This window comes from Lotus japonicus, chromosome 5, assembly GCF_012489685.1.
Source record: "Lotus japonicus ecotype B-129 chromosome 5, LjGifu_v1.2".
In the NCBI taxonomy this organism is placed as follows: domain Eukaryota; kingdom Viridiplantae; phylum Streptophyta; class Magnoliopsida; order Fabales; family Fabaceae; genus Lotus; species Lotus japonicus.
Genome location: NC_080045.1, coordinates 41863534 through 41924481, shown reverse-complemented (window position 1 = coordinate 41924481; position 60948 = coordinate 41863534). Strand labels below are relative to the sequence as shown.

General features: G+C 34.7%; 4 protein-coding genes and 1 long non-coding RNA gene across 5 annotated transcripts; 2 read left to right on the top strand and 3 right to left on the bottom strand.

The window, feature by feature from the left end:
* Positions 1-8071: 8071 nt before the first annotated feature.
* On the top strand, positions 8072-10389 carry LOC130720816 (uncharacterized). Its single transcript, XR_009013245.1, has 2 exons — positions 8072-8616; positions 9827-10389. It is a non-coding gene; the product is annotated as an uncharacterized LOC130720816 (long non-coding RNA).
* Positions 10390-12156: 1767 nt separating this feature from the next.
* Positions 12157-17724, bottom strand: LOC130720383 (protein PALE CRESS, chloroplastic). Its single transcript, XM_057571017.1, has 7 exons — positions 17324-17724; positions 17173-17249; positions 16378-16572; positions 15135-15221; positions 13409-13459; positions 13104-13292; positions 12157-12644 (listed from the first exon to the last, which is right to left on the bottom strand). Exons 1-7 carry the CDS (start codon positions 17463-17465, stop codon positions 12411-12413), a joined length of 975 nt encoding a protein of 324 aa, XP_057427000.1. The 5' UTR covers positions 17466-17724; the 3' UTR covers positions 12157-12410.
* Positions 17725-20718: 2994 nt separating this feature from the next.
* LOC130717861 (BTB/POZ and MATH domain-containing protein 2-like) lies at positions 20719-24557 on the bottom strand. Its single transcript, XM_057568240.1, has 4 exons — positions 23884-24557; positions 22697-23042; positions 21420-21696; positions 20719-21193 (listed from the first exon to the last, which is right to left on the bottom strand). The coding sequence occupies exons 1-4, from the start codon at positions 24303-24305 to the stop codon at positions 21009-21011; spliced, it is 1230 nt and encodes a 409-aa protein (XP_057424223.1). The 5' UTR covers positions 24306-24557; the 3' UTR covers positions 20719-21008.
* Positions 24558-27542: 2985 nt separating this feature from the next.
* Positions 27543-39754, top strand: LOC130718884 (uncharacterized). Its single transcript, XM_057569514.1, has 18 exons — positions 27543-28162; positions 28298-28408; positions 28501-28557; positions 28701-28777; positions 28916-29015; positions 29826-29902; positions 30531-30640; positions 30727-30830; positions 33501-33554; positions 33688-33743; positions 33830-33868; positions 35316-35457; positions 35589-35773; positions 36618-36685; positions 36868-36940; positions 37560-37621; positions 37744-39040; positions 39261-39754. Exons 1-18 carry the CDS (start codon positions 28082-28084, stop codon positions 39520-39522), a joined length of 2955 nt encoding a protein of 984 aa, XP_057425497.1. The 5' UTR covers positions 27543-28081; the 3' UTR covers positions 39523-39754.
* A 6382-nt stretch (positions 39755-46136) lies between these two features.
* LOC130720792 (protein disulfide isomerase pTAC5, chloroplastic) lies at positions 46137-49697 on the bottom strand. Its single transcript, XM_057571490.1, has 6 exons — positions 49061-49697; positions 48812-48907; positions 48481-48615; positions 47807-48047; positions 46546-46583; positions 46137-46442 (listed from the first exon to the last, which is right to left on the bottom strand). Exons 1-6 carry the CDS (start codon positions 49625-49627, stop codon positions 46347-46349), a joined length of 1173 nt encoding a protein of 390 aa, XP_057427473.1. The 5' UTR covers positions 49628-49697; the 3' UTR covers positions 46137-46346.
* Positions 49698-60948: the final 11251 nt, after the last annotated feature.

The window sequence follows — 60948 nt, the reverse complement described above, 5'->3', positions numbered from 1 at the left end:
AGATCCTAGAGAGACTCACTTAACTGCTGTTAAGAGGATCCTCAAATATCTGAAAGGAACAACTAACCTTGGCTTGATGTATAGAAAAACATCAGAGTATACACTTTCAGGTTTTTGTGATGCTGACTTTGCTGGAGACAGAGTGGAAAGAAAAAGCACCTCTGGAAGCTGCCATTTTCTTGGAGCGAATCTTGTTACTTGGTCAAGCAAGAGACAGAACACAATTGCTCTATCAACTGCTGAAGCAGAGTATGTCTCAGCTGCCACGTGCTGTACACAAACCATATGGATAAAGAATCATCTGGAGGACTATGGTTTGTCTCTGAAGAAGGTTCCTATTTACTGTGACAACACAGCTGCTATCTCACTCAGCAAGAACCCTATTCTACACTCAAGAGCAAAGCATATAGAGGTAAAGTATCATTATATTCGTGATCATGTTCAGAAGGGCACTCTATCATTAGAGTATGTTGATACTGACCATCAGTGGGCAGATATTTTCACTAAGCCCTTAGCAGAAGATAGGTTTTTATTTATTCTTGAAAACCTGAACATGGACTTTTGTCCAGAGTAAGGTTTTCTTCAGAACTTCTGACCTTGGTACTTCTGAAGTCATCAGATGTTACCCACTTCAGAAGGTACTCGATCAGAAGCACTTAACCCACTGGTTAAACTTCTGTGGTAGGCAACAATACACGTGTCACTTCATTTGTGACATAGTTCCTTGAGTCGCGTGGTATATCTGCTATAATGATGATGCCTACTCTCCTCCACTATGCTATTTTCATACTATCTATTTTAGAACCGTTGATCTTGTTTTGACTCTTTTCTCTCCTTAAAATCTCAACGGTTACCATCTAACCCACTATACACACTCCTCACACACGATCTCCCACACACTTACTCATACGGTTTTCAAACTCTTCGTGTGCATTGCATTCATTTATACTCTTCTCTCCAACATTCCTCTCTTTCTCTGAACCCTAAACCTCACTATCCGAGAATCATGGTGAAATCAAAGACAAATGTTACTGCCTCCTCCAAACAAACCGCCGCAGACCAAGAAACTCAGAGATTTGAAGAAGCTCAGCAGATTCTGGACACACCCAATGTGGTCACTTGTGTCAAGAAAGCTGAAGAACTGGTTGTGTGCCACGAAGCAAGAGTGGATTTCGACAACCTGGCTGATCGTGGGTTTGATATCAGGGATCAGGTCAACTTGCAAGGATGGTCTGGCTACTTTGATAGGCTCTGTGGACCGATTTACACCAAGCTGGTTATAGAATTCTGGAAAAATGCAGTCTGCAACGACTACTACGTCGTCTCCCATGTGCTGGATAGGAAGATTGTAATTTCAGAAGAGTCCATTGCCAAGCTACTGGGTATGGAGTTCCAGCAAGGAAAAAGGATCAAGAATGTTGATGCTAATATTGCTGAGATGAAGAATAAAGTGAATAAGGAAATTTATGACAATTGGTCGCAGACAAGGACCAAGTATGGAATAAAGGATCTGAAGCCTTTAATGAAAATCTGGCAGAAGATCTTCATCTACTGCATTCACCCCATAACTGGAGGAACTGATTACCTGAATGCAACTAAAAAGGTAATCATGTACTATATCTCTACGGGTGAACCTATATGTCTGCCATTCCTGCTATTCAACTATCTGAAGGAATGCATTGAGAAGTCAAGGACCACAACTTCTGAGAACAAGAGGTTCATCTCTTACATTCCTTATGGAAGGTTGCTGTCTGACATCTTTGTTCAGAACAAACTAGTCAAGACACTATCAGACCTTGGACTTCATGAAGATCTGACCATGACAATTGGCGATGCTCTCAATGGAACCAAGTTGAAAAGGATGCAAATCATTGAGAAAGTCCAAGTTGAGCCCACAGAAGATACATCTGAAGAGGTTCGTCAGAGGAACTATCCTGTTGATGACTTTCCTCTCTGGTCCAAGAAGGACAATCCAGCAAGCATTCTGGAATATGTGAGAATGCTCAGAAGGAATGGAGATCCAATCACTCTTGAGGATTTTGTCAGAACTCTTCCTGAGAGTCCTCCTGAGATGCCAACAAGGAGAGTAAAGAAAACAACCAGCAAGCCTTCAGATCCCAAGGGCAAAGTGATTCTGATAGAGGAACCTAAAAGGAAGAAAGCTGCATCCAAGTCGGTATTCATCAGGGAACCAGTTCCAGAACCCTCTCCTGAAAGAACTCAGGAAGAGTCATATGAGGAATCTCAATATGTTGCCTCCGAAAGCTCTGAGAACTCCTTGGAAGAATCCTCAAGTGAGGAGACAGAAGATGATGATGTTCCTCTAGCTAAGAGGCGAAAAGTTATTTTTGAGGAAGAAGATGAGCAGGATGACCATGAGATCATCCAGAATGTGCTTCAGGTCATAAGGGAATCTTCAGAAGCTGAAGAATCCACGGATTCTGATGAAGTACCCTTAGTGAAGAGAAGGAAACTGCCTCTGAAGGGTCCACTTCAGTAGAAAGAGGCAGAATCAAAGCAGACATTTGACCTTGCTTCAGAAGCACAAAGGGAAAGAAGATCAAAGAGTACTTCTGATCCTGCAAGGGCTGCAAAACTCACCAGAACCACTCCCATCAGAAGTCCAAGTAAGGTAATTACTGAAAGCATTAACTCTGATTCTGCTTTAGTAGTTATTCCTGAACAACCCCTGCCTATATCTACCTCCATGCCTACCTCAACCCAAACAGCACCCACTCAACCTAAAACACAAGCTGAAACACAAGCTCCTAAATCAACCATCCAAACAGCTACCACTGCCATCCCTTCCATCCCAATTCACACCTCTTCCACATCCACCACAACTGAACCTGTACCTCCTTTCAATTCCTTCATTCAAGGTATTGTTCAAAGCAAGGCCACTCTGAGAACTTTGGTTCAACAATTCACTCCCAAACCTCCATCCACTTCACACACCGTTCTGATAACTCAAACTGGTGAGATCCCTGCTGAGGCAGAAAAAGAGGGTGATGATGTTCAGATCCTTGAACCGCCCTTCAATGTGAAGCCTCTTCAACAAGTAGCTTCCAACTTTGAAGACCAGCTTCAAGATGTTCCTGAAACTTCCTATGTGTCCTTGTCCAACTATTCTGCAGTCAACTCACAGGATCTGAGTTTTACCTCACCTGAGAAGACGGCTACCTCAAGGCAAAGGCAAGTAACGATCTTTGAAGCTGAGCACATGGATGAATCAGATCACTCAGACATAGAGAAGGATCATGACATTGGTTCTATTCATTCAGAACAACCCAGACCTGATAGCTCAAATGCTTCAAGCTCCAATGCAACCAGAACTTCTCAGCCTGTTCTGACCTTGGCAACCTCCTTCAGACCTCAAAATCTTATTCAACTCATTCAGGAGTTCTCTGAAGAGGCCACCAGAAGACTGAAATGGTTATATCAGGTAACTGATAATCAGTTTGATGCCTCTCTTGTTGATGGTCTATGGTCTGCCTTCGAAAGATGGTCAGAAGGCAAAGCTCATGAACTTCAGAAGCAGCTTAGCAAGGAGAAAAGACTAAGAGTTCATGATGCATCTGAGAGAGCCTATGAGCAAAGGCAGAGAGTGCTACACAGAGTCTGTGCACCCTTGAGAAGAGCTATGGCTGAAAGACAATATGTTGTCTCTGAATGTACCTTAGAAGATGCTGAGATGATTCCAGCAGAGGTTGCAGAGGACAGCTCTGACGGCATAGTGATTCTGGAAGATGCAGAAGCTAATGAAGTTGAGAAGCAAGGGCTAATTCAAGTTGATGCTGAAATGTCATCAGAGGTTGAAGTTGCTGCTCATGCTCAAGCCCCAGAAGTTCCTACTTCAGTTCCAGCTCCAGAAGTTACTACTCTTACTGCCATAATTGACCGCATTCAAGATGATCAGCAGAGACTGTTTCAGATGGTTGAGCAGCAAGGACTGGTTCAGATTGAACAGAGCAGGCAGATTCAGAAATCCTCCCGCAGAATGGAAGATATGATGAAATTCCTGATCGAGCATCTTCCCTCTTCTTCCAAGCCTTGAAACCCCTCTCATCTATCTTGCATGCATTTATTTGTTTTGAGTGATTTTATTTCATGTTGACTGTGTTAATTTCTCATTTTATTATTCAATGCACCGTCCACTTAGTAACTCACATGCTTTTATGATTTGTTAAGTTTTATGCATGTTTTTCTGTTACTTTTCCTCCTTATAATCTCTGCAATCCTTCTTCTCCATCACACCGCAATTCACTTCACCTCAGCCATTTCACTCTTCTCTCAATTCTACTTCAAGAATGACTTCTGTAGAATTAATTTCTGAACTCAAGACTATGGTATTTGACCAAGTCTTTCCATGGAGCATTAATCTCTCTTCGTCTCAGATTTCTCAAGCTCTTGAGAAGATTGAGAATCTTCTGAAGTGTTGGCTGACATCCCATCAGACTCACTGTCTTCAGAACCTTCAAGAAGTTCTGAATGACCTCTTTCGTCTGACCACACGCCGGAAGGACGTTGAAGATCAGTTCCAGGGCATTTGTATGCTTCTGGAATATGAAGACGATCACAACGAAGCGGATCAAGATGCGGTCCGAGAGAATGAAGCTCTGAAGGAAGACCTGGCTACCCAGATGACCTCAATTGATCAGGACATGCGTCCCCTACATCTTCAACTTCTCTCCATGAAGAATTCTCGTGCTTTCCTATGTATCTAGGATTAGTTTTCTTCATTCCTCTCTATCCTCTGTACTCTTTCTCCGTTCAGCAATAATAACAGCTTCCCTTGCATCATTTCCTTGTTGTTATTGTCGTTTGTAACTTTGTTTTTCACTCTTTTTGATTATGACAAAAAGGGGGAGTACATAAAATGGTTTTGATAAACGCTCTTACATTATATAAAACCAGTAGAGGAGAATAAGTATCAAATACTTATAGCACATAGATATTGTCAAGCGTCTCAAATAAGGAATACATTCTGTTCATATTCTGAACTAATTTGCTTCTGACGCCTTATTCCAATTATATCTGGACAAGACTCTATGTTTTTTTTTGTGATCTACGCAAGTTCTGAACCATCACTTCTGATGAGTATACATCCTTATACGCGTATCTTCTGATCACATCACCAAGACTCCGAATCTAGACTCTTCATCATCTCATCAAGTCATAGATTCAGGGGGAGACCCCAGCTCAGAATCAGGTGTTATCCCAGATTCAGAATGAGCAATACTAACCGTTACACAAGGATAAGTTTAATTTCTGATCTCTTCTCTTTTGTGTATTCAGTTTATTGTTTAAGAATTGTTCATCAAAATACTTGTTTTGTCATCATCAAAAAGGGGGAGATTGTAAGATCAAGATTTGATCAGTGGATGCATCTCTATATTTTGATGATTACAATTAAGGTTTGTGATGATGAATAATTGTGGTACCCTAACGTTTGTCTTTTTTAGTTGTGACAAACAGGTTCTGAATCTGACCCAAGCCTATTTATTCAGAAGAAGAAGAACCAAGGGATACTAAAAAGAGAGCTCTAAAGCGTACCATGTTCGTTCATAACAGTGGCAAATCCTTCAGAAGTTCTGAAGATACAAGCTCTCAAGAGGTTCTGAAGAACCAGAGTCAGAAGTTCTGAAGACCAGATGTTCCAGTGGAACGGTCCAGAAGCAGAAGACTCAAGTTCTGAAGACCTGCAAGAAGTTGGTTCTGAAGACCCAAGCTATTCTAGCTCTGACGTTCAGAAGTTCTGAGGAACTTGTTCAGAAGCAGAAGTTGCAAGGTCAGAAGAATCCAAGCTTTAATCTGACAAGGATCAGAAGCTTCACCAACGTTCATCTGAAGCCTTCAGATCTCAAGTCAACTGGTGAAAGGACAGGTCGCTATCATAGTACAACATCGTACAAGCCTCAGTCTGTCCGCCACCTACCTTGTTCAGCATAGCAAGTCTGATATTACAAGATTGTCACTCCAACGGACAAAACCCTAGCAACGGCTACATCACAAGTGTTGGAGTATATAAAGGCTGAAGAAAGAAGAAAGAGACTAAGAAACTTTGCTGAAATCATTCAACACTTACAAACCAATCTCTTAGCATTATTTCTTCACTGTTCTTAAACATCTAAGTTTACTATCAGCTTTTTAGAAGCACTTATTGTAAACCCGAAACCCTTTACATTACATTGTAAGTTCCTTAAGAGACCAAGGTTGGTCGGATCTTGAGAGGACTGAATCAAGGTTGATTCAGTGTTTAGCTAGTCTTAAGAGGATCGGTAGATCAGCTTCTTAAGAGGATACTAGTGAGAAAATCAGTGTATTGTTAGTCACTTAGCAGGTAGCAAAGTGCAGTTGTAACACTCATTGATTTTAGTGAATTGCCTTCATCAGAAGAAGGAAGAAATCACCTTCACAGGTGGACTGGATTAGCTTGAGCTTTTATCTCAAGTGAACCAGGATAAAATACTTGCGTGCTTTACTTCTTATCCTTCAGCACTTAGTTCTTATCCTTGAGTTTTGAAAAAGTTCCAAAAGTATACCCTTTATTCAAAAACTCTATTCAAACCCCCCCCCCTTCTAGTGTTTTTCGCACCTTCAGTGAGATGAATAACTCGTAGATTTTATTAAATAAGTTAAATATTAATGCTAATAGCTAAAGATTCAAATTGGTTGAAAGAGACCACTACAATTATTCGAATGAGTAATGATGTTTGCGTAAAATAAAAGAGTGTATTATTATTATTTTGGCTTAATTGTTTTATTTAATTCAAATGAATTTTTGTACTGCTTAGTGTATTTAATATAAACATCAAGTCTCTTATTATATTAGAGTTGGTTATTTATTTATTTGCGTAGTTTGCTTGATTAAGTTGGATTAAGTCTATTTATCATACGTTCAAAAAAAAAGAGTATATTTATCATATACATTTAAATTTAAGTACAATTAATAACCACAAAATAGATAAATATAGAATTTTAATGTTTGAAAATAAGTTGCATTTGCTTATTTACTTTAAAAAAAAAAGGAAGATCTTAGCATGAAATGGTTTTTTTGTTTAATTCAATGATTGATAAACAATAATGTTTTGATTCTTATGATTATTGATTCAAATGTTACAACTTAAAAAAGAAAAAGAGCACACCTTTAAATTTAGTATTTTTATATGAAAAAGACCATAAATTTTCATTATAAATAAAGTATTTCTTGTTGAGTGACAGTTAGGAATGTTTTGACCGGTTTAATATAGCGTTCACTTGTTGAGTTACAAATCCAACAAATAATCATTGATTTCTTAATAATTTAGTTGACCATTGAAAAATGTTGATTATTTTCTTATTAATTAAGATCTTGATAGTGCTTTGACCATAAATAATGTAAGAAATATATTAGTTTGAATTATAAAGTTATTAAATATACATCATTTTCATAATCAGATATTGGGTGGGAGCAACTAATTTTACATAAAAACCAAATTATGTATAGCAAAGCAGTATGTCGAGTTGTTGTATTCCAAGGAATTTGGTTGATACTATGACAATAGCTATTATATTCTTGAAAAAGGATTCACGATTTTGAAGTTTAATTGTTTTTGAACAATTTAAAAGGTAAACAAAGCAAGTAAAAGATTGAAATAACAGTAATGAAAAATTATTGGGATTAGATTTTACTATTCAACCTTTTTAGCATCTTAATGATTCAACATATATATCTCACCTATGCCTTGATTTCTTCAAAATCAGTTCAATCATACTTCGTTATTTCTTTAATGATAGGATACCTCAACTTTCTTCCTTAAACATTGGTTCTTTATATGATTAAAAAATATTGTTGCTTTAAATATGTTAGATGATGTATTCTATGTTCAATTCAATAATGTATTTCCAAATATCACTCTCAATAAACCTTATAACCTTACTCTAGGCGTGCGATCTAAAATATGAATGAAGAATAAGAACAAATCATTTTTTTTTTTTTGAATGAAAGAACAAATCATTGAAATCAATGCATAGAACTTATTATATACATAAATATTAATACGAATCAAAATATGTTAACACTAGATAGAAATCGAAGGGAGGGGAGGGTGAATTAAGTAAGTAATATTGTCAAATTAAAATTTGCAAACTCAGAATTCAAACATGACAGACGTAAGTATAGAGTAAGTATAATAACAAATTGAAATGCAGAAAGTAATGAGTAACACTTTATTTCGTAGGACAGAGATAAGAAAGAGAGATAGAATGGAGAAACCCACATCACCCTCATTTGGTTGGGGAAGAAAGGTGATTAAATCGCGTGGTCCCTACCACATCACCCTCTTTTATTATTTCTACCCATTCTACCCTTGTCTTCTCGAGAGTTTTTCTTCGGTTCTTCCTTGTTTTCCACCGTGAGTCGATCTCACCATGCACCATGTATCCTTAGCACTGGCGTCAACGTGCACTTCGACAGCTGAGCATCCGTTGTCAACGAGTCGATCGATCTTCCCATCACCATCTTCAACCCAGCGTACGATGCCCACCATCTTTCGATGACCCAACTAGCGATACGTTCAGCAATCCGATGACTCACTTCTACGAATTGCACTTTATTAATTCTGTCACTAAGCTCAGGTAATATTGATTTCAACTCCATGCACTGTTTTTGTATCCCTGTTTTATATATATTCCCTTCTTTTGAAAGATCGATCCTTATACTATGTTTGGGTAATATTTTATAGATCGATTCTTTGCTTTCTTTTGTTGTATGGGATTGATCTTTTGTGTCCCTGTTTCAACTAGCGTAGTTTTGTTCCTGGTTGCATAGTCTTTTTTAGCCGTGTTTGCACAGTATTTTGGATTTGTGGTTGAGGCTTTTGGCTCTACTGCTATCTGTTAGAAATGCTTTGTTCCTAGTTGCATAGTATTTTTTTAGGGCTTTCCACTTGTTGTGGTTTTTATTGGTTTACTGGTTGATGGGTATCGTGTGGCTGGTTCGTGGTCCTTGTGGCATCTTGTAGTGGAGTTTGGTCCTTATCTGTTGCGTGTGGTTGGGAAGATTGTTGGGTTTTGTTAGTTGATTTAATTGGTTGGTTGACTTTGGCAAGTGGTGTGTTCTTTGTTTCTTTGTTGTAGGTAATTGAGCAATTGTTATGATCAGGCTTATTTGGTAGAGTTTTATTCCCAAATCCATTTTCGAATAATTTAAAATTGCTCTTTTGCTTTCAAAAAATGTAAAGCACGCATTGAATCACAAATCTCAGTCAAACACATTCTCAACTTGGTTGTGACAGTTTTTTTCATAGGTCTTCATGAAATGGTCGTGCCACCACAGGTAAACAAGTAACATGTATTTGATCGCCATTATGTTGTAATAGCGAAATTTGATTTTGTAGAAGGTGACAATTGCTTGGGAACATAAAACCTAGAGGGTGACAATTCCATTCCCTTAGAAAACATCTAAAATGATTGTAAATGATGCATCTACCCCATATTGCTGGAAAATCCCATTAACATTGCAAATGCTAATGGTTCTTTCATGCACCGATCCAGATATAGATAGTTGCAGATGTCGGATGAGGCTTTCAATTAAATAGAGTAGCAATGTAGAATTACCAATTATAATCATATTTTGCATTGATTGCAATTGTTCGTCCTCTTATAGCTTCAAATTCTTCATCCTTCATGTGATGAGTGGTTATGATACTTCATGTAATGGATGTATACATAATTTTGGGTTTTTCAAATAGATCTCAATATTGCTCGCCCTTTTGTTCATGTCTTGAAATCAAGTTGACTATGTTTCTCATATGTATGTCTTTGATTTGCACAACTGTACTTATAGTTTGCAAAATGAAAAAGGGTAAGAGTCAAACTGTGGAATCTAGTCAAGTCCGTCAAGAAGTCTTGAGGGGGACGAATGACATGGACCAAATGTTATTGAATGCCTTTAGCGAGGAGTCCGCCAAGGGACATAGGTATGGAGGTTCATGGACAATAGTAGCCTATGCTAATGTTCTTGATGCATTGTGGATTGCTATTTCATCAACCATAAGGAAGCAACATATCATAGCTAGAATGAGGGCCTTGAGGGTTAGGTCAGCTAGGATGAGTGATGGTGAACTCCTTTAACTACTCATGTTTAGCCATAATGCTTAGTTGTCATTATGTATGATGTACTTTCTTTAAGTATTTGTAGTAAGGACATCATTTGATGCCTCTTGGTTATTATGTAATTTGAAATCTATTTTGGAAGACGTAGGAAGTTAGAGAAGGTTCCTTGATGAAATATGTTTTACGACAAATATGTTGCAATCCTTGTGGATATCATGTATGGATTATATGTAATTAAATTGTAAGTAACGCAACATGACTACTTTTATTTCATCCCTTCAGTAGTTGTTAATCTATTTATCTTGTCAGATTGTGTTTTTAGTCTTTTGTGTATCGGATTAGGTGAGCTCTCTACCAGTAGTTACATCATTTTTTATGAATCTTTGAAGATGGGAGAAAATTATTAAGACCTATTAAGGCAAACTAAGGTGTATATTTATGTATATTGCAGCCAAACCTTAATTGACAGTAAGGTATATAAGAAATCTTTAAAAGGTTAACTAGGCTATTGAGGAGGAATGTCTTAATTCTACTAGCTGAAGAACTTGGAGTTACACAATTGATTGACTTGTAGGATCGTGCAATTTTTATCGCACTCGAAATCATGTGGTGACGCTTGAAGTACTAGAGATTATGGCCACTGCTTGTTAGAAAATACATTCCAGGCGGTCTTAGGCCCCCAAAAATTCTTTTGGAGCCACCGGAAATTACTCCCTCCGTTCCAAAACTATTGTAGTTTTAGTTTTTTTGTTTTGTTCCAAAACCATTGTAGTTTTACATATCCAAAGCAATTTATATCATTCTTTTTCATTCATGCCCTCATTTAATATTGCATCTCTCAAGTACCACTTCTTATTTCCACCCATCACAATTCTCACAAATTAGTTGACCAATGATTTTTATTTTCTCCCTTTCATATAACTCATATTAAATAAGGGTGTTTCAGTCAAAGTATAGCATCAATTAATGAGATCTTAAACTTTGTGCACAAACCTAAAACTACAATAGTTTTGGAACAGAGGGTGTACTTGTCAAGTATATGATATGTCACATTAGAGTTTGGGCAAAAATTTCTTTTAACACAAAAAGTAATATTATCTCTTTCCACACTCTATTCAACCAAATGAAGATAGAAAGATCTGCGTAATTCTCTCTTCTCTTTTTATCATACCAAACAACCTATAAATCTACTCTATTTCTCACATATTTTTCTCCACTAATCTTCTCTCTTCTCTAATCTATCTTCTCTATCTCTCTCTTCTCTACTAAACAGAGAGTGTATGCGTTAAGAAGATTCGTACAAGCGATATATCTCGGTTCCTCTTCAACCACCAAAGGTTGCGTTAGGGATTTTTCCATTATGATCAAATGTTCTCACATGTGTCACACCAAGCACACTAAAAGAACACCTATCACCCAAAAACAAGCACACTGCTTCCTTTTAACAAACACTCACCAAACCCTATGATGGACTTCAAATCACCATGATCCAAAGGACTTCAAACCCTATTTTTTCGATATGTTTTTAGCTTTTATATGGATTCAAGGTCATGCAAACTCGCCTAGCGAGTAAGATTTCTTCAAGGGAAGGTTTCTTCATCTCGCTTAGGGAGATAATACTCGTTTAATAAGAATCACATCCAAAATCAGATTTTAAACCTTAATCCTTATTTTCGTTTTCAACCTTGCTAACTTAAGCATCAAAGTGTCTTTATAGGCACCCTTAACGAAATCACCTTTCCAAAATCAGATTGCCAACCCTAACTCTTATTTTCTTTCTTAACATTGCTGACTTAAGCATCAGAGTGTCTTTATCAGAGTACCTTTGGTGCATATCGTTGACCACTACTCTCGAAGAAGATGAAGAGGGCAAAGAAGAAGCGAATCAAAGTCAACATTCAGGTTCGAATAATTTATATCCAAACATTAATAAAATTTTATGTACTATAATTCAAATTTAACTTCCAAGTCTTTGAACTTAGCTAAGCCAGTGATGTTCATTTAGATGTATGAAATGAACAAACAAAAGCTAGTTTCCTAACACGCCTGTACCTTAGAAAATAGAGAATCACCCAAAATTGCCATGCCTACATTTTGTATGTCCTTTTCTTTTGCACTAAATTTTTAAATCCTTAGAAGGGCTGTTTATTTCAAAAAAAAAAAAAAAAATTTAAATCCTTAGAAGGGAGACAGAAACCCTTCCACACCATGAAGCTAATTGGCTTGTAAACGCACTGCATATTATTTCCTACTCAAAACTCAACTGTCAGATAACTCAACCCATGTGAATCAAAATGCAAACTGGGACCAAATAGCTACCATTTCAAACTAATGGCTAAATCTAGCAGAGCTTCTACTTGGCGTATTGTCTGTTGCTTCTCCTGTTGTTTCAATCTACTTGCAACAGATTGAGGATCGAACCCTGGTTCACTCTCTTCTTCATCCAGTTCCGAACGAACCTCTTGCAGCAATTCATCAACCTCCCTTACGAAGTCCACCCTCAAAAGAGTATCATCAGCTTCAAGTGGCAGTCGCAATGGCCCTTGGTGCTGTTAATTCATACAACATTAACACAAAAATTTATCAGAGGATAAACACAGAGGTGAAGTCTCTAATATACAATCTTCAGTTTATATGTTATCTGCACCACCTCACTTTTAACCAAACTTATGTACAAGCAAATAATCTTGAATCAAGTTCAACTAACTTATATCAATGGTTGATTTTAATTATCATCGTGAACTTATTTTTGTCAAACATAATCAATTGGATAAAATCCCTTTATTTAATATGGTGAAGTAGACAACATTTGGTTATTTAAATATAGATTTGGTTAAAATTATAAGTGGTATTGATACTTTCATTTGCAGTATAGAATCCCCTTCAACCATATATATATGATGAGAAACAGCTTCAGCTATTATCGTGTGAGGGGGAAAATTCTTATAGGAGCAACCAGACATCACATGAATAAAGTCTAAGCCATTTAATCTGTAGCTGCAGCTTACCTTATCTAAGTCAAATGACTCGAAACCTGGTGGAACAAGAATACTAAATGGATCCTCCCGTGGAAATGTATCAATCATGATCTTTTTGCATTTCCTCAGCCACTCTTCTAAATTAAAGCCATCATACATAACCAACAGGTCATTGAGCAATCTCATCGCAGGGGTAGCCTCTTGTTTCAAAATCTCAGTCTACAATCAAGAACAGGGAAATAAGACTCAGAACCAACTAAAGGAGTACTAAGGTGAGGTAATATGTGTAGTATGTGATAGTAATAGTCACAAGAGAAAGCGGAGCAGTTAATTACCTCAACCCTTCTGTATAGCAGATCCAGACTTCTAATTGCATCCTTTTCATCCTGTAAAGAGGTGATAAATTAATTTAGAAAACAAGACAGTGAGAGTAAGATGATGAAAAAAATTATTCAAACTTCTTAAGAAATAGACACTGGACTGATTCTAAGATTAAATTCGGTCAATCGCTTTCAAAATATCATAATGATATATAAGATAGGATGATACAAAAGAAGGAACATAATTAATCACGTTTTGCTTAACAAGCCTGTAAAAGAATAAGGACTAAAGTGATAAGCAGAAATAGTTCAAGGACTCCAGTGTAATAATAGTTAGTTAGTTTGGTTTGTTGTTTTGGTTAGCTGAGCTGGCATTACAGCTGGACAAGTTAGTTATATCTAATTGTGATAGTTAGAAGTTAATCACACTATATATAGTGTTTCACTGTAATAGATTCATTCATTACATTGATTCATTGATTGAAGATTCATCTATCTTCTACAATTCTCAGTTCTTGATTTCTTAGAAAGCCTATAAAGATAATAAATTATTTGGCTTAATAATGTGTTGATCCCAATATCGGTATGATGCCAGCCAGATGATAGAGTAGGAGGGCTGTGATCAGTTGACAGCCTGAATGAGGAATGCAAAGCGGATGAAAATTTTCAGTTGGTCTGAAATCCATTGGGACCAAAACATCTATTAAATAATGTTTATCCACTCTTTCACCCACTAAATCAAAGGATTATATGATATTTTTTTCCTTTTGACAGTTAACTGTCAACTACATGAGTCATATATGTTTTTAAAAGAATACTGAAATTTCTTAGAAAATTATAATGCTATCATATCAAAAAATTGCAACATGATAGAAGTTTATTGTAAAGAACAACATAGTGGCTATCAGTAGCTGCTACTCTCAGCAACAAAAATTCACTGAAGAAGTTGAAAGAGTCCTTCATTGATACCATACAATGATACAAACAATTTACTTTTGTGACACTGAAGAAGTTGACATTTACTCTAGCACAATTAAAAAGATAGTATTGTTTTAGTTATAATTTTATCTAACAAAAGTTTTATAATATTTTCAAAATGTTTGTATATCATCTTTATGTATAAAATGGAGTTGATTCAACTTCCGAAAAACACCAGTGTGTTAATCACGCTGCCAAAAATCCGATAATTGGAGACACAATCCTCCACAGTGCCAATGATTATCTTACGAATTTTGTGAAGAGCATTTACAATCGAATGGATCAGGTCATGGGAAAATGATAAAAAAAAAATTATATGCAACTTCTTTTTCATCAAAAAATGATACCCTGTGACCTGTGTAAAAGTTAACTGATATATTGATAGGGATCGACCCCAAATAAGGAAGGTCTATGCTAGGAGATGTAAGCAGGGGAGCAGGGAATAATTCCCTTGTTAGTTGTTAGTAGTTTTTCTGTTGTCATTCTGTTACTAGTCAGTTGTAGGGAATTACTAACTACTTCCTATATGAGGAGTAGGTTAGGGAGAGAGTGATTAGGGAATAACTGGGATCATTTTGGGGGGAGTGAATCTGGACACTCGAATTTCAGGTGCAATTGTTCATATTTTCCGTCTCTGCTTCTCTCATTCTCTGAGAGCAGAGTTCAATCAATCACCGTTCTTCTTCTTTCTTTCTTTCTTCTAAGTCAGATCCTATCATATATATATACCAAGAATGTTTCAGAAGCTAAAATACCAACTTACATCACGTCGGGCAAGATCAAGGCGATTCCATATGACCATTAAGACAAGTTCATCAAGTTCTCCTTTCTCAGCGGCTTCCTCAATTTTCTACCAGAAAAATGGTCAGTCAGTAACTCTGAATTTCGTTAAATTCTAGTGACACTTCAAAAAAGAAAATATCATTGACAAAAACAGGCACAATACTACACAAACAACTGAAAGCAAAAAAAGGCTTATGCCATCAGGAATTAAAATATTTTTTTTAATTCTTTATAATACCACTCTTTCCTATTAGGACAAAAGACACACAAGTTGATCATAAATAAACAACTTCAATCACTACAAACTATATCTAATTGAATAAGAGGAAAGTTGTATGCAAAAACAAGTTAGGATGGCTATCATGATGCAGACCATGTTAGCAATAGCATAATGCGCTTACTTTCCTTTTCTTCTTGCTTTTCATTAGTCACACTTTTTCTTTTGGCATCTACATCATGATGTCCTTTAGTTACAACTGCAGAAAATTCCTTTTAGTGATCATGACCACCAGAAAATTAGCTTTCTCTCCCACTCGTTGCCAGATGCATCAAAACTTAGCAGCTCAGTTATCAAATTTATAACATTAAGAACGCCTACCTATATATGCTTCAGTTTTAAGTTTGGTCCACTTATCACTTTGACTCCATATTATAGTTAGAATGACCAAGGATATCAATTGCATTACAATAAGTGATAGAAACCAGAAAATTAGCAGTAGTTTATTGATAGAACCCTAATTCCCAATTGGGGATTAGGGGAAAGATACATGAGAGAGATACCAAACACCCTCTCTAACCCTAGAAAGAGAACCACTTCTCTCTCTAAACCCAATTCCTAACTGAATACAAAGATGACTAATGTTCTCTAACCCTTTCTTATTTATAGGCTTCCCTTTAAGACTAACTAAACAACCCACGTGACTAACTCACTAACAACCCAAGTGATATGAAATCCTATCAATAAGATTCTTGATGCTCACCGAATGAAAGAGATGACCTCTATATGGTCAAGAAATAAGCACTCCAAGCTTTAGATTGGATAGCAAACATTTTATCAAGGTGAACCCTAAACATTTATCCGATGTTCAAAATACAATATAAATTTTCGGAGGAATTAAGATGCAATAGGTGTATTTATAACGTTAAAATGAACACTTTCTCATGATGAAATATTTTATCTGCATAATGATTTGGAATAGGATATTGCTGCACCAAGAAATTACCTCTTCAACTTCTTCAGCAGCTCTTATAAAGCTTGAAACCAATTTCCGTGCTTTTCTAACATCTTCTTCTGGGTATCCCTTCAGCCGCATGCCAATTTCACGATACTCATCAATTTTCATTTCTTCTTCCTCTTCTTCCAGTCTGCGTTTTCGATGCAACTCCCTGGTCTTCTTCCGCTGCTTGGCTTGCCATTCCTATACTGGAGACTGTTAATGAAATCTATCCAAATAAAACCTTCCAGAAATTTTGGTTTCACAATAGAGACACCCCAAATTTCACTATGCTTTTACAATTCATAGTCACCAACCAAGTCAAAAACTGAGCGCTAATCCACCGTACAATTTGATACCACAGTTACCAAACAGAAAACAAAATTGAAAATCAGAATCATGTCCGGCATCAAAGATAAGATGATATTTGCCCTAAACATATTCTTACAAGATAGTAACTTATAAGTAGAAGCACAGCCTAGTTGACCAATTGAACTCAAAATTGAAAACAAAATTGCAAGTCATGTTTCAGTGAAGCTAATACATTTTTCCTCCAGAGATATAATCAGGGAAATTCAAATTACATTCAAGAAGGAGTAGTTAGAAGCTGACAACAAACACAAAATACTTAGATAGTATTAAGGCAATTAAAGGGGGATGAATTGACTTTAGTGATACCCCTTTTAAGAAGAGCATGAAAAAATGCCTAGAAGAGCCAAATTCTGATAAACAAACATGATTAAGCAATGAGTGAAAACTGAAAAACACATATGAAGTCTTAGTTAGAGAAAGGTGCAAACACACATCATCATAGTAGTGATCTGGCATCCCTTCTAGAAGCACATCTTCTTCCTTTTCCTTGCTAACACATCTCCTTAAACCTGCCAGCAAAACCCACAACACATGTAAGGAAAAAATCAATTTTGAGAGCAATTGAGTGGTGGAGAGGACTAACCTGCGCCGGATGTGCATTTATATGAAGAAGAAGAAGATGAGGGAGATGATGCAGGAAGTGTTGTTACAAGGGATGAAGAAGAAGATGAACAATAAAGAGGAACTGACAAGAGAGAAGTGGAGGTTAGAGTGAGGAGCTTCATCTACACAGAAAAAAAACCCAGTTGAACCCTTGCTTGGAACACTGAAGAGGTGTCAACTTTGTACTTTTCAGTTCAAGTTCGAGTGAAGGGTCTCACTGGTTTTCTTTCTAGTGACATGATAGTACTGTAACTATACTTAGTTACTACCAAGACAAGGTTTGAGAGAACGAAGATGAAGGCAGGGATTTAGGCTAAAGCAGAGACACAATCACCTACATCCTCGTCCAAGATTATCTGATTTGTATATTGTGAATTTACATGATAATAACCAAAAATGGGTTAGAAATTTTAAACATGTCTTATTTATATAAATAATCATATTGCTCTACTAACCATCTTTCCTCTGTAACCAAAAAATATTGCTCTACTAACCGTAAATGGATTAGGAATTTTAAAAATATTTTTTAATAAATAATCATATTGCTCTAGTAGGATGTGGTTAAATAACCCATGACCATGAGATTAACTAGACAAGTTGTTCGGTATAGGGTATTTTTTAGTTTTATGCTTTGAATTTTTTTATTCTTTTTTATATCGGAAAGATAAATTGCTCGCACCAGGGATTGATCTCTTGACCTTCTTCATCCAACCAGGGGTGTATCCAGGATTTTCTTGTTGGGGGGGCAAAATATAAGACAAAAAAAATCTTCATTGAATATTATATAAACTTTAAATAATAAAAAATTATTTAAATACAACTGTTCGTTCTTTCATAGTACTAAACTTATCTATTATTGTATCAACAAGGATATTTTCAGCAATTTCTATCTCGATATATAGAACTAACAAAATTTCTGAGAAGATCATCTTTAATTTTGTTGCAAAGCCGAAGTCTTAACTACTTTCATTGCAGAAAAAGATCGCTCAGTAGATGCGGTTGAAACAGAGAGTGTCAAAACAAGACGTATCAATCTATCAACAAGTAGAAATATTGTTGTTTTTTCAGTTTCAACTAACTTCTGGTAAAACTTGGATAAACTGAAATATATTCCTAAATTAGGATCTCGGTAAACATTTGAATGATAATGTCTCAGTTGGAACGAAAAATCCTTTTTTCCTAGCTCAGAAAAATCATCTGTATAAAATTTCTCAACAAGCTTACGAATTTTCTCATTATCAAATGCTTTAAAATTTTCCTTAGGATCTAAAGCTGAACTAAGTATGAGAAGTTACGCTGTCTTTACATTAAATCTTTTATTTAATTCAGATAGTTGCAAATCAATTGCAGAATAAAACATATATTCTATAATGATGTTTCATATCTCCATCTTGTTTCTCATGACGACCATTACCAATAAAATAAGGGGCTTTCATGTCAGGAAAGTCAACTTGATGAGCATCACAAAATATTATAACATTTTCCTTATAAAAATACATATAGTAGGTGAAGATTTCAAAATTCTTGGGGGGGAGGCGATGGCCCCTACCTAGATACGCCCCTGCATCCAACTCATATGTCCCCTAACTCTTACCACTTGAGTTATCATTCGGGGACATGCTTTGAAATTTTCAAAAATTAAACTAATTCTTTTTTTATCGTCTAAAAAAAGTCAAAAGTTCTAAGTTATATAATTTTAGTTTTGTTTTTTTCAATTTAAAACGTAGTTGTCAATTTTATAAATTCGCGGCTATCTCCACCGATTTAAGAATATTTTTACCAATTTCACTGTCAAGTGGCGAAATTTAACCAAGCTCAAAAGGCGGATTTTTTTCTTCTCAATTTCATAAATTCATGGTAGAGTGTGCTTAGTGGTACAGGGCAGCGGTAATGGGATAATGTGCCAATGGTGGCGCTAGTGGAGGGTGTTGGAGAGTTGTGGATTCCCAAAGGTAGTGACAACGTGAAGAGTACTAAATGGCGGTGATGATGACAACGCAAGTAATTATGTGAAGGTGAAGGATAACCCACAGCAATTGTGACATGGGTGTTAGACGAAGATGGTAGAAGGAGTCAGGTGGTGGTGGATAGGGGCAGTGGAAAAAAGGTGAGAGGAGCTGGAATTGATAGTGGCTGCCGAAAGATGGAGGTTGCATAGTGACGATGGTGGTGGGTACTACATGTAGTTGTGACGTTGGTGGAGATTGTGGTAGTGACTGTGGTAGAGGTTATCTAGTGGTAGTTGATCATCGCACCCACGGTCCAACCAATTGGGGGAGCATCAATAGATTCCTTTTCGGGAACGATTCATCCTACCTGAACGCAACATACAACTATTTGTTGTACTGGGCTCTCCAAGTGTGCTTGTGGCAGTACTAGGTGACAATAACAATGAAAGGAATACAATAACAATGGCAATGGTGCAAAATAGAGGTGGAATATATTTTTAAAACTAAAAATCATAATCAAATTCTTATTTTAAAATATAGCCTACAATTGTTTTTCATGTGGGTCAAAGTATTTTTCATCATCATTTTAACTAAACACATTCACAAGTTCAACTTTTGCGATAGCATGTGGACTTGGATCCTCTCATATCACATAACATTATTAAGTGAAACAGCATATCATCTCTTTCATAAGAATTTAAGAGATCTCACATATTTAACACGTATGAAGAGAAAATAAACATCAAATTTTGACATGAGAAAACATAAATTTCCACATGAGAGGACCCCAAAATATTAGTGTGTTTTCATGGGATACCTCTTATTCGATGCATAGCATTTAGCCTTCTCCACTCAAAATCATGAACCTACTAACCTACTAACCAACCAAATAGCAACTCACGCACGCAGTCACGCTTATATCCAAGTGCATTCTAGAATACACTTTTTATTTGGTTTAACGTTGATCAAACATGCTAATATGATTTCAGTATTTCACATATCTCAAGATATAAATTAACCGATAAGTTAAAATTTGCTACACTTAATTCAACATGTATAAGAAAAGCATGCTTATTTTTCCATGTGAAATTGTCTAAATGGCCTTGTGAAAAGTTTGGACTAAATCACCACAATTCTAAGTGAACCAATGATATTTAAGATAAGCAAAATAGAAATTCTATATTTTATCATTTATCTTAAATATCATTAGTCTAACATAGGACTAGCGTAATTTAACCCAAATTTTTTCTAATGTTATTTAGAAAACTCCTTCCCACGTTGAGTTCGTTGAACTCGTGCCAAACCATATAAAAGGGTCAATACAAGATTTTTCGGTGGATACGAGATTTGATAACAAGCTTCCATTCCATACATAGAATAGAATACCCAAACACGAATGTGAAAGCATATAAAATATAACGGCCAGGGAGGTAACCAATATTTTCATTTCTGCCACGTTTTAAGCAGAGAGGACAAGTTTTGATATTAAAGAAAGCTATCAGAGACAGACCTGCAACATAAACTACATTTACATCTGCAAATAAATGTATGCATGCTATGAAACATAAATTAGCCTCTAAGTCTATAAATGCTTGTTTTACCCCCTATCCATAGTTCTCACTATAATAAATATTATTAAAGGCACTATCCATGGTTCTTACTGTAATTATTAAATGTGAATGGAAGAGGGTGGTTGTACACAAAACAGAGTCACTTTCACACTTGCAGCCTTTGCTTCACGCGCCTTCCATTCATGTCACCGCCATCAAGTACTGCTTCATTGCCATGCTTGCTCATGAAGTCTGAATGCTCGGTATAACTAGCCACGTACTGCAATAGCTCAGACAAAACAGATGGACAGCTTTCCTTCAAGTGCTCAAAACCATCAGTTTGCATCACAGCTGAAGAAACAAAAAGGAAACAAGATACTTCAGTAGATAATTATATAGCTATGGATGAAGAATAAAAAGGTCAAAACAACTGTTCTGTTGTTGATCCATATAAATTTACATACACAAAACCGGTAAAACTTTCAGTTTTAACGTCTCACCTACTAACTAATATGGCACTTCACTATTTTTGTTGTGTGCATGACAAAATAAACATTCAAATAACAAGAAAGCATACCTCTGAGATTTTCAGGCTTTGCAATGAATTTCAGGCAAACTGATTTAAGCGGGAAACAGTGGTGCTGCTCTGCCAATGCTAAAGTTGTAGCCACAGTGTTTATTGCAACATCTTCAATGAGACACGCTTCGCACATGAGCTTAAGCCTCTCTAAGCCGTACCGGTCAGCTGCTGCTAGCAGATGCTGAGCCATTAAGGCAGTTGCCCATTTTGAGTTCAACCCAGTAAGCTCTTGCAAGTCAGGTAGTGAGTCCCAATATATATAATGCAGCAATGCCTGCAAAATAGAGAAATATGGTATAGCACAGCAGATGTAATGCCCATTCCATATGTCAAGCTAAATAAGGCCATAATCCCATTAAACACAAGCACTACATGTAGTAATTTATGATACTTTATGATTACTAGAGACAACAGCTACTTGAGAAACCAAAGGGGCAGACAACAGCTACTTGAGAAACCAAAGGGGCTTTTGGTGCCATAATTGAAGGTGCTAGTGTGTGACTAGGAGATTACAGGTTCAACTCATGGAATCAACCTCGTGCAAATGCAAGGGAAGGCTATCTACAATAGACCAACAATGGGTTTGACCGTTCCGTGGAAGAAAGTTATGTCTTTCTATGATTACACACACATAAATACATATATTCATAGTTGTGTGTGTGTGCCCAACAGTTAATAATACTCACAACGGGCAAGGGTAGTATTTTAAAAAACATACAAGTATCCATTTGTAAGAAGAAAGACCTGACACAAATATGTGCTCATTTCTCATTAAAGAAATACTACAAAGATAGCGCCGCTGTAGCCGCTATTTGATAACACTGATCAGAACAATCACTAAAACCAAATTTTTGTTTTGCAAACACAGTTTAAGATAATGTACCCAATTAATGCAAGAAATAGGCACAATTGAGCATTAAGTCGGTTGAATGCAGTGTTGTCAAATCGTGATCGCGGACCATCGTGGTGAGCCAAAAATCCGCTATTCCGGCCGCTATTTAGCAGCGCATAGCGCGCTATAGTGGGCAATAGTGGCGTCGCGATTAGCCAAAAATCCGCTACGCTATAGCAGCCACTATTTGATAACATTGGTTGAATGACATGCTTAATCATGGTAAAAAGGAAAATCTGAGTTAAAAACTACAAAAATCATCCAAGTAAAATCAAAGTAAAAAGTGTGCATCAGGGCATCAACAAAAGGAACTAAACATATTTTGCAACAAGACCACAAACATAAATCAAAAAGTAGAAGCACAGTGAGAATTTGTTCAAACCTTGAAAACTGGAGCTTCCATGTCTTCAACTTTTATACACTGGGTCTGATCTCTCATAGGACCAAAAAGTTGGGCTTTAAAAACAGGTGAGCGGGCTGCTAGTACCAACTTATGAGCAGCAAAAGCTTCTCCATTCACTTCAAAACTCACATCAGAGCCCTTGCCACTTTCAAGTAGGTTCCCAAATTGCCGATTAATGTCAGAAGGTGGTACTGAGATTGAAAACAAGTGAGGGCCCTCAGTGTGCGACTTCACAACACCAACACTACAAGTAACACTAAGACAATCGTCTTTGAGATAGTCTGATGCTTCTAGTGCTGTTCTCTTAAAAAACCGCTTGTAACCCCTGAAAAACACAATTTCAAACTTTTAGCCTTTACCAAAATGTTCAGCTTCCCCATCATAAAAAGTTCATATATTTATGATGAAGTAGTTGGCCAAACCAAAATCAACCAATACATTCAAATGGGGGCATGCAATTAACTTCAATACATAAATCAGAAAATAAAATGCAATCTTTTGAGTAGTGTAAGGAAAGGGTTCTAAACAAACCCCACCAGTGTTGTCAAATCGTGATCGCGGACCATCGCGGTGAGCCAAAAATCCGCTATTTCGGCAGCCGCTATTTAGTGGCGAATAGCGCGCTATAGTGGGCAATAACGGCGTCGCGATTAGCCAAAAACCCGCTACGCTATAGCGGCGTAGCCGCTATTTGATAACACTGACCCCACCCACAAGTAATTTGAAGGCTTAATAACTAAGCTTCAATTTAATGAACCTTCCCCCGCCAAAAGAACCAGAACACTTCACAGAAATACTAAAATTAATAATAACTCCATGCCCTTTTCCACCAACATTCTAAACATTTATCTATATACAGCAAAGAAAATTAGCTATTCAGGACTTTCAGACAAGCAGCAACATAGTAATCAGCAATTAAACACAATCTACTGAAAAAGAAAAAATGATCTTTTCTCATTCCAAGACAAGGGTATTCAAAAACATTGCAATCGCCTCACATTTAACAGCAGCAACTCTTCAATTTGTCCAAGACAAACGCCACACCCAATGACAAATTAGGATGGGAATTTGCCTGAGTAAATAAAAAACAAATCCTGAATCAATGAATCCCATAAAAAACAATTCAAAAAACCTGAAGGCAAATCCAACACAGAGTCACCACTCACCACATGCTCCCACGGTATTTCAGAGTGTAAGGCCCACTCTCCAGAGTCCTCTCAAAATGGCTATGGACCTTGTGCCTCTCCTTGCCACTCTGATCCAGCAGGGTCAACTCGAAAAGCGCCCGAACATCGGTACCTTCACTCGCAAGCGCGATGAAGAGAGACACATAGGAGCCATTGTCCTCGGCGCTCTTGCCATCAGGGTAGAAGTAGATCGCCCAATCGTACCCACCAACAGAGAAAATGTCGGAAGCTATGTACTTCCCAATCCCAATTCCTTTGGACAGAGAGTACCCAGTGATCTTGAAACGGTGCGAGCCCTTCACGGTGTCGGTGATCGACGTCGACGAGGTGGTCGCCGGCGGAGGTGACGGTGATGAGGAAGTCGAGAACGGGCTCGAGGTTTCCAGCAGGACTCTACCCATGCGGAGCCACGAGAGCGAGCTGAATCAGCTCAGGAGCAATGTGTTGGAATTGGGGGGAGTTGGTGGGGTTACGAAATCGGAAAGTGAGAGTTTGGTGAGGAAATATAGGGGTTCCAAAGAAGGGAAATTTATGAGATTCTGAAGGAGGAAAGTTCTAGGGTTTCAATTCGGTCGGAGAAGGAAAGAGAAAAATGTGGATGGTGGTGAATATTGGTGGTGATGATGGCTTTGTTATCATCTTTTAAAATGTAAGAGAAATTTGTAGCCCCGTTCATGATGTACAAGTCATATCGGTGTTGTTAATTGCGGATGACGGTATGGCGGAAAGCCGAAATCCCGCCATACATGACAAATAATGGCGGGATATTGCTCATGGCGGATATTTGATAACACCGGTTCATATAACATACAACGCGCTTCTATTATTTATAACTATCTATTAACAACCCTAACAAGGAAATATCGTGGCGCGCTTGCTTTTATATCTTTCTTGAGCGTGATGCTTTGCGTCAGCGTGGATTGGATGTTGATCCTCTTCGTCTGTTGTATGGAGTTGAGGCTGAGACGATTAATCGCCTTGGTAGAGTGCCTTGTTAGTCGTTGTTTCTGATTTCGAATTCTCGCTTTGAGGTTGGATAGTTTTTACTTCTCTCTAAGAATTTCTGGCTCATTTCCTACAAGTAGTTGATTTGAAGAGTTTAGCGCTTTGGCAGTTGGGTCTTAATGTGTTGTGGGAGGCCAGGAACCGAGTGGTCTTCGAGGGATAACTTTTCTTCCGCAAAGCGGCGCGCGACGGGGCTGCGTGGAGAACCACCGATAATGCATGTCTTGGTGCGACTTGCTACGAACTTGTCGTCGAGTTGGGTTTGTCTACGTTATAGATTGATATTTTGAGATCAATGACATTAAATTCATTACTCAATTGTACACTGGTATAAAATATTTAATTCAAATACATAGAACACTTAATAAAAATGTGAATGTTACATCTTTGATCGGAGTGAGACATATGAAGGAAGATTTACGATTGTGAAGGGGAGGTAATTGTTGACTTACTTATTCATTTATTTTTAAAAAGTATAAGTTAACAATTTACAATTTTTGGGAGCACATAATAAATGCAAAGTTATAACATGCTAACTTATTTTTCTCTAGTGCGAGTAAATGAATAAATTTATTATTAAATTATGTTCCGACACTCTTAAATAGCCACAATGTCCAATAGGATTTCAATCAGCCTAAAAGTCTCACTACTAAATGAACACCATGTTGATTGATCGAAATGACCAAGACAAAGAACATCTCGTCTAGAGAGCAGCCAAGCAAACACAACCGACTTGACTAATAATTCATCACAATCTTATCCAAAAATAATCATCATCTCCAAAGTCTTCACTAAGATTTCACGAAGGCCCTGCTCAGCAAGAATAACAATTATCATATCTATAAATATATGGTTGATTATTCATTTATGCAAACATTACTCGTTTTACTATCTCGTTGTTCTTCTATGATCATCGATTAATAGGTTGATGACTTTCTTCGTCGACCTCAACATGTGTCGAAGGAACGATTCTCCATGACCAGAACGACAACCATTGTGATAGATTGCTGTTGTTGTTGAGCGATAGCGAAAATGCAACTTTCTAGGTGGAGAAACATGCTTGAGAAGAAGGAAGAGAATGGAAGATTTGTGTTTGACAACTCCTATTGTAGGCTTCAAAGGGGAGGTCTTCTTGAACATAAATGTTCATGCATGGACATGGCCAAATCTAGAGTCCTCCATGGGAGAAGACCTAAACCTAGCTTTTTTTATTATGAAGATGTGGATCCCTATTACGAATTTACGAGTGGTCCTTCCTCCTTATGTAGAAGAGGCTAAAGCTACATGCATGGGTTTGGGCCTAAGCCCTAGACTGGCCCATGTAGACATAACCCGCCTTGGGGGCGGGATCGCCTAAGCCGAGCATAAGTCGCCAACATGGCGCAATAAACACATAACTTGTCAAAAGGGGAGACTAATATATGTAGGTGGTGTCGGATTCCATGCATGAAGAGGTCAGTCGTTTGTCGAAGATGTCATGGCTAATGGCTTGCCCAAGCTAGATGACTCACCTTTAGGGGAATCGCCTCTGTAGAGCACATCTTAAGCGAACCCTATACCGGGGAAATACATGACTAGTCTACATGCTCACAAGACACCGAGTCTGATGCATGAAGGCGAAGTGCGTCTTCAATAAGCGAGGATATCGTGACTGATATCATTTACCTGTCCAATAGGCATGTTGATTTCAATCCAAAACGCTAAAATGGAAGGAATGAATTGGTGAGGAATAAATGAATAGTAAAAAGCAAGAGCATGAGAAGCCATCTCAATTCTAATGTCGAAGTTACCCATGAATCCCGTGAACAAGGACAACCAACTCCTTCAAGAACAAATAAATATTTTAAATTTAAACTTAACTCATCACACTTCAGTTTTCTCATTCATAGATTAATAATAAAAAAAAGAACTTCCTTGGATTAACAAAAAAAAAAAGACAATTGGGACACAGAAGTTGAGATTTCTGATGGCGTGGTTGTGGAGACAGAGTGTGGTGGTCAGTGAGGATGGAGGAGTTGTAGTGGTGATTAGGAAAATGATGTGGTGTCTAGTAGTTTCAAGTAAGGTAAGGGAAGCAAAAAGTCAATAAGCCAACATTCAACTAAAACGTAATAAAAAAATGGCGCATCATAAAAAAGTTAGTATTTTTGATTAAAAGATACGGTATAACCAAAACGGCAAACTGTTGTCCTTGAATGATAGCTCAAGTTGTAAGAGCTGTGAGACATATGAGTTTGGAGGGGAGGTTCATGGATCAATTCCTCCTGACGGATGCAATTTAAATTCCGATATACAAAAAAAACCGCAAACGGCTAGAAATGTCAGGGATGCAAATTATAATTTTTGAAATTTAAGAACCTCATTTGCAGAATCACCTAAAATGGAGGAGTGAAAGTATAATTAAATAAGAAAGATAAGAAAAGTTCAAAAGTACCGTCTAGAGATACCGACGTCAACGTGGACCGTTATTTACGACTTTCAGAAAAAGAGAAAAAAGAGACCGACGATAGTGCAGTACACTTCAATTTTCAATCCAAACGAAAGGTATTCACCACCAAATATAAAACACCACTAATTAATTAATAAAGTTATTATTATTATTGTAAGAGAGATAGAGAGAGAACATTTAAAAAGGAAGGGCCATCATCATCATTTACTTTCCTTAACCATTCTTCCTTCCTCTGCCAAGCGATCCGAGTTGGGAACCCAGTAAAACGAGTTGCTGACTCGGCGGTACAGCCGGCGGTTCCTCCTCTCTGCGCACCCAAATCGAATATCTCGTCATCATTATCTCGTAACTGTCACGATATATTCGATTCCATTTCCTTCTTATCACTCTTTTGCTTCATCTTCAAACTCACTCACACACACACTCTTCGTTTTCCCCAATCTCTCTCTCTGTTCCATAAATTCTGGAAATCGTGGATGATTTTGATAAGATCTCGATAGAGCTAACTGCTACTTTGATTTTCTGAGAACTCGGTTTTCCTTAATTTGAAGGTTGCTATGCTTGGATTGGATTGGATTGACTCGTTCAATTCAACATCAAGCTTTGATTATTGATTTGGATTCGAGTGATTTTTGCTTTTTTCGGTTTGATTTTGATCTCTTCTTCGAGGAGAGTAGTTCTGTTCTGTGTTGTGGTGGATATAGAGATTCTTGAGGAGGCAACATGGTTAGCGGGAGTATCTTTCATTTCAGAAAGAATTCATGGCCTGCTGAAGAGTATATAAGCAAATCCACTTTACAGCGTGTATGTATATGCTTTGATTTTCTGGTTTTTTGATTTGCTTTGTGTTATTCAGAAGCTGATAGAGTGATAGGATAAGGTTGCGAAGTTGCAAAAATTGCATTTGATTATGAATGGAAACTGTGTTTGTTTTTGCAGTTTGATTACGATAGTGCTGCTCCTCCTGAACAAGCTTGGAGAAGGAAATTGAACAGCCATGCCAATCTTCTTAAAGAATTTAAAATCACTTTTATGGAAGCTATAAAGATGGCAAGTCATTTCATATAGTTGTTATCTTCCTTGTTAAATTCATGTGATGCTCTCTATCTGTTCTTACTGTGATTGAGATTTCAAAATTGCAGGTTCGATTAGGCATTCGCATGTGGTCATATGTTAGGGAAGAGGCTTCTCATGGAAGGGTAAATTTCGAATTCTCCTTCCTTATCTGGCCATTAATTGCTCTGTGTGTGTGTTACTATGAAAGAGTTACTTAAATCTCAAATAGAATAGTGTGTTGAAAGTTGGGATTTCTTACTTCATTCTGTTGGCTTGATTTCTGCAGAAAGCACCTATAGATCCTTTCACTCGAGAAAGTTGCAAGCCGTCTGCATCGCAAGGAGTTCCACTTGGTGGGATGGGGTATGAAGTAGTCCAATTAAAACTAATTAATCACTTGACTGGTTAATTTTGTTTAGAATTCAAATGAGTAATGGGGTACTCTCTACAATGTGTTTTTCTTGCTTATTATGTTGATTTATTGTTTATATACTTATGCAGGAGTGGCAGCATATCAAGAGGATTTAGAGGTGAGTTTAGACAATGGCAAATTATTCCTGGCTTATGTGAACCGTCACCTGTCATGGCCAACCAGTTCTCTGTAAGACCTGTTTTTCCATTCTTCTCTAATTGGGTGGCTTTAAATATGCTTGTTTTTTGTTAAGATTCATACCTGTATTTATGTGGATTTATTTCCCTTCTCGTGTTATTAAATTTTTACTGATTTGTTCAGCATGTAGCGTCAGACACGTATAATCATATGCATGTATGTATACGTGATGTAATTATTATTTAGTGCCATTGTAGCTAGCTATTAACCTTTGCCCATCAGCCACCTAAAGAAGGAAAAAGCTCCATGAAACATGAAAATCCTCTCTAGTATAATTATTTATACCCCTAAAAAATATCCATTAAATTTTTAGGATAAGGCTTGGTTTGTTGTTGGGATGAAATATGAAATTAGTAAGCCAATATTGTACGTTGATAAGTTTTCTTCAGAATGTAATTGTAATGTCCAAGAACCTGCAATTATAATAAGTGGAAGTTATGATGATAATTTGAAGCATAAAAAAATTTATCATGTAAAAAGGGTTAAGAATCTCATCATGACTTGCAGTGACAAATCATAAAATTAGACAGCCAACGTGAGGGGAGTCAGAGTGCAGTTATGCAAAAAAGCAATAGAAATAGAAGTCTGTTAATCATGCTGTCCAGAAAAGAAGAGAACAGAAATACTGAACCTAGTTTCTATTTTCACTTTTAATTAAAAAAAAGAAGTTTCTAGTTTCACTTGTTATTACTTTGCGTACATAAGGTTGTTGCCCTCGTACCTGTGATTATGTTTACTGTTTATGGCCATTTTGATCTGCAGCTTATATTTGGAATATCTGGTTATTTACTTTCATTGCAGATTTTTATAAATAGAGAGGGAGGAAACAAAAGTTTTGCATCAGTTTTGGCTCCTGGACAGCATGAAGGTTTAGTAGGGTAAGGAAGAATATGGTGAAAAACAATCTTACTCAACTTAAAGTGCCTCTTTCGTTAAAGTGACCTTTTTATTTGTTATTTCCAATTATCACTAAAAATTAAAAAACCATTGGATTACTTTTACTTAGGGGATAATGGATGATAAGTTAATATCTGTCATTTCCACCCAACGTTCTCTTATTTGACAGTTGAAATTTCATGCAGTCCTATGATCCTTCCATTGACCTTTTTAATGCTTAAGTGAAGTTCTGGCTTATATTTGTAAATGACGGAACTAAAATTTTGTGGAAGATTTTCATCTTCATTTTGGAGGGAAGTTATAGATGATGGAAATAATTTACAGGCATGGCAGAATGTGTGTGTGGCTTATAAGAACCAAGTATGGGCACTACAACATTCTAGAAAGCTTTGACTAATAATTTGCTGTGTGCTGCTGTCCATTTAACACCCATGTGGACATCGACAGAAGCAACCATATGGCTATAGCGAGTTAGCACTTTGTTGTCTGTCTGGCAATGAATATAATCTGAAATCTGCTTATCAAGGCTATTTAGTACCTTTGAGTGCTTCTCATATATCAAGATACTTATATACATTGACCTCATATGTTTCATGTTAATTTTTCCAGGTCTAGCAAGAAAGCTGATGATCAGGGCATATCATCATGGGGATGGAATCTAAATGGCCAGCATTCAACTTACCATGCTTTGTTTCCAAGAGCTTGGACAATATATGATGGTATCTCCATTTATTTAAGTTCTTCCATTGCTAAATCTGTATGATCCTCGTGAATTCTTGTTTAATAGCTATTTTCTTATTCTTAGGCGAGCCAGATCCAGAACTAAAAATATCATGCCGGCAGATATCCCCTTTCATACCACATAATTATAAAGAAAGCAGTCTACCTGCTGCTGTTTTTGTCTATACGGTGTGTAATTTTCTTCAACTATTGTTAATTAAATTTATCTGTCAAAAAGGCAATGGCTGACTTCCTTAGTATTGTAAGCTGGTTTTTAACCTGTTTATTGTTATACTTTATTATACTAAATACTGGCTAGTTGCTGCAGCCTAGCTTTCTTAGTTGATAACAGTAATAAGAGGTTTCTCTCAGTTTATGTCGAAGTAGCGTAGAATCTGGTATACTGTCGTCTTGTATGAAATTATAATTCACTAAGATGTCTGGTCCCCTTATGAAAAACATGTGGATAAGACTGTTTGATTGCCGCAAATCAGCTGCCTCGGTTTGACCCTTCTGGGATGTTGTTGTGCAAATCCTTTTTCTACTTTCTAGCCTATTTGGTGAAAGCCATGGTTTAAGTTTTTTATTTGGACTACCTTGCTTAATAGAATTCATGCAAATGACATAATTGCTGATTCATAGGTTACATCAGCCTCTTTCCCTTGTTATTTGTGTTATGTATGGTCATTATTGAGAACCAGTTCCCGTTGTCCAGCATTTTGGTGAATGCATGGGGTTATAATTCAGTGATTTACAACACAGATATATCATGAGTTAGATTTTAACCAATAATGAGTTATACAAGTTATTGCCCATTATATATATGTACTGATTAGCTGTTCTTGTAATTAATACTCTACAGCAACAATAACCAAAGCCTTTTCCACTAGGTTTGTATCTCTATTTAATTACTGTATAAAAAGCTAGTTTTACCTGAAGTCTTCATCTACTTCAATATGGCATCAAAGGAGTATCATCATTCATGACTTAGTGTGTTTTGGTTCTAACTTTGGGAGTAGAGTCAATTCTCATTGACCAAAATCAGTTTTAGGTGATTATATAGATGTTTGGTATCGACTTAGAGAATCGATTTTACTCCCAAAATATATAGATGTTTGGCATCGACTTAGAGAATCGATTTTACTCCCAAAATGAATTTTGTGGAAAAGCTAGAGAGGGTAGCTTCTAAGTGGACATAATTAATTGTTGGATTTCATAACTGTATTTTGTTACACTACCCTATAGAAATCAGTTTTCCAATAAACGTATCTAAACACCAATCACTTCACTTTCAACTCACTTTTGAGCTCACTACCAAAATCAATCCTATCCAGAATCAATTCTGACAATGCTGATGCAAAGTACAAACATGCAGTTAATCTATTTCGTTGCTATGTTCCCAATATACGGAACCCTTTGTTTGGTGTAACTACATAACCTGTGTCAAAGCATGGATCTCCCCCCTGAAATCCATAACCATAGAGAGCTCATTGGAATGTCCTTGCTAGTGAGCAAGGTTTTCACCTTCCTTTACAGAGAGAGATCACCATCTAATTGATGGAGCTTGGACCTAGAGACAAGTTCACCATTTGTGTCATTGGCATCAACTCAGCTGGTGGACTCACTGGCATTGAAACAGGCACTGGAGAAGAAATGAATGATATCGTTGCCTATCTCAAAGGAGACCCATCATAATAGTCTGATGAGTTGGTGCTTTGGGAGCTTGCTAGGCATGAGTTAGAGCTACTTTAGTGTGGACGAAGAAGTACACTTGCTGCTACTAACTGATCCCGTCCTTGAAGGGCTGAGTGCTTGAGTCAGGCAGTGCTCAAGGTGGAGTTAGCACTCAAACATGCCATGTTTGAATTTCTAATAGTCTCCCTTCTTGAAATTCCCCTTGTGGAAATGGGGATTGGGGTAGGCCACGGCTTTGTATTTTAACGTCCTTGGTTCCGCCAGGGATCCTTCCCTTGGGGTAAACGTACAGAGATAGGGTATAACAAAAGTACAAAACCAACTCATTGCGCGGATGGCCACACATCCTCTATCTACTTTTTGAAAGATTTCCTATTAAAAATAATAATAACAAAAACTATTTTCAACTGGAAGTATAGCCTTTTTTTATGGATTCAAATTCAAAAGAGGAAGTGGTCCTTAGATTCATGTCTAAGTCAGGAAGCACCTGCTATATTTTTTTTTATGCGGGGCAGAGTGAAACAACTAGGCTTTCTAAAAGGTATCAAGATAAGGACTATTGGACTCCTGCCCAAACTCTTTGTGAATGAATTCCTCCATCTGAACTCTAACTAATGGTGCTTCTTCTTCCACGATTAACTGTGCAAACATGTAGCTGCGATAACCCTTTGACATCTGCAACAATTGCTGACGTCCTGACATGTTCCCTGATCAGCTCTCCCTAGCAGGCCACCGTGCCTTGCTATGCTTATTTAAGTGTTAGAAATACTATTAATGCTCTCATTGTTTTACATTTTTCACATCCGTAAGCAGGTTGTGTTCTGAAGTGTTCACTGCCTTTTGGTATTCTTGTTTTGATCATTTGGATTGAGGTTGACGTTGGGGGGTTGATGAGGGGCAAGGAAATTTGCGAAATCGTTTCTTTCTTGTTTTCTCTGTTGATAAACCTACAACTAGTCAGCTACTTCTCTATGAAATAAGAATATAGAATTGTTTGTTTTATTACATTTTCTATTCAAAGTCAGTGAAATATTTGGTATTACTCTGAATTTTCTGCATTCTACATTCTTTTCATATTATCTGTTACATTATGCATTTTGTCTTTTGATATGAAGGAACATGTATTTTCATGATTTTTGAAGAGCTTACTTGTTTCTTTGGTAGTTGGTAAACACTGGCAAGGAAAGAGCTAAAGTCAGCCTTCTATTTACTTGGGCGGTAAGATATTATTTTAATCTGAAGATTTGTTTTAAATTTTCACAACATTTATTTTTTGACGGTTTGAGGAGGGGGAGGGGTGTTACAATGACTAAGCCATGGATAAATAATCATCCATATTAATTTTCTGCAGAATTCCATCGGTGGAAACTCACACTTGTCAGGAGATCATGTGAATGAACCTTTCATGTTAGTATTTCTTCTAATCTGATATATGAATGCTTTGTATATAGAGCAAGCTTTACCAACATTTTAACACTATTTTTCATTCACAGAGCTGAAGATGGAGTCTCCGGTGTACTTCTATATCACAAGCAAGTTATCAAACTTTATAGCTATATATGACGGTTGGTTTGCAGATTTCTCTTTATAGTTTATATGCAACTGCTTAATAAGTCAATTACTTGGGTCCCGTTTGGGAAAACAGCTTAATTAAGCGCTTATGACATGGGCGCTTATTCATAAGCTATTTTAAAAAAATTATTGAAATAAGTTGAAAATAAGCTATCTATAAGCATAAGCTCTTTTTCATAAGCTACATAAGCTATCTTAAGTAGCTTATGAAAATAAGCTCAAAACAGCTTATGGGTAGGCCATAAGCAGTTTGCATAAGCTTTCCCAAACACTAGCATAAGTGCTTATGCTATCAGATAAGCTCAAATAAGCTCTTCCAAACGGGGCCTTGAAGGTTCTGAAATTTCTAAGGAGCTCTTGCTTATTCTTGTTAATAAGCTGAGCCTGATCATGAATTTACATCTTCCCCGGAGTCCTACACTACTATTCATAAGTTATTGAAATAAGTTAATTTGAGAAGCTTATTGAGATAAGCTCAAAATATGTTATAAGTATGTATAAGCGTTTATTCATTAGCTGATATGAGCAACTTATGAAAATAAGCTAAAAAAAGTTAATAGGTAGGTCATAAGCTATTTACATAAGCTCTTACAAACACTTGCATTGAGGTTTATGCTATAATATGAACTCAAATAAGGTCTTCCAAATGGGCCCTATCTCCCTATCAAGTATTCATGATTTTGGAAAGCAAGGATAAAAAAGCTCTGCGATGCTTTTTTTGCTGTCTTTGTTTGGAATGTCATCCCAGATCGCTTAAACAACATTTTTAGCCATTATATCTCCTGTCAAACAAATCTCATTTTTCTTTTTGGTTCCCAAGTTAATGGTTCTGTGCTTTGTCCCCAACTATTTGAGGTTGTTGGGAATTTTTACCTGTTTCATGAAGGAATTGGGCTTCTCATTGGAGCTGATGTAATCCCTTTCTTGCTTCTGTCATTTGATGATTTTGCTGGATGTGTATCCTCACACTTATTCTTTTCTCTAATAGAATCTACTTTTTTTCATAAAAATATAAGACATCAGGTGATATCTCCCTTGGAAAAATGGCACTTGAGCTTCTTTCTTCATGTGGAAACTTCTGATCAAATAGGAAAATATCATATATCATATTGTTATAAAAAAATTAGAGAAAATGCAACTGAGGGAACTGGGATTCATAAGATATCTCCAAAATAGATGCGGATAAAAACAATATTTTTCTGAAATTGATTGTTTAGTCTGGGTTATCCTTTTGGTTTGGGATTTTTAAATGAACTTGTTACTCGTAAAAACAAATTAAGGAAATTCAATCTTTAGGGCTATCGTCTTTTTTTTTATGCATGTGCACATTCATGTGAATTGGGTACATACTGCTACGTAAATGATGAATCTGGTGGGTATATTCTTAAAGTCATTCCGATATTGCAGAACAGGAAAATGCAACCCTCCTGTTACTTTTGCCATAGCTGCATGCGAGACACAGAATGTTAGTGTTTCTGTTTTGCCTAGTTTTGGGCTGTCTGAAGGAAGTAGCGTAACAGCAAAAGGAATGTGGAGTAAAATGGTGAAGGTACTAATCACGTGTGTTTTTGGAGTTTCTAAATGATATTTATAGTTCGCCCATCACCACTACCTTCTTCCAACTATTTTTAGTATGGAAAGGATACAGGATTGGTTCTAATTGAAATGTTGTAATTTAAGGATGGGCATTTTGACCGGGAAAATTTCTCTTCTGGACCTAGTATTCCCTCATCACCTGGAGAGACACTATGTGCTGCTGTTTCTGCTTCCACTTGGGTAGAACCCCATGGAAAATGCACTGTTGCATTTAGTCTTGCATGGACATCTCCAAAAGTGAAGTTTGTAAAAGGAAGTTCTTTCCAAAGGTAATCAATGTTATTTGAGAATATTTTGGTTAGTATTAATTTATCCTTGAACAGCTTCTTTTCTATATCTTAAATAAAGAATAGTTGTGTGCTTTTTACCTGCATGTGGTTCAAAATATGGTTTAATCACTTTCTCTGAAATAGGTTGGGCTGCATTTTGGTTTAGGAAAATGACTAAGATAGTTTTATTTTGTTAGTAGAGCAGCTGGGCCTTTGAGTTGCTGAGCTTAGAGGAAAATTTTAAAATCTGTACCGATTTAAAGAGTGCATACAAGATTTAAGCATGTGAAGTTATCTTATGTAATTACTAATTAGTAAGAGTCCATTGTCTCCTTGTACGTCATTTTTGAATCGTCAATGGTGGTTGCTTTAATGGCATATCATCCAATTGAACATGGAACGAGTCTTCCTGTACTTTAGAGGCATATGTCATATATGGAACAAATTACCATTGTAAGCTACTAAGCTCTTAATATTATGTTCTTAGTTACTGCATCTATGAAGTTTTTCTTGCTCTCCTCTTAAATACCTCTATATAATTATCTTGTGTTATGCTGCACTATGTGATCCTAGTAAAATGTCGTTATCCTAAATAAAGCTTTGTTAACTCTTCAAATTAATAGCATCACTCATTTTTCCATTTTTGAACTGATGAGCTTTTTAATGCCCCTCATATGTTTCTGGGCGAGAGAGATTTGTGCCTTTGTGGAATTTTTCTAGAAAATAACAAAAATATTTCCTTTTTGTTGTAAGGTTGCAAGACATGCAGGATACTGGCAATCTATGAATTATTCTGTATGATTATGTTCTGATAAGTTAAACTCGCTCAATTATTTTACTGCAGGAGATATACAAAATTTTATGGGACTTCTGATAGAGCTGCAGTGGACTTGGCCCATGATGCATTGACACGTAAGTTGTTGGTTTCGATTGAAATTGATATTCTTCAGGCCAGTTTTTTTTTTTTTTTTTTTTTTCCCGCTTTGCAGTTATATTATGTCACATTTCAAACGTAAAAGATTCTAATGTTTCTCAAGTGATCCGAGACTTTCATTTGTAGCATATAACACCATGAGGTTCTGAATTTTATGCAGATTACAAACGATGGGAAGAAGAGATTGAGAAATGGCAGGGTCCTGTTCTTAAGGATGAGACAATACCTGAGTGGTAATTTCCCTTTTAACTATCAATGTACATTATATTATATGTGTGAGTGTGTGTGTGTGTTTCACCGTGTGTTTTTGAGTTATGGGTCATTGCTAATGCTAGTTACTCAAAGCTTGAGGTCTATAGGTGTAGAGTACAAGACATATAGTAAAACTTGGTTTTTTCTAGCTGATGTATAGCTCTCTATTTTTTTGGCATAAATTGCATTTTGGACTGTTAAAAAGCAAAGATGCTTCGATATGTGTTTCAAACAATCATTCTCCTCCTTTGTTCCAAGAATGGGTTTATGGTCTTTCCTTCGGGTTATTTGTCTGATCTCAAGACCCAGGCGCTGACTTTGTATAATTAAGCATGCATGCTTTTGTGTATTCTGTCCAATCTGTAGAAGATAGATCATTGAACAGTAACAGAAGCCTTTTTCCAACCAGGTGGAGTTCCTAAATCATTTTTTCAGTAAAAATAATCATAAAGATCTAATGTTTTTAATGGCTTCTCTAGAGTTTTCCTTTGTCTTGCTCTACCTCTATTTATCAAGCTATCCTCTATCCACTCTTCTTGCTGTGCCTTTTATTGGGGGCTAGGTGAAGGTAGACAATGCACTTAAACTTTCTTTTTACAGGTACAAGTTTACATTGTTTAATGAACTCTACTTCCTTGTTGCTGGTGGAACGATTTGGATTGGTATGTATGAAAATAAGCTTATTGTATTACAGTTTATTTTCAATGGGTGTCTGGTTTGTCATTGGAAGTTCCTAGTCAGTTTAGTCTTAATGAAATCATTACTGCCTTGATCTTTCTGCCAGACTCGCCATTGCAATCTCCGCTTGTGAGGAGTGACCGGGATCAGGTGAATGCGTTGCAAAATGCAGTTGTCAAAGTTACTGAAGCTAAAGTGGACTGCCGAACAAGGGAAGTTGTTGAGTGTACTACAGATAGTACCTATGATTCTACTACTTCTAGAGGGCATAATCATGTATATGAAAATCATTTTGTAGATGAGTCTCATGAAAATGAATCTGTGGATACTCTCAGAAGAGAAAACTCTATTGGCACTCACAATACCTCAACAATGATGGGCCAACAATATGATGATAATGATGTTGGAAGGTTCTTGTACTTGGAAGGAGTGGAATATATCATGTGGTGCACATATGATGTGCACTTTTATGCTTCATTTGCGCTTCTTGCACTCTTTCCTCGTATTGAATTAAATATACAGCGTGAGTTTGCTAAAGCTGTCTTGTGCGAGGACGGCAGAAGAGTTAAGTTTCTGGCAGAGGGAAACTGGGGGATTCGTAAGGTTTATGGGGCTGTGCCACATGATTTGGGTACACATGATCCGTGGTTTGAAATGAATGCTTACAACATTCATGATACTAGTAAATGGAAAGACCTGAACCCAAAATTTGTACTTCAGGTGTATCGAGATTTTGCTGCAACAGGTGATTTGCAATTTGGAGTTGACGTGTGGCCTGCTGTTCGTGCTGCAATGGAGTACATGGATCAATTTGATAGGGACGGCGATTGCCTTATTGAGAATGACGGGTTCCCTGATCAAACATACGATACATGGACGGTCCACGGTGTGAGTGCTTACTGTGGGTGTCTTTGGCTTGCTGCTCTTCAAGCTGCAGCTGCCATGGCCCTTGAACTAGGTGACAGAGATTTTGCGGAATCATGCAAGAGGAAGTTTATGAAGGCGAAGCCAGTTTTTGAAGAAAAACTGTGGAATGGTTCTTATTTTAACTATGACAGTGGATCAAGTGGTAATAGTAAATCCATTCAAGCAGATCAATTGGCTGGGCAATGGTATACAGCTTCCTCAGGGCTTCCCTCCCTTTTTGATGAACCTAAAATAAAAAGTGCTCTCCGTAAGGTTTATGATTTCAATGTAATGAAAATTAAAGGAGGCAGGATGGGTGCTGTAAATGGCATGCATCCCAATGGTAAGGTGGATGAGACCTGTATGCAGTCTCGCGAAATATGGACAGGTGTAACCTATGGTGTTGCTGCTACTATGATACTTTCCGGAATGGAAGAAGAGGCCTTCAGAACTGCTGAGGGTATATTTCTAGCAGGCTGGTCAGAAGATGGATACGGGTAACTTCCTATGTTAGAACTAACTCAGCATTCTTTTCACACAAATATATTTAGCTATTTGACTTCATATTTTTCTTTTCAATATGGTAATTATTTTAATCCAGTGATAGAATTAATGAGAATCATCACACTATAAGTTGTTAGGTAGTGTAATGTGTGACAAGTCTTAAATTTATGCAGTTATTCCTTCTCTAACATTCTACCATTTGGCACATAACAGATACTGGTTTCAGACTCCAGAGGCATTTACAATTGATGGGCACTACCGGTCTCTCATATATATGAGGCCACTGGCAATTTGGGGCATGCAATACGCATTAACTCTGCCTAAGGCAATTCTTGAGGCCCCTAAAATGAACATCATGGACAGAATCCATATATCCCCTCTTAATGGAGGATTCTCTCACAATGAAACAGGTGTGAGAAAGATTGCAACAAAAGCAAAATGCTTTAGCAATTCTGTGTTTAATTGTGCTTGCTGATTGGTAACATGTAAGCACATAATTTTTGTATAGGTAACTTCTTCAAATTGTTCCCTTACTGAATCCTCTGCTAGAGCAATTAACAATGGTGGTCGAGTCCGGGGGAGTGTGTATTAGAAATAAGGAGAGTTCGGTTGTAACTTGTAACTTATAGCCTTTTAGGTTAAACCATGAAGTTTACCTTTTTCTGTAATTGTACATTCTTATTTATGTTCTTGAGATGTTATCTAAATTTGGCGCCTTCCATTTTCTGAAATGTTTTAGTGCATGCTTAGAAGTTTTTCTGATTCTGAAGTCAATTACATTTTAAATATATATTTTTTACAATAATATAGTGTACATATGTGGCATTGTCAGTCAACATCGTGGGATAACATGATGGGGATTTTCATAATTAAGGAATTTTTTTCTTGGTCTTCCTACTTGAAAAAGATCGACCGAAGAATGCAGATTATTTTTAACTTTTTTGAATATTTCAATATCTTTTTTAAAAGAAGGAGCGGTTAAGCTGCATAATTTTTTTTTTCAAATTACTTCTATTGTAGACTAGAATTAAAATGACATCTTCTCTTTCATTCTTTCAAGGGTTATTACTATTTTTTCTTCTTTAGTTTATTGTTTTTTTTATTGTTGATAACTACTTACTAGAAACATCCCATTTCTTAAATTCTTAGGATCGTGATATTTGCCTCCTTCGGAGAGAATCAAGTTTGAGCCGGGAACATTCACATTATGGTGGGGCTAGCTCTTCCAGCGAGGGGTTTTTCATACACAAGACTCGAACCCGAGACTTTGTTTAAGGGAGATCAAGCATGTACCACTTGAACCAACCACCCGTAGGTCGACATCTTGGTAATTAAGTGGCACTCCTGTAATATTTTGTTTAGAAGAGGGGAGGAAAATTGAGAGGGCCAAAATTCCCCCTAATTCAATTTTGTCCTCCCTCTAATAGTAAGGGGATTTGAAGGAAACATAATTTTTCAGACAAATTTGTATTATTTTTTTCATGTTTAGAAACTTAAATATATTTTAAAATTCAATGGCAATAAAAAGTAATGTTAATCTTCGCTCCTCAATTAAAAAAAATGAATTATTTCTCTTTTTTCTCTCGTTAACCAAACATGATTACTTCACATTTTGAAAATGTTTTTAAAGAAAATGTTTTCTAAAATAAGTGGAAATTCAGAAACAAAAAATTATCGTTTTCTATGTTTTCAATCAAAATCAAAACACTTTGAGATTGGAAATGTTGAAAACGCGGTGGCACTCCTGTAAATATGTGTAATTTTAATTGTAACTGGTTCTAACTTCTTCTGGTGAGCGAATATCACGAGTTCGATATGGAGATGTCAAGAGAGGCCGGTGGGCCTGTTTGCACTCTCCAAGTCTAGCAAGTTGTATAAGAAATAATTTGGTGTTGTTTCACGTTTTACTAAACAAACTAGCGTTTTTACCTCGTGCGTTGCACGGCGATTAAGTTTATTGTGTAGATATATATGTAGAATAGTTGTATAACAGAGAATAAGTTCAAATATGTATGTGAATAGACCAACTTAAAAATGTTAAATAATAAACGTTGTATAACCCACCAATGTCAACACATGAACAATAAAATAAATCAAAGTTTTTACGGAATGCTTGCAAAAACAAAATGTTAAATATTGTTTATTTTGGAGAATTAAGACAGATCTAATAAAAATAAATTAAATCAATTCCTTTGAATAGTTCCGGTTTTATAACTTGTAAGAGCCATGTCAGAAGTCAAATTTGAGGAACACTTTTTGCTGATTTTCATTCCTTCAATTTTATGGTTATTAATTTAAATTTAAATGACTAAAAAGTCAAGCATTAAAAACAACAATAAGGGGAATTAAAACAGTTTTATTCAGTACCACAAAAATCAAATCTCCATAATCAATATAGGTACATAGTTAAAAAAAATTGGTACGTACAAACGTTTTTTTTTAAATAGAAATAAATTAAAAATCACATGATATTTTGCTAAAAATTCTCTTCATACATAAAATAGGTTAAATGCATTAACCACCATCATTTTGATTTATTTATTGTTATTGGACAAAAGAGTTTAAAGGTATTGACCACCAACATTTAATGTAATTTTATTTCCAACGAAATTTAATAAATTAATTACGTTGAGTGAATTTTTAAAAATCATGATACAAATTAACATTATGTGAAAAAAGAATTTCTTAAATACATTAATTACAAATTATATTAAATGAATTACATACATTCATATTTAAATATAGGTGAAAATGACTTTTTACGCAGATTTTGGCTAATTACAACATTTAAAAATAATGCTGCCGCGAAATAAGGTATATTCATTTCATTAATGCATTAAAGTAATTTTGGCAAAATTATGATATGAATTAATTTTTATAAATTAATTGTATAAAAAAAGTCAAGCATTAAAATCAAGTGATCTATACTTTTTTATGCATTATATGATTTCGGTTTATTATATATGCTGGTTATTACACTTAATTAATGCAAAAATAAGCAAAATGATTGTAATTAATGCAGCAAATGTAATTTGTATCATGATTTTTAACAAATCAGTCAACGATATTAATGAATATAATTGTCGTTTATATTTTTAAAATTTATATACATTGAATTTGAATGTTCACGCATTTTTTATTGAAGAAAACATATTAAAAGTAAATATTTTTTCTTTGATCTATTGGTTCCACCCATTTTTAATTTAGGCATTTTTTCCCAATTTATGAAAACATATACTGAACACATTATAGGCGGATTTTTTGTATATACACAGTAAAAGAAGGTTTGTTGATAACATCCAAAGTAATATCAAATAATAAATAAAAATTTATAGTTAAAAATCGCAAATTTATTTTAATTTCCTCATTTAATTTAATTTACTTATTTATTTTAATTTCCTCATTTAATTTAATTTCCTTTTTAACTCAACAATCAATATTTTTTTAAAAAAAATTAACCAATTAATGTTAAATGATAATTAAGGTGATTATGTTTATTGAATGGGCAATGATTGATTACATTAAAAATACTACCATTTTTTAAAATCATTCCAAATTTGATTATTAAAATTTGGTGAGTCTGAAAAAATTAAAGTTAAGTAAATGCATTTTATTTCTCAAAATGAAAAGGAAAAACTCAATATTTCTCACTTAATTTAATTTTCTTATTTAATTTAATTTCCTTATTTAAGTTATTAGTTTAGATTTTAACCTAACACTCAATATGTTGTTAAAAAAAATTAAGTAAAATATTGAGTGTATATTTTTAACGTCATACTCATGTATAAAACTTTTTTTTAACTTGAAACATTGATTTTCCTTAGTGAAGCTCCGATATAGAATTTTTCCGATCTTTTTTAACTTGAAACAAATAATAGTGATATTTGATTTTGAATAAAAAAAATGTGTTAATTCAGTTTTTTTATAAAATATAAAAAAACGAAAATTTGTATCTCATTAAGGAAAGTGATTATTTATCAAAAATCTCACATCGAATAACGAAATTCTTTTATTTTGAACTTGGAATCAATCAAACATTAATGCCCAAAGTTTTTCCCACTGATTTAAAGTTGATTTAGGCAAGGAATAATCAATCATTTTCCTTTTAAAAATTTTGAACTTGGAATCAATCAAACATTAATGCCCAAAGTTTTTCCCACTGATTTAAAGTTGATTTAGGCAAGGAATAATCAATCATTTTCCTTTTAAAAATTAATGCAAGAAAATGTAATGTATTAACTAACTTCCCAATTTGAACCTGATATAGGTCATCATTTCCTTTTTTATATTTATTCGGTAATAAAGAATAATAATATTATGTAAAGAGAATATATACACATTAGGTCCTTAATTTGTGGATTTTAAGCTATCAATTTATTTTTACAATATTAAAACCTTTTTTTTTTGAGTTTTTTTTTAGAAAGGAAATGCATCTACTCAACTTTAATTTTCTCCTTCAAATCAGACTCACCAAATTGGATGATTAAATTTGCAATATTTTTAAAAAATGGTTTTCGTAAATGATTTTTATATATTGAACACTAATTTAAATCTTATGTTTTTTGGAAGGTATTTTCATCAAACATAGTAAATTGAAATTGAACTCAGAAGTACTTGCGAACTCCATAATCCGAATAATTTATTGAAAGAACTAATTGTCAGGCAAAGGCATCAAAATAGGCAATTAGAGCAAGAAAAACGAGTATTGAGTTTAGACCACATATGGCCAGCAGACTTCAAAACAACGATAATGATATATGTCAACAAAGAAAATTAAATCTAGACCACGTATGGTAAAAACGAAATCCACATAAAAAAACAGGAACATAATTTCGTCATATCTTCTCCTTCTTAACAACTTTCAAAAGCTTATTTCTCTTTCTTGACAACTTTTTAATACCTTTTGTTGGTAATCATCAACTACAATAGAAAAAAGACAAAAATTCAGTATTAGTTTACAGAAAAAATTAAGATCTAATAGGTCAATTGAATAGAAAGTGGGAAAAAAGACCTTTTGATAGGGGAAGGTTGATTGATAAAAATTTGCATACAAAAATTTCGATTGATATGAAAAGTTTGTTTGAAAAAATATCTTTTGTTGTCAATTCAACAACTACAATTGAAAAAGCCGAAAACTCTCTATTATTAACGAAAAAAATTCAGATCTAACAGTTCAATTGAATGGATAGTGGGGAAACCGGAAAAAATTCAGATCTAACATGTCAATTGAATAGAAAGTGCGAAAAAATACCTTTTGTTGTCAATTAAACAACTGCAATTGAAAAAGCCAAAAACTCTGTATTAGTTAACAGAGAAAATTCAGATATAACAGGTAAAATGAATAGAAAGTGCGAAAAAATACCTTTTGATATGATAAGGTTGAAACTAAAAACTTGCACAATTAGGATGGGAAAAACACCTTTTGAATTTGAGATGAAATCAACAATAAGAAGGTTGATTTATAGGAAATGATTTTGAAAATTACATTTAATGAGGGACAACAAAACCAAATTATAGGGAAATTAGTGCAATTAATAAATTTGTGTGAATTGGTGTGGCTGTGACACTTGTCAGCCATTGAGGGCAGTGGGATGAGAGTGAACCTTGGAATGTCACGTGTCTAATGCTTGTTGATAACGTTGTTCTTTTATATAATATATAGATGTATTCTAAACATAAAAATCATATTTTTATGCATTGGAAAATTATAAAAATCATTAAAGATTTGTATTGGGGTTTTGGGGCGTAGCCCCTCCTTTTAACAAAAAAATTGTATTGTGTAATTTTTGTATTTACAGATTATTAATAAGTCAATATGTAAAATTATTATCTTATTCAAAAAATATTGAAATTTATATAAAACAATATTCCATAAATTATTCTTCAATGAATGTATAAATATATTTCTTATTATCTAAAAATCATTTTCATAATTAATATTGAATAGTTTAACCAAACACATTTCCATAAAATGAAAAATAGGATTGCTGCCATGCTAGTTCAGGATGCATTAGTGTAGTCTCTTTGTTATTTCCTTATGTAACAAAAAAAAACCAAACATGTTTTCTTAATTTTAAAAATTTGAAAATGAAAATCGTTTTCATAAAATGAAATTGGAAAATGAAAACAGAAAATGTTTTCTCAAACCAAACAGAAATTGAGTTACACGATGTATCGGACCCTCTATCCTTACTTTTGAAAGAATTTTAAAATTGAAAAAAAACATTGTCTAACGATATTGCTCCTCCAATTCCCCGACCTTCAATGAGACAGAATTTGAGTTACATGAGGTTTCAGACCCTCTATTCTCTTACCCTCTTCTCCTAAAAATTAAATCAAACAATAAGTTTTAGAAAAAATCATTCGCTTCACTCAATTCCCCTCCAACCGACAATGTTATTAACTTGAGTACTTGTCCGTATGCAAAGAGTATCCCTTGCAAGTGCACACGATACAGCTCAAAATCCACGGTTTCAACTTAGGATTGATTCTTAAGCCAATTTTTCCTAGGAAAATGTAACCAATTTGTGAAGTGAAAAACTGATTTCTTTCAATTCGTATCTTATTTAAGTGATGCTATATGGCTAAACTCTTCTAAGAGCATCTCCAATGCAAGATATTAGTTCTTATTTTTGTGGGACTGGATGAATAATTCTAAGAACTAAGAATTCATGGTTGAAGCAAAATCTGCAAAGAGTTGCTTAAGCACATGTGACAGTACGAGCCCACATGAATAGTGCTAAGAGCTAAGAACTAAAAATTAAGAACTAGCATTGGAAATGTTCTAAATACATCAACATTATCCAAGCCCTCAGCAGCAAGACCAAGGACAACGATTTGTTATAGTTGTTTAACTGAGCTGTTGAAGTAACTCTCGTTTGCCAGTCACACGCGTGTTTGACTCTAATGAAGATTTAGCTCAATTTGTTCCATAGCGATGGCTACGATGATTATCAATGGTTAAAAAATGAGCAAGAGGGGGAAATTCGACTTTGACTTTGTTGTTATCTGAGCTGAAATTGGTGGCATTCGTTCCTCTAGATTTTGAAGATAATTTTTTAGCCAATGTATGAAAGAAAGAAAAAAAAAAGAAGGAAAAAGCTTATCTAATACATTATACTGTTTTCAAAGCTGCGCAAATGTTCACTCTAAGATTGGATTACATTATCTGTGCAATCAGGATTTACCGATTCAGGAATAAACAGGAACAGAATAAACAAACTAGACATACAAAATTTTGAGATGGATTGATAATGTTAATTATATACCTGTATGAATGATGACGAAATATATGTCAACCTATACCGTAGGTATCCCTCCACATAAATCACATGGAGTGTACCCTAGGCCTTCACAGTATGGGCACTTTGTACCGTCCTCCACCAATTCCATAAACTGCAACAGTGAACTTGCTGGTAAGTTCAAAAGCTATTGCAAAACAGAAAATAACTACAAAAGTAAATTTTGTTAAAAAAAAAAGAACTTAAATATCCCTTACTTGAGGCTCAATATTTGGCTCGCCACCTCCATCACATTCTGCAATTAAGAAACGGAACTGGAGATAAATGGGATATTTCCAAATTTGACCATAAATTATACATTTAGGAAATTGGTATCATGCAGATGTCAATCTCACAGAAACTGATATTATGATTTTACTAGTATTGGTGATTGGTGAGAGTTATCATACGAGACCTAAATGTGAAATTAAACCACCTTGACTCTCATTACTTCATTGGGGCATTGGGCCATTGGGCCATTGCCTGCTGTGATGATTAGTTAAGTACTACTATTATGATTCTTATTGACCATGTTAGATTGAACTCGAAGAAACACAGTAGAGTTGTTATTGATTTTCCTATTGTCTACAAATCAAATGTTAAGACTTAAGAGTCAATTTGGAATAGTCAAACTGGGATTGACCAGAGTTCACATTTTCAGCTATTCGACTAACTCTTATGAATAGGGAGGAGAGGCCTTGCCAACAAGCTTAACTTATGAAGAAAAATGAACAGCCTTCGTGAACATCTAAAGAGTGGACGGCAGTATATAATTAATGAGGAATTCCAGTTGGAGGAATCAGACATCAAAAACCACCAAGGGAAATAATGATCGTACCGAGTGAAAATAGAAGACATTCAAACAACTTTATCTATTGAAAAAAATTGGAGAATCAAAGGCATCAAAGGAACCGGTCACTGAAGTGACAGTTGAAGATCATGATGAGAATGTCGATAGCAGTCAAGAGAAGGTTTGTAAGAACTAAAAGTAACTTATTTCCATTTTCATAAGGTCAGTGACTGGTGACCTTATAACTTAAATCATGCATTGCTACTTAAGACATTTTCTTCCAAACGGGAATATATTGAAGGCAATGGATACAGGAGAAATTTAATTCAAGTTCATCTTGAGATTTAAAAAAAAAGTGTACATCCTAGAAAATTCAACATTGTTGAATATCTGTTAAGATTTAGTTTATTATTAGTCTTATCTCATGGAGATATAGTTAAGATTTGTTTATCTATTTCAAGTTGGTATCAGAGCAAGTTTTCAAGGCTTATATACCGTATGAAGTACCCCAAGATTGCTAACCGTAAAGTTCTCTATTGAGATATTCAACAAACATGATACTTTTTTAAGAACTGCTGCGTTTCCGGGAGCTTAGATTGAATTAAAAGTAAATTTAACGATGAGATTTTTCTTCCAGAACAATGATTAATGAAACAAATATGGCGTAAACTATACGGACAACTACAAACCTGTACAAAGCAAGCGACCTTCCCCACGACATTGAACGCATTTTGTGGTTCCATCCTTGTTCTTGCTCCTATCAACTCCATCGCTCGCACCAAGTTTTGAGGAATCTTCCCATCGATTCTCTCCAAGGAGGAAAACTCTCGGACGGGAGGCTTCTGTTTCTTTAACACCTCCCCCCACTACCTTTTGCTGAATGTCGGAAATTTCTGTTACAGAAGCAACTGCAGATCCATTTTCACTTTCCTAGAATCCACAGAATAACAAAGATTCAAATTCGACAGCTGTAACATTTTGTCTCTTCATTGTTTTAGAGATATAACACAATTCCTATATTTAGTGAGTAGTGGAATTGGTGGAGGACGGTAAAATCTCTACTATTGTCAATGAGTGAAAACACATTTGTGCTCTATCAAAAACCAAACTTTGTACCTTAAAAAATCCAAACAAAAAAGTATATCGCATATACATTCGATTCCTTATTCCGATTTCCATGAAGAATACACAAACAATCCTGTTTAGTTATGACTTAGTTCACATGGTCAATCTCCTAGAACATGACATGATATTAAAGCTACAACTGTTTCTGCACAATACGTTTAAGCTAAACTCTCAAAATCGTGGGAGGTTCTCAGCACTGAATAGAGAGCAGAAAGTACATCTTGGATAACCAGCATACCTTTCGTAAGACTGTAGTAGAGATTTTATTTTCATTCGTGCTACCCTTGTCATTAGTCGGCGTCGCTATCTCCAAATATAACCTTTCAATAAGTTCAGATGTCATGATACCATCCTCAGGGGCACCTAATGAAGCCTATCAAACAACATAGCATACTCATCAAAATCATGAAAATAAAAATGCCCATAAATAGGATAGCATATAGAAAACAATACATGTATGGTACTCAATCTCATTACTCGAATAAACCGGTTATAACGAAAACTAATCTAACACAACTATTTTTGTTTTCATGATCAAGACTACATATATTGTGCAAAACAACACTAACTTGCCAAGTCTTCACAGCACGCTCAGTTCCACTCGAGAAGCTGGAAAACTCCATGTCTTCCTCCCCAGAATAGAACCCCAATTTGAGCAACGCTTCCTGCCATAACACGGAAAATTCAGCACAAAACTAAGATTTCACAATGCACCAAATTACCAGCATCATCCACGCAAACCGCAAAAAATCGAATCCATGGTAGCATACATCATGACAAAAATGAATTAAAAGTAGAATCAGATTGCAAAATCGAACCTGCATCTGGCGAACCTCTTCTCCTTCAGAACCTACCCGCAACGTGCTCCTCTTTTCAACCCTAGAAGCAGCAGCAGCCTCCTCAACCACCACAATCTCCTTCTCATGTTCAATAACCTCTTCAGATTCCTTCTCCTCCGTGTTCTCCTCCTCAAGCAACAACCTCCGGAGACTGGAACCACTCTCGAGAACCAAATCCTTGTCCTTCAACACCTGCAACAACGACGCCACCTTCGCAACCGCGTCGGAAATCGAAGACGGTGAAGACAGAAGGCGGTGTTCTAGGGTTTGGATCTGCAGCTTAAGCTCGGAAATCTCCCTGAGAAGCTCTTCGCGGTCGCGAGTCCAGCGCTGCTCCTCGCGGAGCCAGCGCTGTTCCTCGCGCAGCCACCGCTGCTCCTCGCGCAGCCACCGTTGGTCCTCGCGATCGGAGTTGGAGCAGTAGCAGACGGAGGAGGGTTTGGATTTATAGGAGAGAGAGATGAAGTGAGGTTTGGGAAGTGAGAGGGTTCTGTTGAAAAGGATAGTGGCGGTTACGGTGAAGGGAACGAGAGAGGAGGAAGACATTGCCGTTGTGATTGGCAGTGTGTGAAAAAGGGAAGGCCATGGATATGGATATGAAAATATTACAGAGATATTTGTTGTTGTTTCTTCATTGCTTTATTATCTTGAGGTAGTGGTTTAGTTTAAGAGAAAATTAAGAGAAAATTCAAAAAGGTTTAGTACCATGTGGCGGGAATGAAAAGAATGAATAATCAAATTAGAGACATAAAAAAATTCTTTGATTTAATATATTAGCTCCACAGGCACAAGTGGTGAATGAATGTGCATTTCCTTAAAAGATTTTGCCTAAGCATTTGCTCCGGGTTCGATCACTTCTAAGGTAAAAAATAATACATTTGTGGTCAGAGATATCACTACAAGTGGGGCTCCTTTCCTCGGTGGAGACTAGTGGCCAATGAACAAAAAAAAATTGTAAGTTCGACTGTATAAAAAGTTTTAGATAATTTTCCAATTAAATCTCTATACTAGTGTTTTTTTGCCCGTGCGTTGCACGGGGAATATGTCTGTTGTATTTGATACATTAATCAATATCTTGATTTCTTTTTAAATATATTGAACAACATATGAAATAAAAGAGTCTGAAATGCTAAGCAAAGTGGACAAAAAGACTTCTTTTCTAAACCTGATTGAGTTCAAGATGAACTTGTTTCACATTCTTCATGAACATGAACACAATAGTACAAATAATAAATATAAGGAATCACCAATAAAGGAGACGATAAACACATATTATTCATGGAAAACAAAGAATGTGATAGTAGCACAAATCATGATTGTGAAAGATAAATCATAAATTATGACATCATTGCGTTTATTTCTAGTTATCCAAGTTTCAGCCAATACTGCAAGGTACCTACAAAATTTATGATATATATATATATATATATATACTGTGTACATACTTGATTTAATCAATAAAGATTTATTTAATTGTATGGGGTCAGGAAGTTCTGCTGATATGTGTTTGTCTATGTCATCTCCTGTTTTGATTTTTTAGTTGTTAGAAATTCGAATTAAGAAACTAAAAAAATAAAATTACCACAACAAATATCACACAATCTCCAAAATTTCACAAACTCTTATATATTTTACCTCTAAAACTATTTTAAAAATTATGACAAATATACTTGAATTATATGAAAATTTATTTTTTATTAGGTTTAAGAAAGAAAGTTTTTTTTTTTTTTTAATTTTCCTCCCTGTAAGAGAGGATTTCCCCTGTAATTTGTATAAAAAAATAAAAGTGGACTATATTGTTATGTAGTACAAAATTAGAGTGAAACTATATTATAAACCGATGAAATCTTATTCAAATTTATTTTTATAATAATTTTTTATCTAGAAGTATTTCATGTAAAAAATTTCTCCCTATTAAATAAGTATTAATGTTTCTTACCTGTGCGTTGCATGCCAAATTTTGATATTAAAATTTAGGCATGTATCAATGATTCTTAATAATTTTTTTGAAAGATAACAAAATTGATATAATAAAACATATATTTGTCATTTTTTTTACTTGTTATAATTAAAGAGTCTAAAAATTATGACCACTCAACAAAACAAAAGCACAAAGAATATCACACAATCTCAAAAAATTCAAACAATTTATATATATTTTAACCATAAAATCATTTTAAAACTTATAAAAATATATTTAAATTATATAAAATTTATTATTCTATTAGGTTTAACATGAAAGTATTTTCTTGTTAAAATGTTCTTCCCCGTATGAAAATTTTATCTCTGTAATTTTCACAAAAAATGAAAATGGACTATATTACTATGTACAAAAAACTAACATGAAATTATATTGTAAACCAATGAAATCTTATTAAAATTAATTTTATATTGAAGTTTATGTAGAAGTATTTTCAAGTAAAATTTTCCTCCCCATGAGAGCATTTAATCATGTAATTTAAATACAAATATTATTGTTATCTAATCTCGATATGACATTTCTATACTCTCTGTCTCTCTCTCTCACACACACACATATTTATCTGAATCTTTGAAAGGTTGATTTATTTTGATTAATAATTTACTTAATGTGTTGACTAATTTTGCATCTAATAGGAACAGAATTTTAGTCATAAGTTAATTTTTTATATCACATTTTTGATTTTTTTTTCAAATATTTGATACCTGATTTATTTTAAAAAGGATTCATAATTAAAATAATTTTGAAATTTGAATTCTCATTTAGTGCTTTATATATTTTCCATTTTTATAAAAATAAGAAAATCAGAATAAAAACAAACGAAATTTTATGTTTATTTACTTCGAAATTTTCAGTCACATAATTATATCTATATATAATTAATATTTTTCCAAATCCAATAAAGTAAATTTGGTATGTTATTTAGTTAAAGATGATGGGAATAATTCCTAGTATGAATTTTTTTAGTTAATTATTCTTAATATATATGATAGTAAAAATAAGTTAAATCATAATCATAATCGCTGACAATATTTTTTATAGTTTTTTTTTACGGTCATTTTTCTTAGTTCTGAATTGACTACATTATTAACACTTTCCTAAATAATTTTATCACCCAGAATTTCACCGAAAGATTAATCAAGAGATGATGAATATAAATAGGTAAAGCCCTGTAGAAATTGATATCTATGTTCTATTGACAAAATAAAAGGCGGTCATGTTCTAGACTTTTTTAATATTTTCAGATCTTAAATCTCAAATTACTTTTCAGCACATTAGTATGAATTTGAAAGGCACATGTCCAAAATAACTACTAATTAGAACTGATATATATATATATATATATATATATATATATATATATATATATATATATATATATTGTATAGTGACAATGGGGTCCTATTTTGTTAGGTCCTATAAGCGCAAACATAAACACACATTATTTGAAAAACTAAGATGCTAATGTTAATTAAAAAAAATCTTTTGGATGAAGATTGTACATAAGATATTGATATTTAAAATCATGATAATAAGGGTTAGTTTGGTACAATACATCATTCTACTCTTATATATTAAAATGAATAAGATTATATCTTATAAACTACTTGTCACAACTACCACCACCGTCATTACTGACATCGCCACCACCACCAACTCCACTCCCATAATCACCACCACTCACCGCCATCACCACCCTTCGCCATCGCCCAGGGTCGTGTAATGGGTTAGACCATATAAGCAAGTGTCATAGGCCCAACAAAATTGTACCTATATAGTATATACTATTGAGACTTGAGAAAGGTTGCAGAACAAAGGAAAAACGGGTTATCTTGATTGCAACGTGAGAATTAGGAAGTGCAACGTAGAAGTACAATTTTAACAATTATTAGTAATAATGTTTTATATAAACAAATTTAATGTTTGCAAGAAAAAAATTAATAAATAAAACATATAATATAAAACTAATAAAATGTTGTAAAATCTTTCATTGTTTCATTCCTTGTGTTTCAGGTTCTATTAAAACTTTAGGTTATTTTCCAATTACCCATTAAATGTGATCAATTTTTTGGTAGGAAATATTTGTCATTTTTAATCATTCAAATTATTTGTAGGAAAAATATTCCTCCTATATCTTACTTCAACTTTAAAAATATTAATGGGAGAATATAAAATTATGAATTAGACATTTAATTAAAGTAAACTATTTTTCAATTTGAACAATCATGCATGATTGAGGTCATTCATATACCATTTTTTTCTTCAAGTTGTTGGGTGTTTGGTTTAAAACACCCAAAAAAACGAATACCTATCATTGGTTACAATTTCCTTATCCTACGGTATTCATCCTTGTTTTCTGCAAAAACTAATTTTAGTTGATGGAAATTAAAATTCTTGTGTTTCTTCCAAAAAAAAAAGTGAATCTGGATATACAATAAAAAGAATTTAAATAGTCATATTATATAATTGCAAAAGAAAAAAAAGTAAAAAACACTGACAGTGAATAAAACAAAACAACTCTAACTGTACCGTTGCATGTGGTATAAGATCAGAAATAACAAACCTTTGAACCAAAGACATTTTTGAAGAAGATTGATGAAAAAAAAGATATACAACATTGTGCATTAGAAAAAAAGAAGAAAAAACAACTCTAACTGTACCGTTGCATGTGGTATAAGATCAGAAATAACAAACCTTTGAACCAAAGACATTTTTGAAGAAGATTGATGAAAAAAAAGATATACAACATTGTGCATTAGAAAAAAAGAAGAAAAGAAATGTCAATTGTCAAGATGAAGGTATATAAGGAACAAACCTTTGGTCATTGCATGTTAATGGGAAAATATGAGCAACGAAGAGAATTTGTTCTTCATGTTATGAGAGAAAAATATATATACAATCATGTATTAAATAAGATAAGAAATTAAATAGGGTGATAAAGGGTCATCTGTTGAAAAAATTTACTCAATAGAAGATAAACACCTAAATCTCTTCTCCTTCTTTTGGTATGACCCGTTTCTTTTCTTCCTCACACTGTGTATTGCACACTTTTGTTCTTGACACAATTTATAACACTCTTATAAAAAAATTGATATCGTGGTCAATCTATAAAATATTTGTCTTAAATTACTATAATTAAATTATATGTACACAAATTTATAACATCATAATAAAAAAAATTAAAAACTCATGGTCAATTTAAAAGATTTTATCTTAAATTACTATAATTAAAGATATGAGAAGTTTATTTTGATACAAAATCATGTTCATCTATTATCTATATCTAAAAAAAGATTTTATCTTAAATTACTATAATTAAAGAGATAAGAAGTTTATTTTGATACAACAAAATCATGTTCATCTATTATCTATATCTAAAAAAAGATTTTATCTTAAATTACTATAATTAAAGAGATGAGAAGTTTATTTTGATACAAAATCATGTTCATCATTAAAATTAATTAATACTCTAACAATAAATCAAAAATAAATTAAGATAAAATCAAGAAATAAACAAAATAAATTCTAATCAAATCTAAAATTTAAAAATGTATTTTTTTATGAGAATTAACGTGAGAATGACACGTGGATTTTTTTTTATGAGAATTAACGTGAGAATGACACGTCACTAAGAATTAACGTGAGAATGACATGTCACTAAATCTGCCTGATGAGAGTTCTTCTTTTCTAATATATATTGATATTGATATTGATGATTTTTCATTTTAAATACATATCAATATATATTAGAAAAGAATAAATTCCATCAGGCTAATTTAGTGATGTGTCATTCTTAGTGACGTGTCATTCTCATAAAAAAAATTCCACGTGTCATTCTCATGTTAATTCTCATAAAAAAAAACATTTTTAAATATTATATTTGATTAGGATTTAGGTTGTTTATTTCTTGATTTTATTTAATTTATTTTTGATTTTATCTTTAGAGTATTAATTAATTTTTATGTTATTTTTATTGAATTTTAGGATTTTTAATTAATTCAGGATTTTATGAGTTTTTATTGTGATTTGCTAGATTTTGATAGTTTTTATCCATATTTATTTAGTACCTTTTTAAATTTTAGATTTGATTAGGATTTAGGTTGTTTATTTCATGATTTTATCTTAATTTATCTTATTATTTATTTTTAGAGTATTAATTAATTTTTATGGTATTTTTATTGAATTTTCGGATTTTTAATTAATTCAGGATTTTATGAGTTTTTATTGTGATTTGCTAGACTTTTGTAGTTTTTATCTATCTTTAATTAGTACATTTTTAAATTTTAGATTTGCCCTAATTATCTAAGATTAAATAAATTTTTTCTTCACCTAAAATTTATTTTCATAACAAATCTTGAAACCGATTTTTTAAAGGTAATTTTAAATCTGAGAAATTTTTTCATAAAATATTATAATTTTAAAATATTTGTCCTAATTATCTAAGATTTACCTAGATTAAATAAAAAACTAAAAATTTAACAAAAATACCATAAAAATTAATTAATAAAGCCTACCAAATCACAATAAAAACTCATAAAATCCTTAATTGAATAAAAATCTGAAAATTCAACAAAAATATCATAAAATTTAATTAATACTCTAAAAATAAACTTTTTCTTCACCTAAAATTTATTTCCATGACAAATCTTGAAACTGATTTTTTAAAGGTAATTTTAAATCTGAGAAACATTTTCATAAAATATTAAAATTTTAAAAGATTTTCCTTAATTATTTAAGATTTACCTAGATTACTTCTTACTAATAGTGCATCTTGGTGTTGTGTGTTTACCGATTTTTTAAAGGTAATTTTAAATCTGAGAAACTTTTTCATAAAATATTATAATTTTAAAATATTTGTCCTAATTATCTAAGATTTACCTAGATTAAATAAAAAACTAAAAATTTAATGAAAATACCATAAAATTTAATTAATAAAGCCTACCAAAGCACAATAAAACTCATAAAATCCTTAATTAAATAAAAATCTGAAAATTCAACAAAAATAACATAAAATTTAATTAATACTCTAAAAATAAACTTTTTCGTCACCTAAAATTTATTTCCATGACAAATCTTGAAACCGATTTTTTAAAGGTAATTTTAAATCTGAGAAACATTTTCATAAAATATTAAAATTTTAAAATATTTTCCTTAATTATCTAAGATTTACCTAGATTACTTCTTACTAATAGTGCATCTTGGTGTTGTGTGTTTACCGATTTTTTAAAGGTAATTTTAAATCTGAGAAACTTTTTCATAATATATTAAAATTTTAAAAGATTTTCCTTAATTATCTAAGATTTACCTAGATTACTCCTTACTAATAGTGCATATTGATGTTGTGTGTTTCCTCTTTACCTTACTTTGAAGGTTTTCCTTTCTTGACTCTTTTTTCATATTACCCTTCCCATAGATTGCAGCACCGGTTTAATCTCCCAGGAGGAACCTAAGAAGAAAAAACCAGAGGAACCGATAATGGAGAAGAGAAAAGAGAGGAAGTTGAGATAGTGGCAGAAACAATGGAATAGAAAAAACCAGGTGAATTAAACAAGGTATATCTCCCCCCTTTAGATTGCTAAACGGTTTGGTGAAAAACACAAAAGTAGGCATTTGACACAAGTTACTTAATGTATTTTAATTTATTGTTTTTCTTTCAATGTATTATCTTTGCTTCTATGGGGTATTTCGTTGATCTCTTCCAGCTGTCTATGTCCTATTCTGAATTTGATGAGAACATATAGTAGATAACCACCCAGTTGTTTTGTAATCATGCAACGAAATTGTTCATATTACTGGTTTCAGCTTCATGCTTTCAAGGGTCTCCTAAAGATCGCCATATCATCGGTAGTTAGAGAATGCTTTTAGTCATGTAAGTAGTTTTTAAAGACTGTTTCCATTTGTTATGCCTGATACTATAAACAGCAAAATTAATTGTTGTCATGACCTAACTCTGTTTTTGTGTTTAGTACTTTTTTGAATGGTTGGAAATTTGTCCTGAAATCATGTCATATCAAGTTCCTTCTGAATCAATTCTTAGGATTGGAAGAAATGACCAAAGTAACTTATTATTTCATTTTTAGTCATAAGTTGTTTTCATACTTGCACCTCTACTTCTATCATATATTATTCTTATTTATTATTTTTTAAATTACTAAGTGAAGAATTTGGAACTGCTTTCCACATTTTTCAGGTACAGTTAAGTTAACCGAGTGTACAGAAGATTGTCATATGATTTCTACATGAATCATATGGACGTGGTTTGCACTTGAGTCTATTGTATGATGAATTTGGATTAGTTGTTTTGAGGATAAATGTGGGATTTGGTAAATTTGTGCTGGTGGAATTCATAAGGTAACTGAACTTGCTTTTGTTGAATTACCATGTTGCACCTAAAATTTATTTCTAGAACAAATCTATCTTGGCTAAATTGAAAATTGTAAATCTGATAAAATTTTTCATAAAATATTAAAATAAAATTTTAAAATCTTCTTTTCAACTTTAGATATTTCTTTATGTATATCAAACGTGAGATTTTGTTTTATATAAAAAGTATTATTATATTTTTTTAAACAATCTGAAGGTATGAAAAACGGTAGAAAGGGGGGGTTTGAATAACGTTTTCAGTACAAAACTACCACCTTAAAGATTTTAACAAATCTTTTCGAGAACTAAGTGCAAAAGATAGAGATAGAAAAGCACACAAGGATTTTATCCTGGTTCACTTGATAAATCACTCAAGCTACTCCAGTCCACCCGTTAAGGTGATTTCTTCCTTCTTAGAATGAAGGCAATCCACTAATCAGGTAAGAGTTACAACTGCACTTGAAACCTACAAGTGACTAACAATTACACTGACTTAGCTCACACTAAGATTCACTCTCTTAGTCTTCTCTAGGATCCGATCAACCTTGATCTCCTAAAGGAAAATCAAACAACTGTTTGAGGTTGGTGTTTACAAGGGTTTGCTTCTGAATAAGCTGAGTGTAAACTAAAATAAATTACAAGATGAAAGAAAGCTTAGAATATATCTTGCGCGTGTGTATTGCTTCTTGTATATTTTTTTTTCTTGTTCTAGCCGCTTCTTTCAATCTTCAGCCTCTATATATACTCCAAGGATTAGGGTTGAGCGTTGCATGGAAATGCTACCGTTGGAGGGCAGTTCTGGAAAATCCAGCTTCTGCTGTGGCTGAGAACGTTAGGTAGGTCGTCAGGAAGGTACACTTGCTTTTGTACTTGGATAGCGACTTGACCTTTTAACCTAGGAGACTTCTGATCAGAGGAATGCTTCGTATTGGAACTTGTGAAGCAGGTTGATCAGAGTCAGAGGGATAGCACAGATCCTCTGACCATTGTATCTTCTGATTCTGAACTCAGAGGGAAGAACATGGCCTTCAGAGTTTCTTGCTTCTGGACTTCAGAGTTTCCACTATTCAGCTTCTGGATCTTCAGAGTCTTCTACACCATCGGAACATCTGAACCTTCAGTGTTTCTTGGTTGTCAGAACTTCTGGATCATCAGAGCTTCTAGCGACTGAGTCCTCATCAGAGTTTGTATAGCTTCAGATCTTCTGAAGCTTTTCCACTGTTCATACTGAACATGGTGAATGCGAAAGCGTTGCTTGGGTTACCCTTTATACACAGTGCTTCTGATTTGTGTGAAATTGAGTCAGGGTCAGAGCCTGTAAATAGCACACTCAGAAAAACACGTTAGAGTACCACAATTGTTCATATCAAAAGGTTAACTTGTAATCATCAAAACATAGAGTTGTACTACTAGATCAAAACTTGATCTTACAATCTCCCCCTTTTTGATGATGACAAAACTAAGATTTTTGATGAACAATTCTTAAACATTAAACTGAATTCACTCAGAGTTTAGAGATATAGAATAAGACTTATCCTGATGTGAATAGTTTATGTTGCTCATTCTGAATTCAAGTCACTGCTTGATTCTGAGCTTAGCTCCCCCTGAATCTAATACTTGATGAAAACGTTAGTAAAGTCTAGATTCTGAGCTAAATCATATAAGAGTTCAGAGTGAAAAGCTTATGACATAGATGAAAAACGAATAATCAGAGCGCATAAGTGATCAGAGTCATGGACAAGGTATCAGAGTCTTGGGTATCAGAGTCAACTTAGAATCACTTCAGAAGAAGTGAAATGTATTCCTTGTATTTGCCCAGTGACACATCTATGGTCATGAAGGTGGAACTCTTAAAATCTCCAAAAGAAAAATAAATCACACTAACACATCTTACACATCAAAAACTGGGTTTACTCCCCCTTTTTGTCATAAGCAAAAAGTGTGGGGTGTGAAAAACTTAGCTTGAAGTACAAGGTACTCCCCCTTAGAGAAGGTCTAAGTTTAAAGAAAATGAAAATGATGTAAGAATCAGAGTTAGGCGATCATAAATAGAAGAGTTAATGCAAGGGATGAACGTTTACCACCGGTCAAGGAGTAAATAGAAGGGTCAGTTACCAAGAACTTAACCTCGAGAAACTGTAAGAGCATTAACTTTCAGAGAGAAAGTGAAGCCTATAAAAACGGTGGAGAGAAAGGTAAGCTTCACACCTCGAATAATATTCAGAAAAAAAAATGGCATCATACAGAATGGCATTAGAAGAGCTCAGAAGGAAGGCATTTGAGGAAGATATGTTCCTCAATATTAGGCATCCCGATGGTACAAAGACCATACAAGAGCTGACGAAGACACTGCTTGAAGAAGATCTTGGTCCAGAGATGGAGAAAGATCTGAAGGAGTTCCTCTGCTTCGTGGAAGAGATTCAGGAGCTTTGCCAGCGGGAGCTGAATCTGCTGGAAGAGAAGGAGACTGTGGAAAAGAGACTTAAGACGACAGAAGATAGTCTAGAAAAAGATGATCTGAGCATCAAACTTGGCAACATAGAGTATGCATTGGATCGTCTGGAGAAGGAAAGAGTGGAGCAGCGCCAAGAATGCAGAAGAATGAGGAAGGATCCTCCATTCTAGATATAGGGAATACTGTATGATGGAAAGAATTATGATGTAAACATAGAACACTTATGAATAAAACAGGTTTTGCAAACATATGTGACACAAACATATATAGATATATGCATATAGAATCACAAATGAACAAATTAAAGTAAGTAAATACGCAGAGTTTAAATAAAACAACGTTAAATAAAAAGGAAAAGGAAGAAAAAGAAGAGATCCTAAAAAACTAAGATTTGGCAGTACGGCGCAGAAGTTCCATCATCATGTGCTTCATCTCAATCAGCATGGATTCATGAGTGTCAAGACGTTGTTCCATGATGTCGAGTCTGGATGAGCTTGTCGGAGTAGAGCTGGAAGGAACGTTCTGAGCAGCTTGAGGTTCTGGAATGGAAGCAGAAGCAGCAGGAGTAAACAGAACTGGTGCAAGTCGCTCTGCCTCAGCCTCAGCTTCAAGACGTTCTGCCTCAAGTCTGGCTTGTTCAGCCTGAGCTGCTGCTTGACGGGCAGCTTCTTCTTCTTGTTCTTTCTGTCTCTTGGCTTCTTCAATGGCTTCAAGAAGCTTGGTTCTCTGTTCGAGTTCATGAAGAGCCACCCTCCTAGCAAACCTTTGCTTTGCAGCCTCAATGCTCTGACTTCCCTCTGCATGCAGGAGCTGCAGCATAACGGGAAACTGAGCCACCAGCCAAGTGCTCAAATCGTTCCACTCATCAGCCACATTTTCAGCATTCTCACTGAGGTCAGTCTGACCGTGCACATTGCGGAGCCTCAAGGAGGCTTCATGATTGAAAATATTGATGCACTCAGAGAGAGATGTGGGTTGAAGGTGAGTATAGGGAATGATGGAGAGGTTGGGTGCAGGAGAGGCTGGGTGATTGCTGCTATGAGCTTCAGAGGCACCTTGTGGAAAACC

Bases quoted from the DNA above. Each gene is read 5' to 3' on its own strand.
- LOC130720383 (XM_057571017.1), bottom strand. From the start codon at position 17,465: ATGAAGCTCCTCACTCTAACCTCCACTTCTCTCTTGTCAGTTCCTCTT. The intron at 16,573-17,172 runs GTGTGTTTGCAC...TCTCCAGTATAG, and splicing joins CAGATCACTACTATGATGAT to GAATGGCAAGCCAAGCAGCG. The intron at 13,293-13,408 runs GTAATTAACTGC...TCTTGATTGTAG, and splicing joins TGCTATACAGAAGGGTTGAG to ACTGAGATTTTGAAACAAGA.
- LOC130717861 (XM_057568240.1), bottom strand. From the start codon at position 24,305: ATGGGTAGAGTCCTGCTGGAAACCTCGAGCCCGTTCTCGACTTCCTCA. The intron at 23,043-23,883 runs GTGAGTGGTGAC...TGTGTTTTTCAG, and splicing joins AAATACCGTGGGAGCATGTG to GGGTTACAAGCGGTTTTTTA. The intron at 21,697-22,696 runs GTTTGAACAAAT...TCTATTTTGCAG, and splicing joins TGGAAGCTCCAGTTTTCAAG to GCATTGCTGCATTATATATA.
- LOC130718884 (XM_057569514.1), top strand. From the start codon at position 28,082: ATGGTTAGCGGGAGTATCTTTCATTTCAGAAAGAATTCATGGCCTGCT. The intron at 28,409-28,500 runs GCAAGTCATTTC...TCAAAATTGCAG, and splicing joins TTATGGAAGCTATAAAGATG to GTTCGATTAGGCATTCGCAT. The intron at 36,941-37,559 runs GTAATTTCCCTT...TTCTTTTTACAG, and splicing joins GATGAGACAATACCTGAGTG to GTACAAGTTTACATTGTTTA.
- LOC130720792 (XM_057571490.1), bottom strand. From the start codon at position 49,627: ATGTCTTCCTCCTCTCTCGTTCCCTTCACCGTAACCGCCACTATCCTT. The intron at 48,616-48,811 runs GTTAGTGTTGTT...GTTGTTTGATAG, and splicing joins GTGCTGTGAAGACTTGGCAA to GCTTCATTAGGTGCCCCTGA. The intron at 48,048-48,480 runs GTATGCTGGTTA...TGTGGATTCTAG, and splicing joins CTACTACAGTCTTACGAAAG to GAAAGTGAAAATGGATCTGC.